At 46.6% G+C, this 70,044-nt stretch overlaps 5 protein-coding genes across 13 annotated transcripts; 3 read left to right on the top strand and 2 right to left on the bottom strand.

The window, feature by feature from the left end:
* Positions 1 to 40,917: 40,917 nt before the first annotated feature.
* Positions 40,918 to 42,072, top strand: LOC120670409. The gene is made up of 3 exons (XM_039950494.1): positions 40,918 to 41,336; positions 41,459 to 41,583; positions 41,760 to 42,072. Exons 1-3 carry the CDS (start codon positions 41,163 to 41,165, stop codon positions 41,863 to 41,865), a joined length of 405 nt encoding a protein of 134 aa, XP_039806428.1. The 5' UTR covers positions 40,918 to 41,162; the 3' UTR covers positions 41,866 to 42,072.
* A 688-nt stretch (positions 42,073 to 42,760) lies between these two features.
* On the bottom strand, positions 42,761 to 45,552 carry LOC120670405 (pectinesterase-like). The gene is made up of 2 exons (XM_039950489.1): positions 44,370 to 45,552; positions 42,761 to 43,707 (listed from the first exon to the last, which is right to left on the bottom strand). Exons 1-2 carry the CDS (start codon positions 45,478 to 45,480, stop codon positions 43,013 to 43,015), a joined length of 1,806 nt encoding a protein of 601 aa, XP_039806423.1. The 5' UTR covers positions 45,481 to 45,552; the 3' UTR covers positions 42,761 to 43,012.
* Positions 45,553 to 47,250: 1,698 nt separating this feature from the next.
* On the top strand, positions 47,251 to 51,321 carry LOC120670408 (ubiquitin-conjugating enzyme E2 34-like). Its single transcript, XM_039950492.1, has 9 exons — positions 47,251 to 47,609; positions 47,718 to 47,772; positions 49,252 to 49,290; positions 49,405 to 49,468; positions 49,634 to 49,695; positions 49,781 to 49,820; positions 50,134 to 50,161; positions 50,294 to 50,385; positions 50,738 to 51,321. The coding sequence occupies exons 1-9, from the start codon at positions 47,553 to 47,555 to the stop codon at positions 51,021 to 51,023; spliced, it is 723 nt and encodes a 240-aa protein (XP_039806426.1). The 5' UTR covers positions 47,251 to 47,552; the 3' UTR covers positions 51,024 to 51,321.
* A 320-nt stretch (positions 51,322 to 51,641) lies between these two features.
* On the bottom strand, positions 51,642 to 54,251 carry LOC120670407. Of its 2 annotated transcripts, none has more exons than XM_039950491.1 (7): positions 54,057 to 54,251; positions 53,398 to 53,930; positions 53,000 to 53,097; positions 52,847 to 52,871; positions 52,611 to 52,731; positions 52,386 to 52,520; positions 51,642 to 52,111 (listed from the first exon to the last, which is right to left on the bottom strand). In XM_039950491.1, exons 2-7 carry the CDS (start codon positions 53,888 to 53,890, stop codon positions 51,901 to 51,903), a joined length of 1,083 nt encoding a protein of 360 aa, XP_039806425.1. In that variant the 5' UTR covers positions 53,891 to 53,930; positions 54,057 to 54,251; the 3' UTR covers positions 51,642 to 51,900. The 2 variants fall into 2 exon arrangements, with proteins under 2 accessions (XP_039806425.1, XP_039806424.1); XM_039950490.1 differs by having other exon boundaries at positions 54,032 to 54,235.
* Positions 54,252 to 62,392: 8,141 nt separating this feature from the next.
* Positions 62,393 to 69,465, top strand: LOC120669002. Of its 8 annotated transcripts, none has more exons than XM_039948830.1 (12): positions 62,393 to 62,739; positions 63,545 to 64,905; positions 65,117 to 65,124; positions 66,556 to 66,731; positions 67,043 to 67,103; positions 67,180 to 67,278; positions 67,370 to 67,464; positions 67,595 to 67,708; positions 67,877 to 67,944; positions 68,446 to 68,556; positions 68,693 to 68,924; positions 69,013 to 69,465. In XM_039948830.1, exons 2-12 carry the CDS (start codon positions 63,626 to 63,628, stop codon positions 69,124 to 69,126), a joined length of 2,358 nt encoding a protein of 785 aa, XP_039804764.1. In that variant the 5' UTR covers positions 62,393 to 62,739; positions 63,545 to 63,625; the 3' UTR covers positions 69,127 to 69,465. The 8 variants fall into 8 exon arrangements, with proteins under 8 accessions (XP_039804764.1, XP_039804763.1, XP_039804760.1 ...); XM_039948829.1 differs by having other exon boundaries at positions 68,684 to 68,924; XM_039948826.1 differs by having other exon boundaries at positions 67,853 to 67,944; positions 68,684 to 68,924.
* The last annotated feature ends 579 nt before the right edge of the window (positions 69,466 to 70,044 follow it).

The following is a 70,044-nucleotide window of genomic DNA, read 5'->3' as shown; positions in this document are numbered from 1 at the left end:
TTGTTCTGGCCACCGCCGGACTTCTTGGGGCAATCGGCGATGAAGTGGTTCAGATCGCCGCAGTTGTAGCACTCGGGGTTCTTCTTCCTCTGCCTGTTGTGGTAGACGTGCTGAAACTTGCTGATGAGGAGGCACAAGTCGTCGTCGCCCAGCGTCTCCAGCTGCTCATCTGAAACAGAAGGCAAAGAGGCAAGAGAAAAGCCAAGAGCAGAGTTAGCGTTAGAGCTCGATCCACCACCTGGGCCAGTCACAAGAGCGATGCTCTTGGAAGGAGGGGCACCATTGAGCTTGGCTCGTGTCTGGTTATCCACCTCCGTGGCCTTGAGCTTGCTGAAAAGCTCGTTCACCGTCAGAGTCTCATAGCCAGCAGACTCAATGATGGTGTTCACCTTGAGATCCCACACAGAGCGATCAAGTGCGTAAAGCAACTTGAGGGCCTTCTCGTGCTCTGTGTACTCAAGGGCACCAGCAGATCTGTTCGCATTGACTTTGTTCACAATCGATTGAAAATGACTGAACATCAAGTCAATGCTCTCACCCGGCTCCTGTGTGAAGTTCTCGTACTCACGTCGGTGAGTCTCGAACAGTCTGGCCTTCACCTGAGGTGTACCCTCGTGGTAGTTCTCAAGGCACGTCCAAATTTTGTGGGCTTCCTGAAAACCCTGGACGCGTGAGAACTCCACACGAGAAACACCAGTGAACAAGGCATTGATGGCCTTGGCGTTAGCCTCGTGCTGGGTCACCTGGAGAGGTGTGGTCCGAACAGCAAGCACCTCGTAAAGCTGGTTCGTGGTAATTTCCCAGACATCGGCTCCCATGCTCTGCAGGAAGGCTCTCATGCGAACCTTCCAGTAGGCATAATCCTTGCCGAAAAATACCGGGATCTTACCAAGACTCACCATGGTCGCCGAGTGGTTTTCGAACCGGTTAAGGTACTGAAAACCTCAACCGAGCTCTGATACCAATTGAGGGACCGAAGCCGGCGACCAAAGGGGGGGTGAATGGGAGCCGATCAAAATTTCTTCGAAATTCGAACCATCGGCCTATCCCGAAAATCACCCAAGCACTCAAGCGTTCTGACCAGAGTTTGGAATAGCTATAGAAAAGCTAAACCAACACAAAAGGTCTCGAACGAGCGAGCAAAACCACGAAGCAAATCGGAAGCGAATCGGGAAAGCTGCAGAACTGATCTGTCTGGACCGGTCTGACCGGTTCACTGGACCGGTCTGACCGGTCGCGGCTGTTCAAAAACTAGCAGACCGGTCTGACCGGTGGCACCCAGAAAACCCCCCGAAAACTTGGATTCAAACGATGAATCTCAACCAAACGACCACGAAAATTGATGAAACTTGGGGGATAGCTTCGCCCCTACTCCGTGAACATATCCCCAAGAGATCTCGTCCTAAAGATCAAAGAAACTTGAGAATTCGATGGGAGATCAAGAAGGGTTGGGGTTTTCTCGAAAGCTCAAGAACTTCAATTCTGAAGCACTGGTGATTCCAGAGGGTTTATCATGAGGCTAGAAACATGGGAATCACTACGAAGAGCTCAAAGAATAGTCTCGATCATGTGCATCAAAATCAAAACGAAAATCCATCCCAAAAGAGCACAAGAAGGACGGGATTGGATTGATTCAAAAGCCCAGAGGGCACAAGGAGGATGGGGCCTCCTTTCCCAATCAATTCCAATACAAAGTCTCATAAATCGATAACAAATCTACTCTAAAGAGAAGAACAGAGGGAGGGAGACGCAGGGGCGGCGGATTGGAGAACAGAGGAGTCCACGAACAGATTACAAAAGCCGCACTCAACCTAACACAAGTGAAGGGGTATTTATACCCGCGAGACCGGTCAGACCGGTACGCTGGACCAGTCAGACCGGTTGGTTAGACCGGTCAGACCGGTGCCAGGGACCGGTCAGACCGGTTGGCCTGCAGCACCCCCTGTACACGATCTCATCCGACGGCCGAGGTTCTTTCTTCGAAATGAAGTCTTCTCCGCGATGCCGCCATCTTGATAAAGATCAGGTCCGCGGTTTTGGAGGGTCTGCGAAACCCGGGTAGGTGGCCGGTTTTGAGAAAAGCGCTAAAACCTCACGCGCGGGAAGATTCCCACCTCCACGCCGTGGCCCTAGATGTCGTTCCCGCCTCGGCCTTCTTACGGCCCTAGACGCCGCCCGACGCCCATCACCTCCTCGCCCGCAGCGAGGCCCTAGACGCCGTCGACGCCCGTCGCCTCCGTCAGTCCCGAGACCGACGCCCGTGCCTCCACGACTTGGCGTCTTCAACCGCCGTCCGCCTCCTTGGTTTTGTGGCGCAATCCAAGAAACCCGCCTTCCGTCGCCGCTTGCGCCCTCGATCCAGGAGTGGACGCCACAGCTGCCGCCCGATCCGAGCTCCGGTCCCGGCTGCCCTTCACCGCCGTCCACCGCACGGTCCATCGGCCACAGCACCTCCACGGCAGCTCCCGTCGAAACTCGACACCCGTGTACCTGCAATCCAAAGACCAAGCGCACGATCAGACCGCACGGTTGACAATTCACTCATCACAGGCAGGATAGAGTACTTACATTCCTCAAGCTAGCTAGTACTAGCTTGAATGTAGTGATATGGAGATCATTTTACTTATCGATTAGTTGATATAGTCACCTTAAAGTTCTAGCTGAACTGTATTTGTACTTCTTGCACCTGTTAAATAGAGATGTTTCAATTATCTATTTTTAATTTGGCCATTAATTGGTATTGTGGCATTTGCAAAGCTTCTTTCAAAGTGTTTAGTTTTGGTTTCTTGTGTTTGTTTTCCTGCAGCCACATATATAGCTACTGTGATGGTGTTCATGACAGATTGTTGTCATTCATGTGGATGTGCAGACATTAAAAGTAGTTATAGACACTTTTATAGATACCCCATTGAACTGGTTTACTATAATATGGTCTATAGATGACATGGAACTTGATATAGAGAGCTGCTCTCTATAACCTTTGCGGGTGCCCTTAGTAATAGTAAGATCCTCACCATGACACATAGTTCTAAAGATTTTAATTTTCATGATGATGGAAACACACAAAAGAAAAGAGAGGTGCAGTTAAGCAGAACTAGCATGTCACACAACTAAACATCTCGTGGAACGAGGCAACTTCTGATCAACCGCTACTTTCCGGAGATCCGCAAGAACACCTCCGCAAGGAAGGTTTACTGGGCCGTGGTTGCTGTTCCATGCATTCGACGTTGTCCATGTCTGATTTCCTGACGCCGCACATTCTGAAGCAATCGATGTGTCCAACACATCACACGAAGCACCCGGATGCTGAATCACGTGGATCCACCAGCGGGAAGCTCTGGCAGCGGCAAGGAAGCTACTAGCTAGCTAGCATGAACTCTAGGTGAGAACTAGATAAATGCGTTCAGAACTTCAGATAAAACTACCTATATAACCCCTGAATGGCACAACCGAAGCCTTTGGGGAGACAAAGATGTGCATCTGATTGGGCATGTATATATAGGGTGGAAGTATGACATTCAGATTTTCATTATTAGGCTACGGAATCCTAGGAAAGACCACGTGTTCCCACATGTGAAAAAAGTTCAGCAACAGGCCGTTCCTGTCCAGTACGCGTCAACGCTAGCTGTCGCCATGTGTGGTGGTGAGCCGGCGAGATGGCACCTGCAGCTTCATTCCTACGGCGTGTGGTTGTGAGCCGGCGAGCGAGATGGCACCCGCAGCTTCATTCCTACGACGTGTGGTTGTGGCCGCCGTCGAGGGGCGTATAAGCGCTGTTAAGGATGAGATCAAACTCGGTGGCCATTGATGACCTCTGCGGTGTTGGCGCTCGGCTCTCGCACCGCAACGAGCATGAACAGAGCGCCGCAGAGCTCCGCCGGGGGGTCACAGTCGAACTCGCACCTCCGGCGCTCCCCCGGTCAAAACTTCACGTGCAACTGACCCACTACACCTCCCTCAACCTCACAGACCCGCACGCTTGACGAGATCGCGGACACAGACGACGAATTTGGCGCTGTGGGAGGAGGAAGATGAACAGTAACTCGGGACGAGATTGTGCACGAATGCACGGTGCCGCACACCGCTCTCCAATTCACCTCGCACAGATCACAATCGGAGTACAACTGGCCTTTATAGCCCAAAGGACGCACCCACGACCCACTCGACGCCCTACTTCACCGGCACGGGTTCACCAGCTCCGCCGCGGGCGCGGACGCGCTCTGATGCGCACTCGCCACGCACCCGGAGATGTCGCGCCCAATGCGGAGCTTCAACGGCTTCAACGTCCGCACGACCAACACGGATCACACCACGACTTCCACCTCCTGATCGCGCTCACGATCATGCTCTGCGTGCACACACACGCACACGACGCCCGCGCACACACGCGCACTGCGCCACGCACGCGAGGCCCGCGCACACACACGCGCGTCGCGCAACACACGCCCACACACATCCCAGCCACGCACACATGTGTGCTGGGTTTATTCCAACATGCGGAGATAGCGGCGATGCCGGCATCATCCTCGAGAATCACCACATCTCCTGCACCTAGAGGATCAAGGGATCCTTTCAATTCCAAACATATTGCTTTCTTGGTAAATCACTTGGCAAGGTCACTTCCAAACAATATCTGCTACATTCCACAGTACCTATGCACGAATTCAAACGAAACCAAGCCAGACTGTTTTCTTTGTGAAAAAAACAAACCAAACCAAACTGGTAGCTTCTAGCTTGGGAAATCAGTTATCCAAATTCCAAGGTAAAATCCAAACCGCTGGACCTGGTTTCCACCGAACCATTATCCAATTGTCAGAGTCACCCGGTGCATTTGTAAATGCCTCCAAGTTAGAGGGTACAGAACAGCCATGTCTAATTGCCCGGTGCCACGCATTGAGGGACCGAAACTAGCGACCAGAGGGGGGTTGAATGGGAGCCGATCAAAATTTCTTCGAAATTTGAAACGTCGGGCTATATCCCAAAATCACCGCAAGCCCTCAAACCTAGGTCAGCGAGAATAGCTATGGACAAGCTATCTCGAAGCAGAAGACCCAGATAGCAGCGCGGAAGCAAAGCGAGTCGAAACGCAGAACTGGACTGCAGAGACCGGTCAGACCGGTTGCACAGATCGGTCAGACCGGTCGGGCTGGGAATTCAAATTCCAGACCGGTCAGACCGGTTACTCAGACCGGTCAGACCGGTCGCTCCCAGATAGCCCGCCAACAAAGCTCCAAATGTCAAATCTTGAGTAAACGAAGTCCAAATTCGATGAAACTTGGAGGATAGCTTCACATCTACCCCATGAACATATCCCCAAGAGATCTTTCCCAAAAGATCAACAGATCGTGAGAATTCGAGGGAAGATCAAAGAGGATTGGGGTTTTCTCAAGAACTCAAAATTTCCAATTCGTGAGAACTCGCGATTCTAGGGGTTTTGCCACTAAGCTAGATAGATCAGAATCGTCACAACGAGTTCGGCAAAACACGAATCCAAGAGCTTGATTCCTCTAAACACGAAACATCCCAAAAGAGGAGAAATCAAGATCAAAACGCAAAGGAGAGGGGAGAGGACGAGTACTCGGCACACAAAGGTAAAATTCAACAGGATTTCATTCATCAATTTCGGAGGAATTCACCTATACAAAACTAGAGCCATCCGCCCATCATCCACCCTCTAAATTTGAGAGATTAGCTATACCTAACCCTCTTTTGCGTTGGAGTTCTTGGCCCTAACCTAGAGCAGAGTCAGGGAGAAGGAAAAACCCAGAGAAAACAAAGGACTCAAGAGACTCACCCAGCCACGGGCTGGTGGGGGGTTTTTATACCCAGCTGCTACGGCCAGACCGGTCAGACCGGTCCAGGGGACCGGTCAGACCGGTCGGGTCTGCAGCAGCCCACTGTACAGACTCGATCGACGGTGGAACTTCTTTCTTCGACTCGAAGTCTTTGCTGTGATGCCGCCACATCGACGAAGTACCGGTCCGCGGTTTTGGAGGGTCTGCGAAACCCGGGTAGGTGGCCGGTTTTGAGAAAAGCGCTAAAACCTCACGCGCGGGAAGATTCCCACCTCCACGCCGTGGCCCTAGATGTCGTTCCCGCCTCGACCTTCTTACGGCCCTAGACGCCGCCCGACGCCCATCACCTCCTCGCCCGCAGCGAGGCCCTAGACGCCGTCGACGCCCGTCGCCTCCGTCAGTCCCGAGACCGACGCCCGTGCCTCCACGACTTGGCGTCTTCAACCGCCGTCCGCCTCCTTGGTTTTGTGGCGCAATCCAAGAAACCCGCCTTCCGTCGCCGCTTGCGCCCTCGATCCAGGAGTGGACGCCACAGCTGCCGCCCGATCCGAGCTCCGGTCCCGGCTGCCCTTCACCGCCGTCCACCGCACGGTCCATCGGCCACAGCACCTCCACGGTAGCTCCCCGTCGACACTCGACGCCCGTGTACCTGCAATCCAAAGACCAAGCGCACGTTCACACCGCACGGTTGACAATTCACTCATCACAGGCAGGATAGAATACTCTCGTTCCTCAATCTCCCCCTTGATGAGTGCATTGTCAACACACAACCTGAAACCAGAGCAGTGATAAAAGGAAGCAGAAAGTGAAGAACTCAAGCAAGTGACACAAAGCTCAGAAAGGCAAAACCAGTCACTTACTCAAGCACAAATCGATCCCCTAAGACAAGGACAACGGCTCGACGCAATCGATCAAAAGCCAAAACATGACTCCTCAAAGACAGAGGTAACGCTCGACGCAGTCATGCAAGAAGCAGAGGGAAAACGAGGAAAACCAAGAGCCAAAAACAAAGCAGAAACTCCCCAAGCAAAGTTTTTCCCTCTCACAAGTGCAACTCTCCCAAAATGATGCACTCTCAAAGCCCTGTGCACAACAAGTTTTTCAAAAATCAAACAAGACTCCCCCTTGTTCGATCACTTCTCCCAAAATTCTCCCCCTTATTGGCACATGCACACATCAAGCCTAAATAGACCTAAAGCTCCCCCTGAAGCTGAGACTCCCCCTGAACAGATGCTATGCAATGAATGCAATGCAGGAGGTGTAAGTGAAAGCATTCAGGGATACAATGATATGAGAAACATCTAGTCACAAGCATGTGTGCATCCATAAACAAGACCTGCATCTAGCTCAACAGGGTATATCAAATCAGTCTAGAGCTAGGCAAGTTCAGTTTAGGAGAAATAAAAGCATCACCCAAGATCTAGCACTAACAAGTAGGGAATGGAAAGCAGTGCTAATCGTACTCATACCGGTGATCCCAACTCAGCCAAAAACAAGTTGCACACATTCATTTTTCAATCAAATTTATATCAAGCAATTCTTAATGCCAGGGGTTGAAAGCTTATTATGCTTCACTTAGCAACGAGGCCAAGCCTATGCTAAAAGACAATCAGAAGCTTAAAGCACTCATTTCAGTCATGCACAGCATTGCCCGGGTTCTCACAAGTGCAAAGTGAGCCGTCCCGAAAGATCGATCAGTGCGACAAGCAATCCCACCTGGATCTTTTCAATCTATTTCAAGAGCAGTTCAAGCAATTTTATCAAATTTAGATCATTTCAAGTATGAATTGCTGAAAGAAAGGCTACACTAGCATGAATAAGATTGCAAAGCACATCAACACGCCCTAACATGCTAGTAGCCAAGACAGGGTGATTAAGTTTTCAGATTTTCAAATCAAAATAGCTTAACTCAGATGATGTCATATACACAATGGAGCAAGCTATACATGATTAAATTTATCAACTCACACTAGCAGGTACTAGAAGATCATAGCAATGTATACAAGAATGCTAGTGCAAGTGAGTCAATGCAAAATGCAAACATGTACAATGCATATGCACAATGCAACTACCAAACCTAGAAAACCAAGAGAAGCAAAAACAAAGACCTACAAAGCTAACCAAACAAAAGTCAGCGATCAAAAGGGGTAACAAACCCCAAGTTCCCCTCGCAAGCGAGCAAAGGTATCCTGCTCTAGCGGTTTGGTGAGGATATCTGCGGTTTGCCTCTCTGAAGGGACATGGATCAGGTCAATGTGTCATCTCTCATGGTTGTCTCGCAGGAAATGGAATCGGATGTTTATGTGCTTGGTTCTGGAGTGTAGGACAGGGTTCTTTGCAATGCTAATGGCTGACATGTTGTCTACAAAGATGGGAACCCTACCAAAACTCAAGCCATAATCCTGCAAGGTTTGTTTCATCCAAAGTATCTGGGAGCAGCAGCTAGCAGCGGCAACATACTCAGCTTCTGTGGAAAAAAGCGCTACGCTAGCCTGCTTGCGAGAGGACCAAGACACCAAAGATGTACCGAGAAATTGAAAAGTGCCGGATGTCGACTTGCAATCCAACCGACACCCACCGAAATCGGCATCAGAAAAGCCCACCAAAACCATAGAAGAATCCGCAGAATACCAAAGACCAAATTCAGGGGTGAATTTCAGATACCTGAAGATGCGTTTCACCACCTACCTGTGGGAGGTGCGCGGAGAAGCCTGGTAGCGCGCACAAAGGCAGACGCCGAACTGAATGTCCGGTCGCGTCGCCGTCAGGTACAGGAGGGAGCCGATCATGCTCCTGTACTCCTTCTGGTCCACCGCCTCGCCGTCCAAGTCCTCATCAAGCGCCGTCGATATGCTGATCGGAGTCGGCTGAGGAGACAGGTCGCTCATGTCAAATTTCCGCAGCAAGTCTCTAGTGTACTTGGCTTGATGGACAAAAGTTCCCTGAGGGGTTTGCTTGATCTGCAGCCCGAGGAAGAACTGCAGCTCACCCATCATGCTCATCTCGAACTCCCTGGACATCTGCGTAGAAAATTTGGAGGCAAGAGCGTGAGAAGAGCCACCAAAGATAATATCATCCACGTATATCTGAACTAATAGAAAGTCAGTGCCAGACCGCATGAGGAACAAAGTTTTATCCACACATCTCATTTTAAAACCCTGAGCCAGCAAAAAGGTTTTCAATCTATCATACCAGGCTCTAGGTGCCTATTTCAAACCGTAAAGAGCTTTCTGAAGTTTGTAAACACTGTTTGGAAACTTGGGATTTTCGAAACCAGGGTATTGTTTCACATAAACCTCTTCTTTGATGAAACCATTTAAGAAAGCAGATTTAACATCCATTTGGAAAACTTTAAAACCCTTGGAAGTAGCAAATGCAAGAAAGATTCGAATAGCTTCCAAACGAGCAACAGGGGCAAAAGTCTCCTCAAAATCAATACCCTCTTTTTGGCAAAACCCCTGGGTAACAAGACGAGCCTTGTTTCGAACAACCAACCCATCCTCACCCTGCTTGTTTTTGAAAACCCACTTCGTTCCGATGGGATTACAAGCAGGTGGAGGCTCGACCAAAACCCAAACTTGGTTTCTTTCAAAAATTTTAAGTTCCTCATGCATGGCATTGACCCAATTAGAATCAAAAAGAGCGTGTCTAATATCTTTGGGATCAAAAGAGGCAACAAACGCTGAATGAGCAAAGCCAGCGATACTTGTTACCTTGGACCTGGTGACTCGCTCATTGAGATCACCTAGCATCTGTTGAGGTGGATGGCGGCGCTGAATGTGTCGTGGTGCTTCCCTTGTCGAAGTCGCCTCCACCTCAACCAAATCTGGTGTCTCCTCAGGTACATCTGGTGAAGCCTGAGTCACCTGCTCGACCGGCCCCCGGGAAGTAGACGTAGTCGGGTCGGGGCCGTCGTCATCGTCTGAGCTCGTGGCGGAAGCAACTGGGTCCACAGCACGCGTGATAGCCTCAGGGTCGCCCTCCGCGGCTTCTTCCTTCTCATCTTCAAAGATGGAGGTGCCGAGCTCGTCATCCCCTGCAACTTCAAAGACAGAAGAATTGCACGGTGTAGTCTCGTCGAAAGTGACCTCACAAGTCTCTCTGACGATGTTAGTATCAGCAATCAGCACACGGTACGCTCTAGAGTGAGAAGCATAACCGAGAAAAATGTCGTCAGACGAGCGAGACTCAAACTTATCAAGATTTCCATCTTTCAGCACAAAGCACCGGCAACCGAAAACTCTGAGATGGTCAACACGGGGCTGGCGTCCAAACCGCAACTCATAAGAAGTCCAGTGCATGAAAACACGCAAGAAAATGCGGTTAGACACGTAACAAGCAGTGTTTACCGCCTCAGCCCAGTATTTGCGAGGAGTCCTATGCTCATCGAGCATCATCCTCGCCATCTCAACCAGCGTCCGATTCTTCCGCTCTACAACTCCATTCTGCTGTGGAGTGTAGGGAGAAGAATACTGGTGTTCAAGCCCTTGATCACTGCAAAAAGCGTCAAAACGAGCGTTTTTGAATTCTGTGCCATTATCACTACGAATCGCTCGCATGGCCTAGGGTAGCTCATTTTTCAACCTCAAGATCAAGTCTCGAACAAACTCAAAAGCCTCATCCTTGGTTCTCATGAAAAAGACCCAAGAATAGCGAGAAAAGTCGTCCACGATCACAAGAATGTACCACTTCCCACCAACAGACATCACCCTAGAAGGACCAACTGTGTCCATGTGTAACAACTCTCCAGGGTGAACGGTCATCACCTGATTAATAGGCGGATGAGAAGCGGCAATCATCTTCCCGTGGCGACACGGATGGCAAACAAGGTCCTTTTCAAACTTCAATTTGGGCAATCCTCGGATCAGGCCAAGTGAGCTCAGTCTCGACAACAAGTCAAAGCTCAAATGTCCAAGTCTCCTATGCCACTTCCACAGATCAGAAGAAGGACCAGCCAACAAGCAACGAGAAGGGCCAAGAGGAGTTCCAGAGAAGTCAACCAAGAAAACCCGATCGTGAGGTGTAATCCGACAAACCAAATCTCCTCTGGAATCAAGAACACGCGAACAGCCCTCTTTGAAGTGAACCTCAAACCCCTCATCAAGAAGTTGCGAAACAGAAAGCAAATTGAACCCAAGGTTCGAAACCAAAGCAACCTCTCTCAGGGTAAAGCGATCAGAAACTCGAACAGCGCCAAGTCCACGTACCTTTCCTCTTCCATTATCCCCGAACACAATGTACTCCTTTGAGCGCATCATGGTGAGGCTAGAGAACCATTTGTCATTCCCGGTCATATGGCGCGAATAACCGGAGTCCATGATCCACCTGTTCTCCAAGCCTCCAACCTACACATCAGTAGTGAGATAAAGAGTGAGCAAATGTCTCAACACTGGAGTTAGCAAAGTGAGAAGCAAATCAGTGTCGAGCCATTTGCTCTACAGAAGGGTTAGCAAAACCAGGCAAAGCGTATCCCCCGTCCCGTCTGCCGCGTGACTGACGAACACCACTGCGAGGAAAGCGTGGAGCATCGAAATCTCCTCCAAAGCCTCAGTCCCGTGGTCCATAGCCGTACTGAAAACGACCAGGAGCACGACCGGCAAAGCGACCACCCGCTGGAGTATGGTAACCACCACCGTCTCCCTGACCTCCACCTACACGGCGCGCCCTAGCATCTTGCCTACCACCACGCCGAGGAGGACCATGCACCCGAGCAGAGTACATGTCCGCGTTCCGTCTCTCCTGCTCACGCCTCACAGCCCGCTTCCTTCTGAAGCAAAACTCCTCCAGGTGACCTTCCCTGTCACAGTACTTGCAGTGGTACCTCACCTCACGCTTGGGAGGTGGAGACCTAGCCTGCAGACGGGGAGGAGCAGCCCCCTTCTTCTGGGCAACCTGGGCTGCGGCAGCACGGAGCGTATCAAGGGGATTCTTTTAATTCATTGGGCTTTGGAACCCAAACCTACTTCTGCGGATGTGCTTTTGGTGGTTCTTTAAGCACACCATCTGTGGGGTCAACAAGCGAAGGCTGTGTGCTCGTACTAGCAGTGTTTCCAGCAGCCTTGCCGATCTTACCATACAACTTGTCAAAGTCTGACTTCGTGTATGTGTTACCGACCCCAAAACCATCACCACGCTTGAACTGCTTAATCATCATGCCCAACTACGGCTCACTAGTAGAAACCCAACTAAGAATCGCCTTAAGATATGTATTCTCATTCTCCAAGTTGGCTTTCTCTACCGCAACATTATCCAAATCAGAGATCAAACCAGGGCAAACAGAGCAGTCAATAGGTGGGCTAGACTCCACGACCTTAGTCTTCCCCAAAGACTTAATCAAGGCGTTCTTCTCATCTAGCTCCGACCTAAGCGTGGGACAAACCTTGCAAGCACCAAGCAGAACTGGCCTAGACTTCATCTCCTCTAGCTCGCACACAACAATAGCAAACTTGGACTGCAACGAAGCTAGATCGGACTTAAAGATAGGACACTCATCACATTCAAGCACATCGCTAATGATAAGAACGTCCTTAACCAGTTCTAGTTCATGCTTGGCCTTAGCGAGCTCATGAGACACGTCAGCAAGCGAAGTCTTAGCAACATCTAAGTTCGCGACGTTCTCATCATGCTTGGCACGGAGAGCAACAAGATCATTCATGTGAGATATGCAGCCAGCGCACTCATCCTCACTAGATTTCTCCCTAGCACAAGCCAGCTCAGCCCTAAGCTTTCTACGCTCTCTAGCTGCTTCCTTAAGCAGCCTTTTCTGGTTGTCGAGAGCGGCGTACAACTCCCTAACCTCTGTATCTTGCAGGTCGATCTTGGAGTTTACCTCTGAATCACTCTCGGATCCAGGAGAAGAGTTGGCGTGCGTCGGTGTAGCATGTCCACCTGAAGATGCACGATCACCATCGGCTTCGCCCGCCATGGTGCAGAAGCCCTTGCACCGACCGGCCACCAAGCAAAGGCCGATGAAGCCGGTGGCTTCCTTGTCCCGCTTCTTCTTCTTCTTATCGTCATCGTCGGAGGTCGGTGAAGAAGAGCAGTCGGTGTCGGAGCTCTTGTCGAGGTCGCTAAGCTGCACCAGGAAGGCCTTCTCCCGCTTCTTGGCCTTGTACTGGAAGCGCTTCTTGAGCAACTCCTTGTCGAAGCGTCCTCCCCGGTCATGACTGCGGTGCTTGTGGCGCCGACGCTCCTTGTTGGAGCCTCCCTCGTCGCGGTCGCGGTGGCGGTAGTAGTCGAAGGAGTTGTTCTGGCCACCGCCGGACTTTTTGGGGCAATCGGCGATGAAGTGGTTCAGATCGCCGCAGTTGTAGCACCCGGGGTTCTTCTTCCTCTGCCTGTTGTGATAGACGCGCTAGAACTTGTTAATGAGGAGGCATAAGTTGTCGTCGCCCAGCGTCTCCAGCTGCTCATCTGAAACAGAAGGCAAAGAGGCAAGAGAAAAGCCAAGAGCAGAGTTAGCGTTAGAGCTCGATCCACCTGGGCCAGTCACAAGAGCGACGCTCTTGGAAGGAGGGGCACCATTGAGCTTGGATCGTGCCTGGTTATCCACCACTATGGCCTTGAGCTTGCTGAAAAGCTCGTTCACAGTCAGAGTCTCATAGCCTGCAGACTCAATGATCGTGTTCACCTTGAGATCCCACACAGAGCGGTCAAGTGCGTAGAGCAACTTGAGAGCCTTCTCGTGCTCTGTGTACTCAAGGGCACCAGCAGATCTGTTCGCATTGACTTTGTTCACAATCGACTGAAAACGACTGAACATCAAGTCAATGCTCTCACCCGGCTCCTGTGTGAAGTTCTCGTATTCACGCCGGTGAGTCTCGAACAGTCTGGCCTTCACCTGAGGTGTACCCTCGTGGTAGTTCTCAAGGCACGTCCAGATCTTGTGGGCTTCCTGAAAACCCTGGACGCGTGAGAACTCCGCATGAGAAACGCCAGCGAACAAGACATTGATGGCCTTGGCGTTAGCCTCGTGCTGGGTCACCTGGAGAGGTGTGGTCCGAACAGCAAGCACCTCGTAAAACTGGTTCGTGGTAATTTCAAAGACATCGGCTCCCATGCTCTGCAGGAAGGCTCTCATGCGAACCTTCCAGTAGGCATAATCCTCGCCGGAAAACACCGGAATCTTACCAAGACTCGCCATGGTCGCCGAGTGATTTTCGAACCCGTTAAGGTACTGAAAATCTCAACCAAGCTCTGATACCAATTGAGGGACCGAAACTGGCGACCAGAGGGGGGTGAATGGGAGCCGATCAAAATTTCTTCGAAATTTGAAACGTCGGCCTATATCCCAAAATCACCGCAAGCCCTCGAACCTAGGTCAGCGAGAATAGCTATGGACAAGCTATCTCGAAGCAGAAGACCCAGATAGCAGCGCGGAAGCAAAGCGAGTAGAAACGCAGAACTGGACTGCAGAGACCGATCAGACCGGTTGCACAGACTGGTCAGACCGGTCGGGCTGGGAATTCAGATTCCAGACCGGTCAGACCGGTTGCTCAGACCGGTCAGACCGGTCGCTCCCAGACAGCCCGCCAACAAAGCTCTAAATGTCAAATCTTGAGTAAACGAAGTCCAAATTCGATGAAACTTGGAGGATAGCTTCGCATCTACCCCATGAACATATCCCCAAGAGATCTTTCCCAAAAGATCAACAGATCATGAGAATTCGAGGGAAGACCAAAGAGGATTGGGGTTTTCTCAAGAACTCAAAATTTCCAATTCGTGAGAACTCGCGATTCTAGGGGTTTTGCCACTAAGCTAGATAGATCAGAATCGTCACAACGAGTTCGGCAAAATACGAATCCAAGAGCTTGATTCCTCTAAACATGAAACATCCCAAAAGAGGAGAAATCAAGATCAAAACGCAAAGGAGAGGGGAGAGGACGAGTACTCAGCACACAAAGGTAAAATTCAACAGGATTTCATTCATCAATTTTGGAGGAATTCACCTATACAAAGCTAGAGCCATCTGCCCATCATCCACCCTCTAGATTTGAGAGATTAGCTATACCTAACCCTCTTCTACGTTGGAGTTCTTGGCCCTAACCTAGAGCAGGGGCAGGGAGAAGGAAAAACTCAGAGAAAACAAAGGACTCAAGAGACTCACCCAGCCACGGGCTGGTGGGGGGGTTTTATACCCAGCTGCTGCGGCCAGACCGGTCAGACCGGTCCAGGGGACCGGTCAGACCGGTCGGGTCTGCAGCAGCCCGCTGTACAGACTCGATCGACGGCGGAACTTCTTTCTTCGACTCGAAGTCTTTGCTGCGATGCCGCCACGTCGATGAAGTACCAGTCCACGGTTTTGGAGGGTCCGCGAAACCCGGGTAGGTGGCCGGTTTTGAGAAAACCGTCAAAACTTCACGCGTGGGAAGATTCCCGCCTCCATGCCGTGGCCCTAGACACCGTTCCCGCCTCGGCCTTCTGACGGCCCTAGACGCCGCCCGACGCCCGTCACCTCCTCGCCCGCAGCGAGGCCCTAGACGCCGTCGACGCTCGTCGCCTCCGTCAGTCCCGAGACCGACACCCGTGCCTCCACGACTCGGCGTCTTCAACCGCCGTCCGCCTCCTTGGTTTTGTGGCGCAAACCAAGAAACCCGCCTTCCGTCGCCGCTTGCGCCGTCGATCCAGGAGTGGACGCCACAGCTGTCGCCCGGTCCGAGCTCCGGTCCCGGTTGCCCTTCACCGCTGTCCACCGCACGGTCCATCGGCCACAACACCTCCACGGCAGCTCCCCGTCGACACTCGACGCCCGTGTACCTGCAATCCAAAGACCAAGCGCACGATCACACCGCACGGTTGACAATTCACTCATCACAGGCAGGATAGAGTACTCTCGTTCCTCACGCATTCCAAAGGAGTTCCCTTGTTCATCATATAGATCCATCTGATGCTCCATTTTGAGGATGCAACTGATCGAAATCCTCGGCACCATGAACACACGGCCGAAGGTATCAACAATTGGACAATTTATGAATAGGTAATAAGGTGGATAGCAGTTGTGAGCACTGGCATTTTGTTAGCCTATAAAGACATGTTTCCCGCTTGATGGTAGATTGCTGCGAGTAGTAGCTCGGAATAGGTATAGATGGTTGCTTGTACTTGTCACACTAGATGATACACACTCCAACATATATGGGTCACCAGCCTCCCTCGCAGACGTGTAGGCCCCTCAAGTATCAGCTCATGTACACGATCTAAAAAGGTGCTACAGCCTCCAAATGAAGTTATTTCACCTCACATTTACATTAATTTGCATGTTAATGAATTGTGTATTCATACCATGTAAGCATTCGCCCATTATCAGCTCAAATAAGAAAAGTCCTTTTGGACTTTGGCAAAGATTATATTTCGTAGGCTTGGCACAAACTCCACCGTCAACCATTCTAATTCTGAAGACTTTATTTGGAAAAGAAGGGAAACAATCTTTTGTGCGGATACAGGAATCTCATAGGAAACAGTTCATCGCTGGCGGGGGGGAAAAACTTGTGCAGTCCACTGCAGATGCTGAAGCCACACGCACTCATTCCACTTGCTTTCCCTTCCCCAGTTACCTTGCTAATCCCAGTCTAGATCCTCTCCAGCTACACCATGTTTACCACAGATCAGGTTCAGTCTAGGCTTGCCACCCCTCCGGCTTCTGTAGACAAAGTTCTCTATGGAGAGAACAAGGGAACAAGTGCACCACCGTGCCCAAGCGGGAGCCCTCCGCACAAGATAGCTCTCACAGAGAGCCGAACAACATTACAATATCGCCATGTCTAATTTCCGGGTGCCACGCATTCCAAGCGAGCAGTTCGTGTGTTGATCACACAGAGCTATCTAGCACCATGCATGATGCTTCGTCACGTGGATCAGCCAGTTGAGAGCTTCGACGATGATGGTAGAGAAGCCCCCTTGGGTTGGACGATGACCTATTATATTGTAGACAGATCAAAGGCATATATAAATAGGGTACGGTGGAAATGTGACATGCATTGAACACAAACATTATGTTAGGCTACGGATTGGAGTCATATATAGTGCAGCACATGGGGAAAAAATCAGGAGGTCTCTGGCTGGCTAGAATGTGAGTAATCAAGGCTTGTGTGTATTAGTGTATAGCTGGCTGTACTCAGTCATTCATCAGACATCACATAGACGCACCCTCCCTATTTTTTTTCTCTCGCAGCAACAGAGTGTTGCAGAGTTGCAGATCGTCATGTTGCCTCATGCCCTCTTCTGGCCATGAATAACATTTTTTTTTACCATTCCAGTAATCTCAGGTGGCATTATTATATGACTAAACCATGAAATGCAAAGCGATTAGTTGAAATGGCCACATGTGATCCTAAAGCCCGAGGACCTTGTGGATGTCGGCGTCACTGAAGACACTTTCGTATATAGTATCATTATCCGTTGATATGTAGCGTCAATTATCACCTCGAATAAGAGTAGATTTTGGACGCATGCAAATGATAGAGTTTGCAGGAGCTCCATCCATGAGTCAAAAAAAAATATCTGAAGGAGAAAAAAATGGTCACAATTCCAAACAGACAAATTCTCATTTCATGAGGATAAAAAATCAAGCATGGCACACAATTAAATACCTCATGGAGTATCTTTATTCAGTCCTGCAGAAACATGACGAGTGTAACACGGTAGGATTAGGCATGATATCATATAAGGGTGGGAGAGCCGGTCGCCCTGCAGCCGGGCAGGCAGGGCTGGCCGCCCCGCTGCCGGGCGACCGGCCACCAGGGACCTGCGCCCAAATATTTTCGCAAAAATTTTTGCACAAAAGCCCCTGCCGCCCCGCAGCGGGACGACCAGGTCCCGGTCACCCGGCAGCAGAGCGGCAGGGGTATATAGCGGGGCGACCAGGTCCCGGTCACCCGGCAGCAGAGCGGCAGGGGTATATTTCTGTAAATTTCGAAAACAAAAATATATTTTTGTAAAAAATGAAAATAAAAAAATAAAAAAAACCGCGGAGGCTCGTGGTAGCATGTGGGCTGGAATTGGGTCGTCGGGTAGTATAGCTTGCACTTAACATGACGAAGTCGCGGTAGCATGCGCGCTGGAATTGGGTCGCCGGGCGCCAGGCGCCTCCTGATGGCTTTCGGTCGTTCAACATTCAAGCCGCCAGGCGCCAGCTGGCAAGCTCAGCTTGTGTCAGTGTCAGTGTCCTGCCCGCCCTATAATTCTGACGCTCGAGAAACTGGAGCACGGAGTGCCCCAGCGGGCAGCCTTCGCGCTGCCGGGCCCACAGCCCGCCGCTGAATGTTTTAGCATTGCCATGTCCGGTTCCCGAGTGCCGCGCATTCCAAGTAGTTCTTCCTAACAACTGGGCATGGCGAGAGGGAGAAGTCAGAAGTGTGATGCTGCAATGATGTTTTGGTAATAGCTGTGGTGTCATGATCCAGTTGGTGGCGATGAGGAGCATGTTCATGATGCCACACATCTTTATAAGGCTTACGCATAGGTGGTTGTACAATTCATCAACCATCACATTAGAGGGCATGTTCCAGGATATACGGGGGCCATGTCTTCCCTTCATGATGGTTCAACGATCGACCCACGTGGAGAAAGTCATTGTGATTCAATGACTGACTGACTGATTGTACAACAATTTGTTGCTGGACAAGAGCAAGAAGGGATGGTAAAGAATCCTCTTGGGTTGGATGTCCTATTGCAGACGGATCATAGTCATATATAAATAGGGTGGAAATGTGACAAGCATTGAACACAAACATTATGTTATTTAATAGGAGGGAGGTTAGATAGCGCTTCAGAGAGTAAAAACTACAGAGACTATGCCACAACCACAATGGTGGGCGAGTGCTCCAAAAAAAATGTACAATAGGCTAGATAAGTTTGGCAAATTATAAATATTGCTCTACAGATCAAAATACCTAATAATAGCGCATTGGTCATATTATGCAGTGATGGCAAAGTGACAAAGATGCTAAAACTAAGCACAAAATCTTAGTGGGAGTAGCAGCTATGTTTTGGTCTATCCAGCTATGTTGCAATGATACTATTTTTAACAAAAAACCTATAGCATCTTTATGCAGGCAATATTCCGTGAAATGTATTGGTTCAAATTCGGGAAGAAATTGCAAAAGGAGGTGAAATGGGACAATATCCAAAGAGCCTACCACGTTGTGGAGGTGGTGGCAATGGAGGTCTACGCAAAGAATGGCTGGCAATTTCTCTTTAGATTATGTGAATGGTATGAGTTATCATATAACCTAGAGCAATTTACTTTTATAATTTTCCAAATATATCATTGGTACGATGATGCAATAATCGACAATGGTTGTACGCATTAGATAATGCAAAAGGTCAAATCTTTATCCATTTTCTGACAAAAGATCCTCCTACCAGTTCATTTTCAAAAAAAAAAAAAAAGAGATTATGTTAGGTTACAGATAGGAGTCATATAGTGCAGCACATGGCAAAAGTTTAGGAGCAAGTGAGGTCCATGTCTGGCTTGATTGTGAGTAATTCACAATAGGCTTGCGTATAGTTGGCTGTACTCGGTCATTCATTAGACATTGTAAGGATCATGGCCCAAGAAGGGGGGTTGAATTGGGACTTTTTCAAATTTCTATCTAGTCCTTAACCTAGACTAGTATTGCCCAATCTATAAATTTGAAACCTAGTTACTAGAGCATGCTAGCACAAGGTCCTTAGGTAGGTAAACACACTATCATGATTATGTTGCTTAAAAGATATCACACTAGCAAGATCAAAACCTAAGCAAAAGATCACACTACCATGCAAGTTGTCCTAGTCAAACTACAAGCAATCAAAGACAAGAGTAACAACAAGAGAATTTAATTGCTTGAAATAAAAGTAAGGGACACGAGACAACCGGATTTTTTCCCGTGGTATCGAGGAGTTGACGCTCCCCCCTAATCCACGTTGGAGCACCCACACAAGGGTATAGCTCTCTTGCTTCACCAAGGAGCAAGTGATCACTAAGAATACTCTTTCTCCATCTCCGGAACGGCGAGCTTCACATCGTGTACAAATTTCTTGTCTTGGGGCTCCCACAAACACCAAGAGCTCACCAAGAACCTCCCGATCACCAAGACCGGCTAGGTGCCATCAAACACCAAGAGTAACAAGCTCCTAAGCCTTCACTTGACCTACACTCAGTTGGCCCTAGCTCAAGCACACTTGCTACACTTGCAAAGGATGGATTCTTCAAGGTTGGAGCACAAACAAAGTGCTAGTTCTTCTCTTGTTTACTCAAAGCACTTTCTCTTCTTCTCAAGGGTGGCCTCAAGTATTCAGGGTGTCAAAGGCAACTTAAATGAGCCATGGGCTGCCCTTATATAGAGTGGAAGGAGTTACATAACCGTTGGAAGTCCACTGCAGAAAAACAGTGAGCACCGGAAGAACCGATGGGTGTCAGTTTTGAGGCGTCGGTTCAACCGGTCTCTCTGTGTCCAAATTGTAGCCGTTGGAGTTCTGACACAGTATCCAGGCTTGCTTCATTGCACCGGTGCATGCTCCGTAGGGGCATCGGTTCAACCGGTGCTGAAGAGGTTCACTGATCAATTCAAACAAGCTCTCTGGAACATAGGACGTTTAATGCACCGGTGCTTTGATTCCGAAGCGTCGGTTCAACCGGTGCTGAAGAGAAGTTGAAGTCCATCAAAACATGCTCTCTGGAACAAAAAACTTCCATTGCACCGGTGCTTATCTTTTGATCATCGGTTCAACCGGTGCTATAGAATTTTTGACTTGATTCCTGCCTTCATCCAGAGAAGATAGACCGACAGGGCATCGGTCCTTCCGCCAAGCATCGGATGCTCCGACGCTTGGGCACCGGTTCAACCGGTGCTGCTGTTTTTCCTGGTTTTCAGCTAAATTGACTTAGATTTCAATGTAACTTCGATTGTTTCTTCTTCCAAGTGTTGTGTTAACTTCTATTGACCATCTCGAGCTGTTTTTAAGCGAGTGTGCAAGATTTCTAAGGCCAACTCAATTTTGATCAAGCTACTAACTCATGAACCCCTCTTAATAGTACGGTCAATAACTAAAAACTATAAACTCTATCTAAATCAAGTGTCCTTCATCTCCTTGTGACACTTGAGACTAGAAAGGTCCTTAATCTTTGAAATTGAGTCCTTGGCACGCATGATTGTTCCGAATTGAGGGGTCTCTTTTCATATTTCATATGGGACTAAATCAATCATTAATTTTTCCTTCAAAACACACGTTAGTCGCATACGGTTGTCATTAATCACCGAAACTTACCATTAACATCTATCGGCCTAGATGCACTTCAATCTCCCCCTTTTTGGTGATTGATGACAACACAAAGTAGAGATACACAAGATATGAAATTGAAAGCGATAAACAAGCATGCATTACTCGAAAAAAAGCACATGTAGGGACATGTCAACACAGAGCATACACAATATCTAAATAACATGTCCATACACAAAAACCATGAAGATCCAAACACGCCACAAACCACCAAGCTCCTCCTATCTCTACTCCCCCTATCTATCTCCCCCTTTGGCAACAAAGCACCAAAAAGAAAGGCGATCTAATCCTAAGCTGGAGAAGGCGAGGTCTTCCGGCTGGGTCCGGTGGAGAACTGAGCAGCGGAGTCATCGGCGTCGGCGTCCGTCTAGTCATCATCGACCGAAGAGGACTTCTGCTCGACCGGAGTCGTCGGAGCAGCAGAAGTAGCTGGTGTAGCGGTAGAGGCTGGCGCGGCGACAACCGTGGAGTCCGTCGGAGGAGCAGACGTGACGGGAGTCAGGTCTGGCTGAGTGGGGCGCACGACGGACGGACGGAGCACCTCAGGCTGTGAAGGTGACTCGAAAGTGAGGGACTGAGCCGAGGGGTGCTGGAGCTGGTGTAGAATCTGCTGCTGCCTAAGAAACTCTGCACGCTGCTTGGCAGTCCAAACACTAGGCTGTGGAGCAGGAGCCGGAGCAGCAGTAGGTACAGGACTGGCAAACAACCCGGTCTGAAGAAATGGTGTCATCGGGAAGGATGACAAGGGTGTCTGCACAAAACCGCCAGTAGGAGGAGCGGGAGCAGTGGGGTCGAACTGAAGCTGCTGGGGTGTAGGGAGCTGAGGCTCAGGCAGTCCAGTGTGACGATACAGCTGACCGAAGCATCCCGAGAAGAAAGTGAACATCTGCTACTGGATCTGGGACTGCTGCTGAAGCTGTAACCTCATGGCCTCCTGCTGCTGCCGAATGCCCTCAAGAACAAGTGTCTGGGCCTCCCGCTGGCGAGCCTGCTCGGCTTGCATGCTCAGCTGAGCTGCAGCAAACCGGTCCTGCTGGTCAGAGAGCCGAGTGAGTATCGCTGCAAGAGAGTCTGGCTGTGTGACCTGTGCAGTGGTAACTGGAGGAGTAGTGGCTCGTGCTGCACCGGAGGATCCTGCCTCAGCGTCATGAGCTCCTCGAGGGACGGTAACTGTGGGTATGAAATCCTCATCATCCTCCGAGTCCTCTGAGTCTGTGACCAGGTAGTGTGGGAGCTGGGCCTCTGCTGCTACTAGTGACGCGTCCTCGACTGCTGCCGGATCATCTGCAACTCTGCCCTCAGCCAAGACACGCTCATCAAGAATCTGTTGTGCCCTGCACTGGCCTCTCGAGCCACGACGACCGTCTCGAGGAGTAGCAGGTGAGTAAAAACTGAAGTGTGTCCTCGAGTGCTCCAGCTCATCCATATGCTCATTCCGACTTAGCTGATCCAGAATCCAGCAGATCCAATGAGCAAACGGATGGCGACGGTGAACTGTCATCCCATCCAGAATCACATCCTCTAGCTCGCAGATAAAGAAGTCGACTAGGTCAAAGTCATGACCTGTCATGATATATAGTAAGAGCCACTGCTGCAGAGCTGTAATCCCCTCGTTGTATCCAATCCGGAACAGCAGACTCTTCCTCAGAGCTAGGTGGATAGAGTGTGCCACGTGAGTCAGCCTGTCCGGAGTCCTCGGTGTGCCAGGCAGGAAGGGCAGCTGAAAGAGAATACTGATCTCCTCGTCAGATGGTACGTGAGACTCATGAGGACGACGAGGAGGCACCGTGCTGCCATAAGCCTGATAGTGCATGAAGTGTGGCTCCTCGGCAATCTGAACTCCAAGGAGGGTAGCCAGTCGAGCTCGGGTCAAACGATAGTGCCTCTCCTGGAACATGAAATCAATAAACTGCCGGTCCTCCTCAATAAACAGAGTGGCGTAGAAGACTCGAACCCACTCTCGAATGTATCTGGACCTCTCACTGAGTAGAGCAGGCAATCCAACATATCTCTCGAAGAGAGGAAGCACTGGAGTCCCACCTGCTGCTACACGCATAGCCACCCAGTGGAGCATCTTATGCTCACTAATCTTGATATCCAACTGGCAGTAGGTGTGGTAAAAAGACTCCTGAAGCAGAGTGTAAAAGCGACGATCAACTCCAATGTCTCTCTGCTCGGGAAACCACTGCTCCGGGGTGACATATCTCAGTCTCTTGACCCTAGGTCCTGGAATACCCCTGAAATCAAATAGCTCAACCTCGGGCAGCTCCTCACCACTGTCCTGACCTCCTGTCTGAGTGCCACTGTCGGTGTGCCGCTGGGATGCATGACCTGCTCCCCTCTGAGTACCACCACCTCGAGTCCGTGGACGTGAGCGGGACTCAGGTGTGGTCTGAGCTGTCTGAGTACGTCCTAAGCGACGTAACTGCTGCTGTGGCTCCCCCTGAGCCTGAGGATCCCTGATCCTGAGTGAACCCTGCCTATCTACAGCATCTGCAACTGCCTCAGCTTGCTCTCGCTCGTGGTCCTCTCGGGTGCGCTTCTTCTTCTTCTGCGCAACCATCTTACCCTTGCCCTTCTTGTCACCAGCCATCTGTCATAGAAGCATAGCAAAGATTTGATTTGAGCCTATGACGTGAAATCTAGTGGATAGCAGCCTTGATATCGATGACATGCTAGAAGATTTAAAAGATATCTATGTGAGCATGTGCAAAGATAAGTGACAAGATTCTTATGTGAGTGAGCAAGGCAAGGTTATATGTAAACATGTGCAAAAAGGATAAGAAGATGAAGATACATCACATGCTAGGAGGGGCAGCACCATACCCTTGCTAGTCCAAGTATCGGTCGAGAAGTAAACGAAGAAAACGCCTAAAAGGCAATTTCTCGAACACCTTGCGGGCACTCGAACCAATGGAGGAGGGAACTCAAATCGAGCGTGAATGCTTGCGCGTGGGAGAAGGAGTGGAGCAGCACTGTGTGGAGGAGGCTTGCTGGCGCTTGGAGAGAGGCCGGCGGCGGCGGTGAGCGGCGGCGCGTGGGTGGCACAGGCGCAGCGTGGGCGCACGAGCGGCTACGAAGCAGCGGCACAGGAGCAGCGTACGCGCTGTGTGTGGGCGAGCGCGGGCGGCGGCATAATGGAGTAGCTGCGGCGGCGGCTTGGAGTGGAGAGCACGGGCGCGGCGGTGGCGGCGTACGGGCGGTGGAGCGGGAGTCCGGGCGCGGCAGTTCTCGTGGAGGAAGAAAAGATTTGAGAGACTGACGAGCCGGGCCCGCAAGCATACAGGGAAAAGATGAGCGCGGGCCCTCAAAACCTAAGCACCGGAAAGACCGACGTTTCAGAGAATAAGGCATCGGTGTAACCACCGGTGTAACTTTGACCAGATCTGATTGAGATTGAAAATGCGGTCAACAGGGTCACCGGAAGATCCGCCACTGAGGCATCGGAACATCCGACGGGCGTCGGTGCATTGGCAGGCGTAAGGTCCAGAGGCTCTGCACAGGCCATTACTCCATGCACTAGCACCGGTTGAACTGATGCAAAGGCGTCGGTTCATCCGCCAACCATCGGATGCACCGGTGGCCATCGGTGTAACGGTCGGAGGTTGTTCCAGAGGTGATGCAGAGACCGAGCCACGAAGACTTAAGCACCAGTTGAACCGATGCAGTGAAAAAAACCAGGCGTCGGTTTAACCGGTGGTTAAGGAAATTTTCTGCTGAACTACAAACTCTACTTCTGATCCAAATTTTCAAAACCAAAGCCTTAAACACTCAATTTGGACCATTTTCGAGAGACAACCTCACCCCTCAAACACTCATACTAATTGCTCGCAAGCTTTTACATAGACATAGGCAAATTAAGATCCAAGCGAGGTTTAAACACAAAAACCAAATGTATGAGCCACTTTGCCTATGAACTTAGAGATAGAAACTTTAAGTTCGATAGGACGTGACTCAATAGGCATGAAAGCGCAACATTGATCTTATCACTCTTGTGGAGATGATATATCATATTTAGCATGAATATCTTTCTCAAAGTGTGATTTGCTCCCTTGTGATGCTACTAACGTGATGCAATGCCAATGCAAAGCGAGAAATTAAACATGGATGCATTCTATATGACAAGCACATGTATTGCTAAAAATTTAAATCTATCTTGTCAAGTTTGAACCCTCGTCAAGCTTCTTCATGATGAACCATTCTTCATGCCATGAGCGAAACCAAGACCACCGGCTCATGCAAGACCCATGTTCATCACTATCTTGACAAGATTAGACAAGCCCCTAGCACATGTACATATGAAATGCATCTATATGACAAGGCATTTATATGACGTTAGAAGCATCTAGAACGTTAAGCTCACTTCGCAACCTACAAAAGGTGCTCTCATCTAGAGGTTTGGTGAAGATATCCGCCAATTGATCTTCGGAACGAACACCACAAAGTAGTATATCATTCCTTGCCACATGATCTCTTAGAAAGTGATGGCGAATATCTATGTGCTTGGTGTGAGAGTGTTGAACCGGGTTATTAGCAATTTTAACGGCACTCTCGTTATCACAAAGGAGCGGGATCCTATCTAATATTACACCATAGTCCAAGAGGCTTTGCTTCATGTAGAGGATTTGAGCACAACAAGCCCCGGCGGCAATATATTCCGCCTCCGCGGTTGACAAGGCCACGGAATTTTGTTTCTTTGACGACCAAGAGACTAAGGAACGCCCTAGCAAGTGGCACCCACAAGATGTACTCTTGCGATCCACACGGCATCCGGCAAAGTCCGAATCCGAGTATCCCAAAAGTGTAAAACTAGCGCCTTTGGGGTACCACAAGCCTATGGGCGTATGCTTGAGATATCTAAGGATCCTCTTAACGGCACTTATGTGTGATTCCTTAGGATTAGCTTGAAAGCGGGCACACATGCATACGCTAAACATGATATCGGGCCTAGATGCGGTTAGGTAAAGAAGTGACCCAATCATGGAACGATAGAGAGTTTGGTCAACCGATTTACCTCCCTCATCCAAGTCAAGATGTCCATTAGTTGGCATTGGAGTCTTGATCGGCTTGCAATCTTCCATCTTGAATTTCTTGAGAATATCCTTTGTATACTTTTCTTGATGGATGAAAGTCCCTTCCTTCAATTGCTTGATTTGAAACCCAAGGAAGAAATTGAGCTCACCGATCATGGACATCTCAAATTCCCTAGCCATTATTTCTCCAAATTCTTTGCAAAGAGTGGGGTTAGTTGAACCAAAAATGATATCATCAACATAAATTTGACATACAAATAGCTCTTCATTGATGATTTTTGTGAATAGAGTTGTATCCACCCTCCCGATCTTGAAGCCCTTGTTGATAAGGAAGTCACGAAGGCGTTCATACCAAGCCCTTGGCGCTTGCTTGAGCCTGTAGAGCGCCTTGTGCAACCTATAAATATGATTAGGATATCTAGGGTCCTCAAACCTGGGAAGTTGTTCAACAAACACCAACTCATTAATCAAGCCATTTAAGAACGCACTTTTCACATCCATTTGAAAGACTTTCATATTATGATGTGAAGCGTACGCTAAAAGGATACGGATGGCTTTAAGTCTTGCAACGGGGGAAAAAGTTTCACCAAAGTCCAACCCTTCAACTTGTGCAAAGCCCTTTGCCACAAGTCTTGCCTTGTTGCGAATCACTACACCATGCTCATCTTGTTTGTTGCGGAAGACCCACTTAGTACCAATGATATTCTTGTCTTGAGGACATTCTTCAAGAACCCAAACTTCATTGCGGGTGAAGTTGTTGAGCTCTTCTTGCATGGCCATCACCCAATCCGGGTCCTCAAGAGCTTCATCTATATTTGTGGGTTCCAAGCAAGAAACAAAAGAGTAATGTTCACAAAAGGAGGTATATTGACGTCTACGAGTTCTTACTCCACCGGAGGGATTACCCATGACCAAGTCAATCGGATGATTCCTTGAAGTTCTTGTATGCCTCTCTTGTGCTTGAGACGTTGATTCTTCTAGTGATTCGTCATCTTGATCTTGAGCTTGGGCTTGTTCACTTGTGATGTGCGTGTCATCAAATAGAAGTTGTTCTTCAACCACTTGTTCATCTTGGGCATCATGGAAAGGTGGTGAGGCATCATCTTCTTCATCGGATGACTCATCATGGTGATGTGATGATGTAGACTTGTCTTCATCCTTTGAGTCATCCTTGGAAGTGACTTCAACTTGAGTGGATGAGGCTTGTAGCTCTTCTACCTCCTCATTTGGCTTGACTTGCCCAATAGTGATGTTCTTCATGACTTCTCGAAGTGGTTCATCACCTACATCATCACAAGAGAAAACTTCCCCTTGGGAGCCATTAGTCTCATCAAACTCCACATCACAAGTTTCTTCAATCTTGCTTGTAGCACTATTGAATACTCGATATGCTTTGGAGTTTGATGAATAACCAATAAGAAAACCAACATCACATCTACTTTCAAACTTGCCTAGGTGCTTCCTCTTCTTGAAGATGTAGCATTTACAACCAAACACCCGGAAGTAGGAGATGTTGGGCTTCCTCCCAATGAGAAGCTCATAGGGTGTCTTTCCCAAGAAGCGGTGAAGATAAACTCGGTTGGATGCATGGCATGCGGTGTTGATGGCTTCCGCCCAAAATCTTTATGAGATGCCATAGTCATCCAACATTGCTCTTGCAAGAGTGATCAATGTCTTGTTCTTCCTCTCCACCACTCCATTTTGTTGGGGTGTGTATGTTGATGAAAACTCATGCTTGATCCCCAAGTCGTTGCAAAGCTCTTCTACTTGAGTGTTCCTAAACTCCGTGCCATTGTCACTTCGGACCTTCACAACACTTGACTCAAATTCATTTTGAGCTTGCTTGACAAAAATCTTGAAGATCCCCATAGTCTTGCTCTTGTCCTCTAAAAAGAAAGTCCAAGTATATCTAGAATAATCATCAACAATTACAAGACAATAGAAATTACCGCCAAGACTTTTTTAGGTGGTTGGCCCAAAGAGATCCATGTGTAGTAGCTCCAAGCTTCTTGATATTGACAAATAAGCCTTCATGGGATGTGGTGATGCAAATTGCTTCCTGGCTTGACAAGCACTACACAATTTGTTTTTGTCAAATATAACATCTTTGACACCAACCACCATACCTCGTTTGAAGGCCTTCTTGAGTTGGCTCATGCCAATATGAGCAATGCGGCGATGCCAAAGCCAACCCATAGAGTTTTTGGAGAAGAGACATGTCGCCAAACTTGCATCATTAGATGAGAAATCAACAAGGTAAATGTTACCATGTCGAAATCCTTTGAATATTAAGCTCTTGTCCTCCTTGCTTGTCACTATAACCTCACTATCACTAAAGGTGCATATTAGTCCTAAATAACAAAGTTGAGCAATAGATAACAAATTAAAACTAACCAACTCAACAAGCAACACATTAGAGATAGAAAGATCCTTTGTGATGGCTACCTTACCCAAACCTATCACTTTTCCTTTTGAATTGTCGCCAAAGGTAACATGTTCATAATCGCCCACATCTTCATCTAATGAGGTGAACATCTTTACATAGCCGGTCATGTGTTGTGTACATCCGCTATCAAGCACCCAATGCTTGCCACCGGCTTTGTAGTTCACCTACACACAAATGAATCACTTTTGAGGTTTGGGAACCCATGCAAGTTTGGGTCCTTTGACATGAGTAACTAAAGCTTTAGGAACCCAAAGTTGGCGTGGTAGCTTTCCCTTAATTTGAGTGCCAATAAACTTTGCCTTAACCTTGCCACTTTTAAGCTTGCTTAACAAGAAATGATTTTCATTGAATTGAGACTTGTAATTAGGAGGCAAGGTAGGAGGTGAACGAGTAGGAATTGGACACTCCCTTGTGTGATGCCCGGTGACTTGACAATGTTGACAATATGAGCCAACTTCCTTGTTGAAGCATGCCATGAGCTCCGGCGACTTGGGACAATTTTCCGGAGGGTTGGGAAATGATCCAAGTCCATTTGTCCCAAAGTGCCTTGCATTGTGGAAGAGAATCTCCTTATGCAAGTATTCTCCTCTTGTCACATTGAACATGCATTTGGTCATGCTTTCAAGTTCCTCCTCAAGTTATTTCTCCCTATCATGGTTAGTCTTTGAACAAGAAGGAGAAGCATGATGACAAGTAATAATAGGGTGAGGCAACTCCACAAGATCATCACAAGAAGTAGCTATATTGACTTTGATGACTTTCTTTTGAGTTTCTTTTAGTTCTTCATCCAAAGCATCAAAAGCAAGGTCAAGTTCTTGATATTTCATATTTAAGTTAGCATAATCAAGCTTAAACTTCTTGTTGCATGAAGTAAGTGATTTGTTAAGCACAACTACTTCCTCATATTTAATATTCAATTCATCATGCTTAACAAGTAGCTTGTTATGCTCCTCTTTAAGTTGCTTGCTAGGAACAATGCTTGTATCATGAGTTTCTACTACCTCATTATGCCTATCAATCAACTCATTATTTGAGGCCTTACGCTTGGCATATTCAATTTCAAGAACTTTACATTTTGATTTGTACTTCTTGATCACTTGTTGGTACTCTTCTAGCATGTTTTGCACTTCATTAGGAGATAAGCAATGTTCACTTTCATCACTAGAGGAGTCTTCATCATCACTCACCTTGGAGTTACCTCTTGCCATGAAGCACATGGGTGGTGGAGGTAGAGGTGCCTCATCACCATCATCTTCATCATCATGCATGGCAATCCCTACAATCTTTTTCTTGGATTCTTCATCACTTGAGTCATCATTTGAGGATTCACCATCCGTGATCCATTTTCCAAGGAAAGCCTTGACCTTCTCTTTTCTTGTGAAAGATCCTTTCTTCTTGTGGTCCTTCTTTTCATAACTTTTCTTTGAAGTCTTGTATTGATTGTCACCATCTTCTTGTTTCTTGTTGAGCTTTGAAGGCTTCGGACAATCATATGAGAGGTAACCATATTTGCCACAATTGTAACAAACTTTCTTGACATTGGCCTTGCTCTTCCGGGTACGAAACTTGTTTTTCTTGGGGTCATAGTTGTACCCTTTCTTGTTCAACCTTGACATCATCTTGGAGGTCTTCCTCATGAGGAGTGCTAGCTCAACGTCACCATCTTCATCACTTGAATCTTCATTAGCTTCATCTTCGCTTGAGCTTGGTGATGGAACTTTGCACTTGTTCTTTTTCTTGGACTTATGATCACTCTTAGCTTTGAGTGCAAGATCTCTCTTGTCTTGCGGTGGATCAACTTCTCCCAAGAGAAACATCTCATGAGACCGAATCTTCCCAACAACATCACTCACTTCAGGCGTTTCAAGATCCTTCTCATAGAGCAATGAGGTGACGATGTTGTACTTGGGCTTGTGTAGACAATGTAGGATCTTCCGGATGATGTCACTGTTAGACAAAGGAGAAATTTCAAGAGCGTTAATGTCCTCAACAAGCACATTCAATCGAGCAAATATTTGTTCAACCAACTGATTTTGAAGCATTTTGAATTCATTAAGTTTTTCCTTAAGCACTTGATATTTTTCTTCACGAAGCTTTTTAGAACCAACATAGATAGCTTCAAGTGCTTCCCAAATTTTATGAGAGGTCTTTTTGCTATGAACACGAGCAAAGATCTCCTCACTAAGAGCATCAAATAAAGCATTCTTTGCTCTATCACCATATTTAACTTGATTTTCATTCCAAGGACCGACTATAGGTTTCTCCGTGACTGCCCAAGCGATGGGATTAATAGCCTCAAGGTAACCCGCCATGCAAGCTTTCCAATAAGCATAGTTTCTCCCATCGAGCTTGGGTGGACCACCACTTCCCCCGGACATACTCTAGGATTTTAAGCCTAAAAAGAGAGCCCTTGCTCTGATACCAATTGTAAGGATCGTGGCCCAAGAAGGGGGGGTTGAATTGGGACTTTTTCAAATTTCTATCTAGTCCTTAACCTAGACTAGTATTGCCCAATCTATAAATTTGAAACCTAGTTACTAGAGTATGCTAGCACAAGGTCCTTAGGTAGGTAAACACACTATCATGATCATGTTGTTTAAAAGATATCACACTAGCAAGATCAAAACCTAAGCAAAAGATCACACTACCATGCAAGTTGTCCTAGTCAAACTACAAGCAATCAAAGACAAGAGTAACAACAAGAGTATTTAATTGCTTGAAATAAAAGTAAGGGACACGAGACAACCGGATTTTTTCCCGTGGTATCGAGGAGTTGACGCTCCCCCCTAATCCACGTTGGAGCACCCACACAAGGGTATAGCTCCCTTGCTTCACCAAGGAGCAAGTGATCACTAAGAATGCTCTTTCTCCATCTCCGGAACGGCGAGCTTCACACTGTGTACAAACTTCTTGTCTTGGGGCTCCCACAAACACCAAGAGCTCACTAAGAATCTCCCGATCACCAAGACCGGCTAGGTGCCGTCAAACACCAAGAGTAACAAGCTCATAAGCCTTCACTTGACCTACACTCAGTTGGCCCTAGCTCAATCACACTTGCTACACTTGCAAAGGATGGATTCTTCAAGGTTGGAGCACAAACAAAGTGCTAGTTCTTCTCTTGTTTACTCAAAGCACTTTCTCTTCTTCTCAAGGGTGGCCTCAAATATTCAGGGTGTCAAAGGCAACTGAAATGAGCCATGGGCTGCCCTTATATAGAGTGGAAGGAGTTACATAGCCGTTGGAAGTCCACTGCAGAAAAACCATGAGCACCGGAAGAACCGATGGGTGTCAGTTTTGAGGCGTCGGTTCAACCGGTCTCTCTGTGTCCAAATTGTAGCCGTTGGAGTTCTGACACAGTATCCAGGCTTGCTTCATTGCACCGGTGCATGCTCCGTAGGGGCATCGGTTCAACCGGTGCTGAAGAGGTTCACTGATCAATTCAAACAAGCTCTCTGGAACATAAGACGTTTAATGCACCAGTGCTTTGATTCCGATGCTAAAGAGGTTCACTGCTGTTTTTCCTGGTTTTCAGCTGAATTGACTTGGATTTCAATGTAACTTCGATTGTTTCTTCTTCCAAGTATTGTGTTAACTTCTATTGACCATCTCGAGCTGTTTTTAAGCGAGTGTGCAAGATTTCTAAGGCCAACTCAATTTTGATCAAGCTACTAACTCATGAACCCCTCTTAATAGTACGGTTAAGAACTAAAAACTATAAAACCTATCTAAATCAAGTGTCATTTATCTCCTTGTGACACTTGAGACTAGAAAGGTCCTTAATCTTTGAAATTGAGTCCTTGGCACGCATGATTGTTCCGAATTGAGGGGTCTCTTTTCACATTTCATATGGGACTAAATCAATCATTAATTTTTCCTTCAAAACACGCGTTAGTCGCATACGGTTGTCATTAATCACCGAAACTTACCATTAACATCTATCGGCCTAGATGCACTTCAGACATCACATCAGATGCACCCTCTATTTTTTTCTCTCGTCACAGCAACAGAGTTGCAGATCGTCATGTTGCCTCATGCCCAGTTCTGACCATGAATAACACTTGTTGCTTCAATGAATCTCAGCTGGCATAGTATCACTAAACCATGAAATGCAAAGAGATTAGTTGAAATGGCCATGTGTGATCCTAAAGACAGAGGACCTTGTGGATGTCGACGTCACCGAAGACACTCTTGCAGACAGTCCCATTATCCACCGCCTCTCAAAAGAAGAACGGAATTAAGGTTTGATGTGAGCAGCACAGAGCGTGCCCAGACTGGAAGCCAGTGTTGCTTCAGAATGTACAGGCTAGAGCAGTGACTCACTTTGTCACTTCGAACAGCACAAATGCAGAGTCATGCAAGAGATTGATTTGAAAACATAGTGCAAGCTCACCATAATTTCTGAACATTATATATTTCTTCTGACATGGGTGACATTGATCTTGATAGCTTCTGAAAGCACATGAGCTGAAAGCTTGGAAGTTTGTCCAATCCTTTCTTCAGCTCAATATAGATGGTGGTAAATGGCAGCGACTCAATATCAAAGGTTACACACTACCAAGGAATTTTTCACAAGGCCATCTAACTTGCTGAAAATTTCTATTCTTGATCACATCAACATGGTTCACTTGTCGCATGCTCAATAGTCTGTGACTCTGTGTGCTAAAAAAAATTCAGAAATAACTAAAACTAGTATAGCAGCACCACAAAAATCTGGGTTCACCGTGCATTCCAATTAATGGCTGAGGATGTTGTAGAGGAAAAGAAACAATGATGAATGATTGCTTATGAAATATGTCAAGTTAATAGCACAGCTTGACAGTAGAGGTCCACTCAATTCAAATTATAGAAGCAAATGAACACTGATTGCCTTAATCCAAATAATGTAACATACGGTGTGGGTAGTTCGAAACTTGAACGTGTTACCACTATTTAAATTTCCTGAAGCCACATATATATGCTCAATATAGCTCTTGCGCTATGATATACATTGAGGATCTAGAGCTCCTTGGAACAGAGAACAATAGTGTTTAAGAAAGGTATTGTCATGATCGTTCCTTTTACCTTCCAAGTCTATACTATAAAAGTTGAAACAATTGAAAGCATTTTTCATCAAGATTAGGCCCGCGATACCTCTCATGGAGGTCCCACTTGTCAGGTTTGACGAAAGATGGTGTAGACCCACGAAATTGATAGAAGGAAAATGTTTCCATCAAAATCTTAATTCTTTTTACACCAAGCATTCATCACCCACCTCTTGTACCCGCATATTACTTTCCTTTGACACACACTTTACTTTTCTTTGCACATGCATTCACCCATAATTCGTGTCATTGTTTGTTTTGAAAGGATAATAATTGACATCATTGTTTAATAGAAGGACCCATAATTCGCGTCTTTATTTTAATTGGAAGGACAATAATTGACTCATTGTTTTATGCAAGAAAAAGAAAGAGTTGTTTTATTTTTGAAAGGAAAATAAATGGCATCGTTGCTATCGTTGCTTGATGGAAGGAAAATTAAATATGTGCTACATCTCCAATAGTATTGAAAACTATCAATCAAATGCTCCAGGTGTACTATACGAGGAAAGTAAATGAAAAAATATGAGAAAACTATTAATGTCTGCTGTTCTCTAGCGTCCATTGGTCAATCAAATCAGTCATGACTTATTGTGCCTATACTGATGTAACTCTCTCGAGGAATTGCTCATTGAAAGCGGCAATGCAAATAGAGATAGTACGATTTTTTACGTATGGGTTAGGATGGAAAAGAAAATGAGCAATAAGAAATAGAGCTCGTGTATGTGAGTTAGGATGATGAAACATAAGAACAGCCTCTCCTCACTCAAATTTCTGAACCATTGGATTTAAATAAAGATGGCTCAGCCATCTCTCCTTATCTTATATCTTCCACCTTCTTCTTCCTCCTCCTCCTCACCCCCCCCCCCCCCCCCCACACACACACCTTTTTCTTCCCTGCATCGGCGCCCAGCCCTGCCACCACCTGCCGCCACCCCTCCGGCGCAGCCCTAGTCTGCCCGTGTCGGCCCCTCCCGCCGCCACCTCCCACCGCTGTCGCCTCCATCCCAGCCCCACCTGACCGCCTGTCATGGCCACACCATGCCAGGCGAAGGAAGACGTCGTCTGAACGAAGAGGCGCATTCGTAGTTTCTGTTTTCTCTATCACCTTTATTGTAATGAACTCTGTGAGAGTGTGTCACTGACAGTGAGCCCGAGGCCAAGTCTCCCGTGTGAGCTTTTAAGGCCGCGGCTCCCTTTCTTGTAAACGAAGTTGAATTCTAAACAGAAATTCGAAGAGGAAATCTGTCCTCGTTCCTGTGAATCCTGAGTGATCTTGTGATTCTCACGCCTTGGTTTGATTCGAGGCTCCGGGTATTATAGTGGTATCAGATTCATCATTCCTCGGTACGCCGCTGCAACTTTTTTCCGCCATTTCTCTGTTGTTCCCCGCCGTTTCCGAGCTGCAATCCGCCGGCGATTTTCCTGATCCCTGCATCCACGCCCTGCCCACCGACTCCTAGTCGGCAGCGGCCACCGCATAACGCCAGACAGCCGTTCCGCCGCCGTCGTCCATCTCGTGTCCCTCGCGCCTCTTAGGGTGTAGGCTCGATCGGGGATTCTGGGTGATCTCCATTCTTGGATCGAGGATTTGTCTCTTGCTCTATGTGTTAGTGCGTTGTTTTCTGCTCCATGGTTGGATGAACCAGTTACTCCGTCGATCTTGACTCTGCAATCAGATTTGGTTGGGTTACCTCGGCTCTGCAACACTCTGTTGTGGAGATCGATTCCTGTAATTCCTATCCACGTGGGTCGATTTGCGGTGGTTCATCACGGCTCCTCCAAAACCTTCGGCTCAATCACAGCTCCTCCTCGATGCAATGGCTGATGCGGAGCGTCGTGAGGACAAGAAGTGGGGTCATCTCATGGAGACTGTGGATCTTCTGTTTTCCAAGGTTGCGGAGATTGATCGGACTCAATAGAAAATCAACACCAATTTCGATCTGAGTGCCCTAGTGATGGAGCGGGTGTTGCAGGATCAGCAAACGCTCGCCAAGCAGATGGAGATTACTTGCCAAGCAGTGGTGTGATTGACCTTAGATCACCCACCTTCTCTACTGCAGTCACCTCGTCAGTTTGCGGAGCCTGTTCTTTCCAGGGAGTTCCAGCAGGGTGCCCCTTCTCGTGCGTCGGAGGTACAAATTCCTCGTCCTCCCCATGACTCTTATCGATCTTTTGCAGAGTCTCCCAATTCATCACGTCATGCTCTTCCTAAACTGTCCTTTCCTCTATTCAATGGGGTGCATCCGTCCATTTGGAAAGATAAATGTTTAGATTTCTTCCATTTTTACAATGTCCCTGAGAGTCTTTGGGTCACTACTGCATCGCTACACATGGATGAAAATGCTGCTAAGTGGTACAAGATGTACAAAATCATGAATGGAGTAGGCACTTGGTCTGAGTTCATTGCTGCAGTGGAACAGCAATTTGGCTCCTATGAATATCAGGAGGGTACTATCGAGGAGTATATTTCTACCTTTGTGGATCTTCAGTATCAGCTCACTATGCATAACACTAGCATGGATCAGGTGTATTTTGTGACTCAGATCATCAAAGGGCTCAAACCTGACTTACGTGCTGGGGTTCAGTCAAAGGTCCCTAAGACCATGCAAAAGGCCATCATGCTGGCTTGAGTACAGCAACAAATTGTGAATAGTAAACAATTTAAACCACCAAAACAACAGCAGTTCTCCAGAGGTACTACTCCAGCTTCTAAATCTGATTCAAAGAGCAATGCTAGTAATGGTTCCTTGTGGAAAGAGAGACAGCTCAGAGATTTCAGGAAAGCCAATGGTCTTTGCATGTATTGTGGAGATAAATTTGATGCTGCCCATGCTGCTAGTTGTACTAAACGGCCCCAAGCTCAGGTTCATTCATTGGTGGTAAATGATTTGGACCAGCCACTCTCTGAAGATGTGCTGACCCAATTGGCCATGGAAGATTCTGTCACTGAGGAGTTACAACACTTATCCTTAAATGCTTTGGCTGGCACTGCTATGGGGAATGTCCTACAACTCAGATGTAGGATTAAAGACAAAGTGATGTTGGTTTTGTTGGATAGTGGCAGCTCTAACAGCTTTGTCAGTGCTTCCTTCTTGCACCGTGTGGGAATTACACCAACTCCTACTACTCCCAGGCGGGTCCAATTAGCTAATGGTGAGCTCCTGCTTACTGACGAGAAAGTGTCTCAGTTGGAATGGTGGTGCCAGGGCAATACACTTGTGCATGATATGCAGGTCTTGGAACTAAGTGCATATGATGCCATTCTTGGTTATGATTGGCTGAAGTTGCACAGTCCTATGACATGTTTATGGGATCAGTATGTTGTGGAAATTATGGAACAAGGTCGACTGGTCAAACTGCAAGGGATCCAACCTGCTCCAATGCAAATGTCTCCTATGACTGTTACAAAATTGATGAAGTTACACAAAGGCAATGATGTCTGGGCATTGGCCATGGTCCAATTGCATTCTTCAGCTACACCTCAGTAATCTGAGGAGGTCCAATCCTACTGCAGGAGTTTGCAGATGTCTTCTCCAAACTAGCTAGTTTACCCCCCCCCCCCCCCCCCCCCACAAAGACCTTATGATCATACCAATCCATTACTTCCTGATGCAGTACCAGTGAATACTAAACCTTATAGGTAATCTCCTTTGCATAAAGATGAAATAGAAAGGCAAGTGAAGGAACTGTCGGCACCTGGTCTGATTACCCACAGCACTAGCCCATTTGCATCACCTGTTCTGTTAGTCCAAAAGAAAGATGGTACTTGGAGATTCTGTATGGATTACAACTCCCTCACTATCAAGAATAGGTTTCTCTTGCCTATTATTGAGCAAATTCTGGATGAATTAGCAGGTACCAAATTTTTCACTAAACTTGATATGACTGCTGGTTACCACCAGATCAGGATGGCTAAACAGGATGAGTTTAAAAATGCCTTCAAGACTCACCATGGGCATTTTCAGTTCAGGGTCATGCCCTTTGGTCTCACTAATGCTCCAGCAACATTCCAGTGTGTCATGAATGATGTTCTCCAACCTTTTCTTTGGCAATTTGTTTTAGTGTTCTTGGATGACATCCTGATTTATAGTCCAACTTGGGAATCTCATCTCCAACATATCAGAATAGTTTTGTGCCAGCTCAGAAACCATCAGTTCTATCTGAAAAGCAGCAAGTGCTCTTTTGCTCAGACTACACTGGAATATTTGGGACACATTATCTCACAAGATGGAGTCTCCACTGACCCTACTAAAACAGCAGCCATGTTGCATTGGCCAACCCCCACTACTATCACTGAATTGAGGGGGGTTTTGGGCTTGACTGGTTACTACATAAGGTTTGTGAAAAACTATGGTATTGTAGCCAAACCATTGACAAATTTGCTAAAGAAACATCAATTCAGTTGGTCTCCAGCATCTGATCAGGCTTTCATCAATCTGAAACAACTTATGACCGCTACTCCAGTGTTGGCCATACCTCTCAACCCTTTTCAATTGAAACAAATGCATGTTCTATTGGCATTGGAGCTATTCTCATGCAACAAGGTCGTCCTATGGCTTATCTCAGTAAAGCATTGGGACCCAAACACCAAAACCTGTCCATTTATGAGAAGGAGTTTCTGGCACTGATCATGGCAGTTGAAAAGTGGAGGCCCTATTTACAGAAGCAAGAATTTCTCATCCAGACTGATCATAAGAGCCTGTCCTACTTGACTGAGCAGAATCTACAGTCAGACCTTTAGAGAAAAGCCATGACCAAACTTATGGAGCTGCAGTTCATAATATTGTACAAGAAAGGTGTTGATAACACAGCTGCTGATGCATTGTCCAGGGTGGGCCATCTTATGGCACTGTAGGCCGTCTTTGAGGCCACTCCTTTGTGGATACAGAAAGTACTTAACTCCTATTACACAGATACAGAGGCTCAAGCTTTAGTTCAATCCCTTACTCTCCATTCACCTAATGAGCAAGGTTACTACTTGGACCAAGAGGTCATCAAGAAAGACAAGCACATCTGGCTTGCCAATAATTCTGCCGTCCGAACCAAAGTGATTTCTGCCCTCCACTCCAGCCCTATTGGGGGTCATTCTAGAATTGCAGCCACTTACCACAAGGTCAAACAATTTTTCTGTTGGAAAGGTCTTAAGCAGGATATGGAGACATTTGTGAAACAATGTGGCATTTGTCAACAGGCCAAACATGAACATGGTCATGTTCCTGGACTCCTTCAACCTTTACCCATTCCAGAGGGGGCTTGGCAAGACATATCATTGGATTTCATAGAGGGTCTACCATATTTTGAAGGAGCCAATACTATTCTGGTTGTGGTGGACCGTTTCACCAAGTATGCCCATTTTCTTCCCCTCAAACATCCCTTCACAGTACATCAGGTGGCCAAGTTGCTCTTAGACTCTATGGTCAGACTTCATGTCATTCCTAAGACCATGTGTTAGATAGAGACAGGATTTTTTTCAGTCACATTTGGCAACACTTGTTTACTATTTTGGGTACCAAACTCCTACAAAGTACTGCATATCACCCACAAACTGATGGCCAAACTGAGAGGGTCAATCAATGTCTCGAAATGTATCTTAGATGTGCAGTCCAGCAGTCTCCTAAGCAATGGAAACAGTGGCTTCCCTTGGCTGAGCTGTGGTATAATTCTTCTTTTCACACTGCCTTGGGGTGTTCTCCATTTAAACCATTGTATGGGTATGACTCCAATTTGGGACTGGTCACTACTCCATCAGATGTTCCTCTTCTTGATTCCACAGTGCTTGAAACTCTACATGCCAGAGAGGCACACACTGCTATGCTCAAGACCCAATTAGCTATTGCTCAAAACAGAATGAAGTTGCAAGCCGACAAACACCGGCTAGATCGATCCTTCCAAGTGGGGGAATAGGTATTGCTGAAGTTACAACCGTATGCTCAGCATTCAGTGGTCAATCGACCTTTTCCCAAGCTAGCTTACAAATTCTTTGGCCCTTACACTATCTTAGGAAGGATTGGCAATGCTGCTTATTGCTTGGATTTGCCTGCTGACAGTCAAGTTCACAATGTTTACCGTGTCACAACTGAAACCATACACTCCTGATTTCACCCTGGTCTTCTCTGATATTACTAAACTGGTTGATCTCAGTGTTCACACTCCACAACCTGAAGCGATCCTGGAGCGCTGTCTGGTCAAGAAAGGTAACATTGTCATCCCTCAAGTGTTGATCCAATGGACTGGTTTCTCTGCAGACACCACGACATGGGAGGATCTGTACGTGCTACAGAAGCATTTTCCGCTGGCGATCGCTTGGGAACAAGCTCCTACTCAAGAGGGGGGAGATGTCATGGCCACACCACGCCAGGCGAAGGAAGACATCGTCTGAAGGAAGAGGCGCATTCGTAGTTTCTGTTTTCACTATCACCTTTATTGTAATGAACTCTGTGAGAGTGTGTCACTGACAGTGGGCCCGAGGCCAAGTCTCCCGCGTGAGGTTTTAAGGCTGTGGCTCCCTTTCTTGTAAACGAAGTTGAATTCTAAACAGAAATTGGAAGAGGAAATCTGTCCTCGTTCCTGTGAATCCTGAGTGCTCTTGTGATTCTCAAGCCTTGGTTTGATCCGAGGCCCCGGGTATTACACCGCCTTCCTCCATTGCTCGGAGCTGCCGACCTCGTCACCCCCGCGTCCACCATCACCATCGAGCCGGCCTGCCACCGTCGGCCCTCCTTCTAAGGCCGGAGGTAAGCACCGGCTCCCCAGCAGCCCCAAAACCCTAACCCAAATCCTAACCTCGCCGGAATCTCGCCGGAGTTGAAAAAAGGGAGAATTTGGAGTGAAAAAAATTCAAGTGAGAGATGCCTCAAATCACTCAGGTGAGTGATAGTTTTCCCCTTTCTGAATATAGTTTTCAGGGCCGCTTTCAATAACAGCAGTCACTGGTTTGGTTTATTTGAAACCTCGTTTACTCTTGAGTCTTGACGTGAGGATTACCAGTATATAAGTATAACAATGAAAACAGTTTGCCCTCTCAGACAAGAAGATGGCCACCAGTTTTTTGAACGTTGCCCTGTTGACAATTGGTGTATCCTACATGCAATTCTTTAACAAGTCTTCGACGTCTGCGGATAAGCCTAGTCACACAATCATTGGCCTTTTATAATCTTATTAAAATAAAAAAATAAAGTCATTGGCGTTCGATTAAGGAACATTATCAATCAACAACTGTGGTGATAATGTTTGTGAGGTAATGGCCGGGCCCGCCGAGCCCAACGAGGCAAGAGATGGAGTGCGGCAACCAAAATAATTGACAGCTTTGGCCTTTCCCACATATGATTGACATCTCACATCTCCACCCTGCTCATCTTCCGTCAACAATAATGATGTGAAGTACCAACACCTTCCTTGTTTCAGTCTTACAAATAATTTAATGGTAGTAGAATGCTGCCATGTTCATCTCCTATATATGTATACTTCTCAGCCTAGTGAAGGACTGGAGGCCCCATTTGTAGTTTGGTGAACACCAACACCTTGCCCTTTTTTTTCACCAGAAACCAAAATGGCAGCCAGGATGCCTTGCCATCATCACCCTTCTTCTACCTCTTCCTCCTACACGGCCATGATCAGCCCAAGGTCTGGTACAAGGAAGGTAGCCTTCAGTTTCAGCACCTCTGCTCATGGCAGCAGTTCTTTATCACACCTCTCCTTAACTCCTGCGACGGACAACAAGAAGGTAGGCACATACACATGGAGTAGAACATGATCAGCTGTTCTTCATTCACATGCAGGAATACATGATAAAGAAAGTGTGTGCAGTGGCTTGATCTTGTTCTACTCTGTTCTTGTAATTGGTAGGTATTTGAGGATCAATTGAGAGGGATCCTCTGCTATAGAGATGAGAACGGGGAGATGATCTGCGAAGGGTATGACGAAGGCCCAAGGCTAGGAATAAGGTTGCCGGAGAAAGCCTGTTTCCCATGGTGAGCATCTGAATTTCTGAATATTCTGGATCTTGGTTCTCGGTGTGTTGGCAAGTGATCTCTGTTACAAATATTTTGTATCTTTGTTCTACTGTTCTCTAATATGATTGGAAGAACTCCTGCCGGTTTCTTCAGGAAAAAAAATCCTCCTTATGATGTGATTTCTGATACTGTAGGCCCGTGGGAGTTCAGGTCACTGATTTCATCCAGCTGGCGACTCTTCAGGTTTGTGAGGACGTTGATGTTCTTCAGCTTAAGAGTGATCAGAAGAGGCAGCTCTGAGCATGAAACTAATCATGTGAGCATAATTATGTAAAATGATGTTCTGCAAGAATAAGTGCGTGTATGCAAGGTGTTGTACTTACTGATATTAGTTCGTCAGATTCTGTCCATAGCTTTGGGTTTCACAGAAAAAGAAAAAAAAACGATATTGTTCTCAGTGTACTGCTGAAGCAGATTTACTTGTTTCTAAAGAATCACTTTCTGCAAGGATGAGAATGTTTATTGAATAACTTCATATGGCCCGTCAAGAAAAAAAAACTTCATATGCCTAAAAAGTGACAACGAGATCTGAATATCTGATCAGGGCATGCCATAGGCAACAGGTTTATTGGATTGCAGGAATACAGTTGGGGTTCACTGCAATATTTGACCTCTGTTGCTCATCTGACTGAATAGCACATTGTAGCAATGCGTTTCAGGCTTCAGCCGGTGGCAACAACATCAACATTCGCTGCTAATCTTTGGGAAGTTGGAAACACACCAACAGGAAATAATAAATTACTTGAAAGAAAGGTTTCTGGTGTCAGTTGATGACCAGAATATTTCTGTCCTTTGTTAATGCCAGACCCTCATGAGGCCATGCGAGCCTGAAGCTGGAGGCGTTGTGGATGTCGACATCATTGCAGATATCGCCGGGCCATCTCCTTATCCTTTCATACCTTGTCAGCATTAATTATCAGGCTCAAGAAGAAAGTCTTTTTGGCTTTAGCAAAGACTAGAGTTTCTATAGTTTGTCGCGATTCCATTGGCTAGTCGTTGATTAAGGGAAATTATGTAGGAACGTATAATTAAACCCTGTTTGGAAATGGAAGATAGAATTTCAAGAGTACACAGGTCAGCCCCTCTAGGGTTCAGAAAGTTTTCACGTGTTCCATACAGGGCCTTCCTGAATGCGTAGTTTCAAGAAACATTCATTCCTATCACATGGGAATCATAAGCTGCAAACAGAACAGGGCATGAAAAAGATACAATTCAGAATCAGAGATGCTCTCCAACAGAACAGAACAGGAAGCCATTCCAATTCCACTGCACTGGAACACAACACAAGCAAAACTTACTTACGCCTGACGGGTATGCATAAGGTACACAGTAACTTGCAATTAACCGTTGCGTACTTGAGAGTTTACAGAGCAAGGTTAATCAGACTTCAGACGTCGTCGTCGTAGGGGAAGGAGGTGGCGCCGAGCCACTCGTCGCCGTAGATGAAGTTCTCGACGGCGAACTGGGCCGCCTCGTCGTAGTCCATCTGGCGCACGCCGGCCCAGCGCACGCGCCCCTCCGTGCCCGCGCCCGGGCCGCCGTTCCCGTACTCGCCGAAGAACACGGTGTCCCCGCGGCCGGGCTCGGCGCCGGGCCACTCGGCCCACCCTTCCCGGTCCACGATCGGGCCCAGGTAGGAGTCCATCACCGCGGCGCGCGCGTACGCACCCCACGGCCGGCCCAGGAACGTGCGCGTGCCGGCGGGCAGGGGCGCGGCGGCGGCGGCGGCGTCGACCGTGCAGTTGAGCACGGCGATGCCCGTGTCCTCGTTGGGGTCGCCCCGGCCCTGCGCCGTGAGCACGACGTCCTGGCCGGGCAGCGGCGCCCTGGCGAGGAGCGCGCAGCCCTGCAGCACGGCGGCGGCGTCGCCGAAGACGACGTCGACGATGCCGGCGATGGCGCACTCGCGGTAGAACTGGCGGAACGAGTGCGCGTACAGCGCGTCCTGGTGCGCCTCCACGCCGCAGCGGTATGCGGCGGCCAGGTCCGCGTTCATGCGCAGCGCCACCGCCTGCCCCGCGGCCGCGCCCGCCGTGTTGCGGAACGTGACGTCGCGCGCCAGGAAGCCCTCGCCGGAGACGCCTGCCAGGACACCACATGCGCATATGTTTTGGCGTTAGATTGGGCCGTGGCGATCGGTGAGCACGATGGCATGGCATGGCATGGAGCGCTGGTGTGACTTCCCGTCGGTGCCTGCGCCAGCGCCGCTCGTGGACATGGCCAAAACGAGAGCTGTTTTGTCAGCGACCCGGCCCTTGTCGAGTTGGCGAGGTCTCCATGGCCGTGAGCGTGTCTCGGATCCTAGCGCCAACAAGGAGCAGGAGCAAAGGCACCACATGTTCACGTGATCAGTTAGGAGAAACATCCAACTCAAACCTCTGGATCCTTGGTCCCATCCCATGCATGCAGATGCAGCCCTGCCCTGCCCATCTAAATCCTCCATCAGGCTTAGATCCCATCCCTAGCTAATCTGGTCATCATCCATGGAACTAACATGCACTACAATTTACTAGCCGCGTTATCTACTCTGCGTCTCTGACAGTCTGAAGACCACATGTGTGCCTGCATCGAGAGACGCAAGGCGACGAGGCCTCTGCAATGCAGCTGCCGGCCGGGTCTGGCAGCTGCGACGGACTAGCGAGGGATGCTTGTGTTTCGCATGTCGCGAGGTGAAATGCAAAATGTGTTCAGATAATTGTTGTGGACTTGTGTGTGGTTACTGGTTAGGATGTTGGTGTGATTACCGAAGGTGGCCGTGCGGAAGGTGGTCCAGCCGCCGCCGGCGCTGCGGCTGCCGGTGATGATCGTCTTCTCGCGGCCCTCGCCGACGAGGGCGATGTTGGTCTTGTACGGCGGCACCTCCACGTTCTCACTGTACGTCCCGGCCTTTACCCGGATCTCCGTCCTCGCGCGGCTGTTGTTCGGCGCCGCCGCCACCGCCTCCCCCACCGTCCGGAAGTCCCCCGTCCCGTCCTTCGCCACCGTGATCACCTTCGTCGCCCGCTGGTCGGCGTTCCCACTGTCGCCGTCGCCGTTGTTGCCGCTGTCATCGTCCCCGTCGTCGCCGTCGCCGTCGCCGTTGTCGTCGTCGTCGTCATCCTGGAGCAGCCGCCGGTTGTGGATGGCCTTGGCCACGGCGTTCGCGAAGCCAGCGACCGACGGCACGCCGCCCCGGGCGACGAGGGCGAGCGAGTTGGACACGTGCTCGTAGGCGTCGTCGAAGGACGCGAGGAGGCCGGCCACCCCCGGGCCCGACGACGCGCCGCCGAGCCCGTCGAGGCAGGTGGCCTTGTTGGCGAGCGCGGCCGCGAGGTGCGCGCGCGCGGCGGGGAGGCCCCCGCCGTCGCCGGGCGCCGCGAGCAGCGAGGCGGCGCGCGAGAGCGAGGACAGCGACGCGGCGTGGAGCTCTTGGCAGTCCTGCGCGGCGCCGCGGCGGAGCGGGGCGCCCGTGGGGAAGGCGGCCCGCACGGAGAGCTTGGAGATGGCGGGGGAGAGCGACGACAGCGCGGACGCCGCGCCGCGGAGGGAGGCGAGCACGACGGAGAGTACGTCCGGCGGGAGGAGCTGTACGGAAACAGCGGACGCCTCGGCCGCCTTCCCGCTCGCGCCGGCGACGGCGTCGAGGTGCGAGGCCACGGCCGCGAGGCAGGAGGCCGGGTGCGGGGTCTTCTGGCAGATGGCGTGGTGAGCGGTGGCGGCCGGTGGCCTGGATTCCGCGGCGGCAGCCTTGCTGGGCCTCCTAGTTCCGCCAGTCTGGTGGTGGTGGCGCTTGTGCCCGTGGCATTGGGTTGTGCCGGCGGTTATCAGGAGGAGGACTGCGAGGAGGAGGAGCGGCGGCGAGAGCGCGGCCGCCATGGCCGTGGACACAGTGCGAGTCAAGCGTGTGGTGTGGGAGTGGGAGAAAAAAATCCAAGATATGCGAAGTATATAATAAGGTTGTGAACTACGACAAAGGTTCTAGTCGGTACGGCCTCTTCAAATTGTTTTTTCTTTAGAAATATAGAAGAATTTATAGAGGGGAAATATGAAAATCCCTACAAAACCATTCAAAACTACTAAGACACATACTGTAGTCTTTAGAAAAGTAATCCCCGCAAAACAGAATCAAATTTTATATCTTATAATATAGCTATAATTTTAAGTTCCCAAGTGGATTTTTAGTATGAGGGTTTTAAAATATCCCTCCTTACATGCAAATTAATCATGGGATGCAGATCTGCATGCAAACTAAATAGGAAAGCTCTAAATATTCTCTTAACGAGTGCTTGTTTTAACTAAAGAAGGGTAAAATAGACTTTACTCTCTATCCTTAACCTGGCCGAAAAACTCAACAAGTACCTATATTGTGGGACAGAGGGAGTAGACTTCTAGAATTTGATGATACATCTACTTTTTTTCTTCCTTCACCGCCCACCACCCCACATATTACTATACAGAAGTGCAAAACAAGTAGGATCTCATTGAAGCGCCGTTCCGGTGGCCACCAACATGGTGCTCTGAAGGTACTCTATACTCCACCCATGCAGTTCTCTTATGGCTACCTCTCTTCCCCTTTATCAACCGTCGTTACCAATATTGCTTCCACTCCAACCTTAGCCACTATATATCCTTTATCACCCTATAAACAAAATGTATGGAATATTTTTTAAATTATCTTGATCTTCTATATACATAATTAATTTATTGGTTCATATTTTGACCTTTGGTCACGCCATACTCTACATAAAACTAAGTACTATGGATCAAGGTTCACTAGCTTGATAAAATAGTGCTAATATAATTGTGTGTCATGTGATAGTAGCGTGTTCTAAACTATGTCTCAATTTGAAGCGACATACACGAGAATGAAGATCTGCTAGGAGTTGTATTGCCATCAAGAAGATACTTATAACACTATAATTTGAGTGTCAGTTAGATGCTTGACGTAGTTATTCTATAAAAAAAACATGTTTTATATAAAAAAATTGTACTAAATATAGTAAAGAAACCTAAATCATCTTTAGATCAATCCAAAATTTTGATTCCCAATAAAAAAAGAAATAGAATAGAAAAATATGGGATAAAAGATAAATCCACTCAGGTTCAGACTTGGTACAACCCAAAATCACCATTTTTTTTTCACACAACCAAAAATTTATTTTGAAGGTCTACAGTAACATTAAAGCTAAAGAGACTAAGAAAAAATGAAAAACTTTTTTTTAACCATCGTATTTGGACTATAAAAGATTCAACAATATAGCTGTTTGCTCCTACAAGCAGTTCAAGGTGTTGGCATTGCAAATTAAGCAATCTTATTAAGCAGTGATAATTTACAACAAATTTTAAAAACATTCCTAATGTACTCCAAACAGGAACCCTAATAAGATTGTTGTAAATTACCACTCCTTAATAAGATTATAACTCGCCGGTAGCGTTGACGGTGCGTCACAGATTTCGTAATCGCAGGACTTCGATTTAGGAGATGGCAAAAAAAGAAAAAGAAAAAACAGGAACCCTACGCATAAACCGCGTGGCCCTAGCGTCCGCTGCAACGGCGTGCAGCCGACCTTGACCAGCTTCACAGCACCACACGAATCTCCAGGCAGATCACGCGCAATCCGAGAAAAAAAAATTCCCCACCCCATTAGACCACCACCCGTTGGCTCGGCTTGGCTTTCTCCCCTCGCCCCGGGGAACGCGGCCGCCGATCCGCTCCCGATCCCCCTCTCCTCCCCCTTCCGCCGCCCGATCCCACCAAATCCGCGCCCGCGCTGCTCCAATTCGATTCCCTAGCTCGATTGGCACCACCCGATCAGCCGCGGGGCAGGCCGTGTCTGGTTTGATTCGATTGGATTGGGTCCCCGTGCGGAGCTGTGGATCCCTAATTGAGTTGCCGCTAGGGTTTCGGCGGGCGCGGTCGCCGTGTGGGCGGGCGGAAGGGTTTTACCATGGCGGAGAAGAGCTGCCTCAAGCGGCTCCAGAAGGAGTACCACGCGCTGTGCAAGGTGAGCTCCCGTTTTGATTCGGTATGGATTGGGGTCGATTGCAGCGGATAGGTCCGATTGGACTGTGTGGCTCGACTGCTGACGGTTGATTTTTTGGCTGGGTTGCAGGAGCCGCCGCCGCAGATCGTGGCTCGCCCGCTGCCCAACGACATATTGGAGTGGCGTAAGTAGCCTCCCCCGACCCTACCAGTAGATTGGTCGCCTTTTTCGGTCGTTAATGTCTACGGTGAACTGTCTGTAATTTATTTTTGTCGGAAGCGATGGTGTATGTGAAACGCATGCCTCATCCGGTTCATGTTGCGGTAGCAATCACTTTTTGAGCTTGGTTTGGTTGGAAGCGACGGCGGTGTAGTTGTAACTCATGTCGCATACGGTTCACGATGTGGTGGCAATCACTTTTTGAGTTCTTTTATGTTTCTATATGCATTTGATTGCTTTCAGTTGCTCTGCACATTGCATGATATGCTCATAGCAATTTATGGTTTAAAGTTTGAATTGTGGGATGTCCGAGGTTCTGGTTAGTGAGTTAAATTGATTATGAGTATTTGGCAATCAATAGTTCTTGTCCAAACTGAATTATTTTGCGGGTTCCCTGAAAACCAGTGTATAAGCTCAGCCTTTCTTTTTAGCTCATAGTAGGAATGGCAGGCTAAGATCTTTCCCCATAGGGTGGTAAGCTACTATTTGGCATCTGGTAGGGTGGTAAGCTCCAGAATTTTTAACTTTGGCTCCTGCTAACTGTTCACTTATATGGACTGGCTCTGGACAGTACATTAGCAAGATTCAAATGTTCCTGGGGTTGTGAGGATTGATAATTACGTGTATACAAAGTTCAGTGACTTAATAGATCTTCAAATAGGGAACAATTGTGTGAGATCATTACTTGTTTTGGTCAAGGGCATGTGCATAGAGTTGGTCACCTGGCATGCTTGATGTCCAATACATATTTGATGCATTTTCTAGATATTTGATCAACAATCATTGGATTATCCTATTTAGCTGCACCATTGTCTAGTTTCGTCATGTGAAATATTGCTTGTCCTACTTATGGTATAAGGGCTCTGGAACCCCAAATGTTTGTTTATATTTATATATTTTGGTGAGCATCGGGATTTGCATTGGCATAACTGCAATTATAAAGTGCGACAGTAACATGTGACAGATGGCTTGTGCTAATTATGTGCATATAGTAATAGATGATTAGATATTGTAGATTCTTGGTCAAAATTATTAAATGACTAATTGAGCACCATTGACAACTCATAGCCTACATCTTGCCTCTTGGATAGCTGATGCTGAAGACTGTCTTTATTTGTCATTTTACCTTATATGCATTAAGGAAAAGAGTAATATTGAACTATGTGTTAGCTATAGAACACATGGAAACGTTTAAGTTTATACTTATGACTTATTATGACTTGTCTAAAATATTTTGTTATTTTAATTAGTAGTAACAGAATATCCAAAGGAGCATTCACTCATTTGTAACTTTGTTGAATAGACCAAAACCATTTGGTGCCTCAGATTGTATCTCCTATATATTATTGTCATGCTTATTCTTAATGTAATGCCAATCTTTTTGCTTACTTTCAATGCTATATTTGGTACCAACTTTTGTGCTTTTTTTTACTTTGTATGCCAGACTATGTTCTTGAAGGAAGTAAAGGCACACCCTTTGAAGGTAAAGATCATGCATACTATATACCATTATCTTTTTACAACATCTACTCGTATGATATTTGATTCATTACTTAATCCCTAAAGATGTTTTCATGTTTCATATTTTCCCCTGCAGGCGGATATTACTACGGGAAACTTAAATTTCCACCAGATTATCCTTTTAAACCTCCAAGCATCAGGTGCAGAAACATTCAATGTTGTTTATACATGAGAAAGAATTGTGTTTTAATGGCATGGTGCTTCTCATTAGGGTGTGAAGGAAAACTGTAGCTACAAAATTTGTATTATAATTAACAAAAACATTATTTCTTTTGTTTCTGTTTCTAACTTGTTTCATTGTTCAGCATGACAACTCCAAGCGGCAGGTTTGCTCCACACAAAAGAATATGCCTGTCAATGAGTGACTGTAAGTTCTGAACTGTTTCTGGGTTATAGTTGCTTTGGCATCACACGAGGTCTGAAATAATGCTCATTATTACTATGCTTTGCAGTTCATCCTGAATCTTGGAATCCTATGTGGTCTGTAGCAAGGTACACTTATTGATAACTAACTTTTTACATGTGCAATATCTTTTTGGAACCCATAGCATGCTTTTCATTTTTATCAGCTACTGTACAGTGTAGAAACTCTTTAATTACTGATAGTCAAACCAATGTTTTGTGTTAGTGTGTAATTATTTCAACTTTTTTTTTTGCCATGAGATGGGAGAACTTGAAATGATAAATCTATGTTTAGTTCTCCTGTTCCAGTGAGCGTTCACTATCAGGATGTTGATGTTTTTCAGTTAAAAACTTTTCATTTTCTTCCCTTTGTTATTCTGACATGTAAAATTTTGTGCTGCAGCATTCTTACTGGGCTCTTGTCATTCATGGTAAGTTGTTCCTTGCACGTCACCATGTGTTAAGTGCCCAACATCTTCCAAGCAATGCTGGGCATTTCACTTGCAAGAACTCCCTTGGTTTACCATGTTATTTCTCAATGTGTTTAATTCTCGTAATTTCAGATGGATGATGCTCTGACAACAGGAAGCATCAAGACTTCAGATGCAGAGAAGAGACGCTTAGCCAAAGCTTCCCTTGCATACAATTGTGAGAGGTAGATTCATTTATCTGGATGCTAATTCATTTTGATTCTGCATAACTGAAAATATTGTTTACAAACTAACCCTGCAGAAACAGATTGTGCACTAGCTTCTGAACACATTGTGTTGGAAATATACTTCTACATGAAAGAAACTACTTAATTTTGTTAGGAGGCTGTGTTTGCAAAGTGCAAGGAACTCTTGTTGACTGTGTTAAGTTCCTACGTAGCATTGTTAAACTATCACAGCATTTGTTTATCTAACTTTTAGATAGTGGTGGTCATTTGCTCCTAGTATTTGTCCTAATTACTTTTGATCCTACAGTTCATACTATCTGCTTACTGATATAAGTGTTTCTCTTTGCAGCAAAAACTGCCCACACTTCAGGAAACTGTTCCCAGAGTATGTTGAGAAGTACAACCAACAGCAACAATTGGAGAACACCGCTGCAGAACCAGAGCCCCGTGAGAATCCTGCTGCCCCTGCTCCATCTCCTGCAGTCCAGCAAGCTCCAGTTGTGGCCAATAGAGCGCAGCCAGTAGCAGAGGCACGTCGCGAGAAGAACCAGAAGAAAGCGGTGCCCTTCTGGATGGTTCTGGTCATGTTTTCAGTTTTTGGTGCCGTGATGGCCTTGCCCCTAATGCAACTTTGAGAATAATAAATGACAGAAAGTGTGATACTGGGGCGTAATTTTGTATAGTTTCTATTGGTTTGTGACTCAATTGTCCTCTTGGGAGTCATGTTGGTAAACATGTGATGGTAAATCTGTAGAACCGTATTCTCACTCTCGAGTCTTGACAAGAAGCATCAGAAGGTCGCTTATTTTCTTCTGTTTGTTTTCTTCCTTTGCTCCCGTCCTCATTATCAGTAGTCTGCTAGCTTCAAAGATAAGTCATTTCCTAAATTTGTAATCGGTCTTCCTCTTTTAAATTTTCTCCCCAGATTGGGTACTTCATCTTCTTCCTGGGACGATTTTTTTCTGGAGCTGCAAAGTTGTAATTTATGTGCCGCCACGCTTTGCTGTTACTCGCATAGGGTGATCGATTCCTGTCAGACTATTGCACTCACAAATATGATCCGGCAATCTCAGAATAGATACGTTGCAACCAACAACATTACTGGCTGGGACCACCAATTCAGGATCAGGTTGGACGCCACAATTGAAGTAACGTTTCATCAAAATTATAATTATAAAAGGAACGTTTCATCATTCATTTTCAACATAAAGGATTGATACTTCATCGACGTTGTACCTACTACCTTCAATGCATTCATCTGAACGGCATGTGGATGATCCATTATTAGCATCTAAATTCATCTTACCATATGGCAATGTCAATATATACATACTACACCCACCTTAGGGCGGAAGGATGAAAAAGAACAAATATGATCTCTGCCAATAGAAGCGTCTATGCTTTGTGTATCAAAAATAAAGTTCTATTCACCCCTAACATGTTTCTTCACAAATCAAGAAATAGGAAGCACTTGTTGATCTTAGGCAGTGCTTCTCACGCTGGCGAATAATGTCAGCTCTCAGGTACTACCCAAGAAAGAAGTTTCTCCTCCACTTCTTCCCAGTTGTGGACCTTGGTCACCAGTGGATGCGACTCGTCAACTCCAGTCTTGCACCAAGGGTATGAGTTATCGTAATCGAAGAGCAGCACCCTCATGCCATCATTAGCGCACTCCATAGCATATCTTGGGTTGTCATCTATTAAAACCTGAGCGCCAAATGATCTGCAAGGAGGAATTGCCATGGCAAACAAGTTAGTCTTATGAGTAGAAACAGAAAAACTACCACTTGAAACAGTTCTGAGCAGACAAGATATGTGAAATATTGCTGAGGCATGTTGCTACAGAAATAATCTAAAACAGAAATGCAAAAACAGACAAGCCTGCTGCAGTTCTAACAACTGTTGTGCATTTTGGGTATGTGGAGCCATGTTACAATGTTACTGCAGTCTCTAATATGATTGAGAAAACAGCCTCCCTCAGTGAGCCAGTATCTTGCCTGCAAATCTCTGATTTTGGTCTTGACTTGCCCTCCAAAGCAAAATGGTTCCCGAAATGGATCTGCTCAAATAAGCCTGGATAATACTTCTCGATCCACTCTAATGTGTGATTCTTAATTGCATCCTGCCGAGATCTTTTCAAAATAGTATACCATTAGGCTAACTCATATAAGACAAGCCAAATTCATTGAGTCTTTTAAATCAAATTATTGGGAAGGACTTACGTTACTATAGACAAGCTACAGAATGAAGAAAGATTTTGGAGAGCGTCTCGGGCACCGGGGATAGGCTGTATACCATCTTGGAAATAATGGGTTGTGAAGAACTCGTGGACAAGATAATTAGCTGCAGAGTATCAGAGCAATGCCCAAATGGTGAATTCCAAGATGGATTCACCAGGATTAAGAGGCCAAGAAGTGTAATTCCAAATGAAATAAAAATAAGTAGCACCAGGATTCACCTCTTTCACGAGAACAGTTCCATATCTGGATATGTTATTTAAAAGAAGTTAGAACTCCCCCATTGGAGAAAACTGAAATGAAAATGTGACTAGCTAAAGAAAACTAACTGCAGGATTTGAGTATCTTTTAAGGAAGGTAGGAGTGTATCTCACCCTAAAGAACTCATACACATGGTATTCGGATACTGTGTGATTCCAAGAATAACGATCAGCAATAAATTTGTTCAGTGCTGCAAGAAAGCTTCCAAGAACTGCAACAAGATACAGCGAACAAGATAGTAAGGAAAGATCAATTATAAGAAAAAACACAAGTGACGTTACTTCCTTGACCTGTACAAGGTAGGCATGAGGGGACAATATTATGATATTGTAAATTGTGGTCATGACTACATGTATGTTTTGGGGCAGTGTTTGTTGTTCAGTTCATAATTTGGTTCCAGCTAAGCACCACAAGGTAACAACTCAAACAGGCAACAGCAAGAATAGTCAGCTACCCAAAACTGAGATTTCAGAGATGAGCAGACTGCACTTAACATTTCACAATAGAATACCTTCATCCACATCAACAGCAACCACCATCTTAGCCGCCACAGCCTGCTCAGGGAAGCCCAGCGGCCTCCCTCGCCGGCATGCGCCGTTCCCGTTCAGGGTCTTCGCGGTGGCGGCTGCCTCCTCTGGCGGCAGGACCTCCGGATCGCGCATCAGCTGGCGCTGCCTGGTGAGCACCTGCGCCTTGATCCCCGCCGCCTCCCCGTCGACCCTCCTCCTGAACCCGCTGCCGCCGCCGCCGTCCTGCCACCCCTGGCACCCCTTCAAGCTGAGCGCGCCGCTCGGCGCAAACCTCCGCCCGCCGGCCAGATGAAGGAACCCCATCTTCCCCGGCAGCACAGCGCGACCCTCGCCGTGCGCAGCGGAATGGCTGAACCTGCAGAAGCAGGCGCGGTCGACGGCCGTCGGCATGGCGGGGCTAGGGTTCTGCTTCCACCCCCGAGGTGGCGGCCGAAGACGATCCAACAGCGATCGCACGGCTCCGCGGCATAGCATGTCGCCACCAGCATTCCTTCCCAAGGCCACCCCAAGAAACCTGCACGCCTCAGCATTCGGCAATTCAGATTCCGTTACAACCCAATCGAGAGAGAGAGAGAGAGAGAGAGAGAGAGAGAGAGAGAGAAAAGAACGGCAGACCGCAATCCCCGGCGGAATCGCTTGCCTGAACACGCGAGATCAGGGATGAGGACGAATAGGATCCCGGCGGCGAGGTCGGCGCCTCAGTCCTCTCCCTCTACAGTCCTCACACCGTTCCTGCCATCTGGGGCATCTCTTTCAACCGAGATCGCGAGTCGTGACGAGGGAAGTGGATGGGGAAATTCGTGTGGAAAATCTCGGGGTTATATGCGGAACGGAGATGGTAAAGCGGATTTCTTGGTGGCCTCTAGTATTTCTTTTCTTTTTTTTTCGTTCTTCGCTTTTTAATAATTCTCGTTTGGCATTGGGAATTGGTGTGTGATTTTTTGTGTACGTGGAGGGACCATGGTGGATTGGTGGTGGGCTCGCCTCTTTTTGGAGAGAGGGGTGCTGTGCTGTGCTCAACGATCATTGGGTTGCCCTTAAAAAAATTGGTATAGTAGGGTTATGGCTTTTTGCGAAGAAGTCCATCCTATTGCAAGTATTAATGATATGATACGTGTTTGATCTTCAGAGCAAGGATAATAGTCTTTGCCGGAGCACGCCGGATGGTGGCGGACCCCACCAACGATTAATGCGTTGCAGTGAGATGTGCGAGCCATGATTTGCCAGGCGCCTGCTTCAACTTTGTCTCTCCCACACGATGGATCTCAGTCGGCTCTCAGCCGGTTATTATACTTGCTCTCATGAGTCCTACTACACGCTTTGGTTTTATGGTACTAAAAACATCATGCCACACAGCGAACATGTCAGTGCGGATGCAGCGCTGAAACCTTTTCTAAATCAAACGTGCTATTCTAAATGAAAGCTGATGACAAAATGGATATCTCAATAGTACTACACGGTAGAGTTTGCTAAGCCTAAAGAACTTACTACTGGTAGTATCAATGAGTGTCATTTGCACCACTAACTACAAGAACTTACTACTATATTTACAATAAAAATAACATTTGTATCTTATTACTCTAACTTGAATATCAATAGCAAAAAGTGTGAATTGAATATCGCATTGACATAAAGATATGAACTTATTACTCTAACTTGATATGGTTATCAAACACTGTATTTGAATTCACACACAATCTATCTTATAATTTGCCGTGGTGCTTAAGATATCCGCAACTAGTTTTTATACCTTGTATTTTTCTTTGAAAAAAAGACAAATACCTACTATGTTACTGTTAAACTTGCATATATCTTCATGGGAATGGTTCTAGTCAGAGTGGCAAGTTATAGAGTTGAAGCTAGCTACTGGGGTTCAAAGTCTTAATCCTTACAAGGTTTAAACTTGTACTCCCTCCGGGTTAATATTAGAAGTCATCTTGCGCTCCGTCGGCCAGAGCAGATTAGAAGTCGTCCATGTGGCGAGACATGGGTCTTGGACTTCTTTGCCCCTGAGTACTTGCGCCACGCCGCACACGGAGTAATTGCACTGTGTCGCACGCTTCGTTCCCTGACGTCATTAACGCCGCACGCCTCGAATTCCTTCCTCGCCCGTTGCCTCTCTTCGGCCGAGATGTCGCGCTTCTCTTCGTCCTCGCCATGGACTCGGACTTGCCGCTCGCCCTGGACTTAGACTCGCCGCTCGCCGTGGCCTCCTTGTCACTGGACTCGATGGTCATCGCACCGAAGTCTGTGGCTCCGGATCTTCTCGTTGAGCTGCAGGACTCCTTCCCGCCGGAGTCGAAGGTGGTGCCCAAGGATGGCTCCTCCCCGCTGGACTCCGAGATGGTTACGGAGTCCCTCGAGTTCATGCCGGACTCCATCTGGCGAACTCAGTTTATTGATTTCATCAAGGAATTTAAGTTTCCACCACATGTTGATCCTAAAAGCGCTGAAGCTGCCCGCATCACCAGGCGCAGCAAGGGTTTCGTCCTCATCGGCGACAACCTATACAAGCGCTCTGCTTCAGGCATCCTCATGAAGTGTGTTACCCTTGAAGAAGACAAAGACATCCTCCGAGAAATACACAAGGAGTTTGCGGCAATCACGCTGCATCAAGGACACTAGTCGGCAAGGCGTATAGGTCGGGATTCTTCTGGCCAACAGCTATTTCGGACGTAGAAGACTTGGTCAGACGGTGCCCTGGCTGCCAATTCTTTGGCAAAAAAACTCACGTCCCAACACACAACTTGATAACAATCCCTCCATCATGGCCGTTCACCTATTGGAGCTTGGACATGATCGGACCATTAACCGTCACTCCAGGAGGATTCAATCATGTGCTGGTAGCAGTCGACAAGTTCACAAAGTGGATCGAGTACAAGCCCATTGTCAAGATCTCATCAGATAGAGCAGTGAACTTCATCTCCGACATTATCCATCGATTTGGTTTTCCTCACACCATTATTACAGATCTTGGATCTAACTTCACGTCACAATCTTTTTGGGATTTCTGTGATAACTCCTGCATCGAGGTCAAATACGCTTCCGTGGCTCATCCTCGGGCGAACGGTCAAGTTGAGCGCATCAATGGTTTAGTACTCGACGGCTTAAAGAAAAGACTCTACGACGCCAACACCAAGAAAGACGGCAAGTGGATTCAAGAACTACCTCATGTAGTCTAGGGGCTGCGAACCCAGCCTAGCAAAGCAACTGGACAATCTCCTTTCTTCCTTACCTATGGATCAGAGGCTATACTATCCGCGGATATCATGTGGAGATCCCCAAGAGTAGAAGCCTATCAAGAAGGAGAAGCAGATGAAGCTCGACAACTGGAGTTAGATTCAGTCGAAGAGGCCAGAGTCAACGCCTTAACTCAATTGGCTAGATATCTTCAAGGAGTCAGACGCTATCATGACCGCAACGTCCAGCAAAGATCTTTCAACATTGGAGATCTAGTACTTCGCCGGATTCAGGATGAGATAGGACTGCACAAGTTAAATTCCAGATGGGAAGGTCTCTTCATCGTAACTAAGGTTACAAGATTAGGTTCATACAGAATCACTGATGCAGATGGCAATGAGGTACCGAACTCCTGGAACATGGAACACATGCGCAAGTTTTATCCTTGATCCAAGCAGACTAGTGGTGTCAGTTGATTTCTTTCATAAAGTGAGGATTCTTATTGACATATCGATTACATTAAAGGCAGTTTGACGGCATCACCAGTCCGGGATAAGCTTACACAGTTTTCCATCAGAACAACTACACAAGCCGCATCCTTTCCTTTAAAGGGCACAACCTACTCGCCTAGCTCGAGAAGGTGAATGGATACCTTTACTAGTTGTCCATCTTGGATAACTCGACGGAGTTCATCCTAACAGTTCAACTATGAGGAACTCCAACATTGCTGTCAATGCAAAACTAATCGCTCGCTCAAGTACGTTATGGATACTACTACATTTTGTCCATCTTGGGCAATCCGACGGGGTTCGCCCTAGCAGGTCAATCTTAGTAGTTACTCCAGTTTACAAGTTAGACACCTTACTCGTCTCGCTCGAGTAAGTTTTGGATATCTTTCTGGCATTTACGTCTTGGACAACCCGACGGGTTTCGTACCTAACAGTTTTGCCTTAATGATTACTCCAGTCCTTGGTTAAAGGACACCTTACTCGCCTTGCTCGAGTAAGCCTTGGATATCCCTATGACATCTACGTCTTGGGCAACCCGACGGGGTTCGTACCTAACAGTTTTGTCTTACGGATTACTCCAGTCCTTGGTAAGGACGCACTACTTGCCTGATCGAGTAGTTTATGGGTATCTTTACAAGTATTTTTCTATTTGGATAGTCCAAAAGGGACTCATCCTAACTGATTAACTTTAAGGATTACTCCATGAGGGTATTCTACTCGATTGATCGACTAGTTCATACTTATCATACGGTATCAGATTATGCTTCTGAAGACACACCAACAGGATACAAGCTATGAACAACGACAAGAGCTCACTGAAGATTATAAGAGTTGTTACAAGCAGTCTACTCTGCCATGTTCTTCAGAATTTCCTCCGCAATCACTTCTGATTCCTTACAATACTCTCGGAATTTCTCATTAGAGCAACTGGGAGCTATTCATTTAGCTATCGGAGCTAAATTAAACTGAGGCAAGTATGACTTGACAACTCCTATCATGTGGGTTAGATAATTCTTGGAAGTAGCCGTCATAACGTCAAAAATTTTCTAGGGAGCTTCTTCCAAACGCTCCACCAAGGACTTGATACTTGATGACTCTTCTTCAATATCAACCACATCCACAAGAGCTTGAGCTGCTGCTATTAGTCGAGTATGGTCTTTCGGAGAACCTGATGGGAAGATATCACAGATATTGATATGACAAATTCTTGGATTTGATCTTTTTCATGTGCCGAAAGATGTTGGACCTAGCCAAGCAAGATTCTGAATAAGAAAGCTGAGGTAAATGGGATACAATCAACAAAATATTATATACTTACTCATCGGCATCGAGACGAGGAACTTTCCTCTGCAATATAGATCCGGGAGCTACCTTCCATTTCTTGCTGTCGTCAGAATCAACATTTGCAGAAGTCGGAGGCATACAATACCAGGATTTATAATTCTTCTGCAGAAAGAAGCCAATACTTAGTAAGAAGATCAAAACGGGTTAACTACAAGTACTCGACATGGTATCCAAAGCACGTACCCAGGCATTCTCGAGAGGATTTTGTGCCGAGAAGAGTGTTGGAAGTGTCAAAGACTTGTCGAAGTTATCGAGTACTTTGCAGCATCTCTTTATTACTTTAGACTGTGCCAATGGTTCTGAGGACATCCTAGTGGGATCCTGTGTACCTTCATATCTAAAGGCAGGATGCTTTCGCAGCTGGAGGGGCTGCGTCCGGTGACTGATAAATGAGAAGACCACATGATCTCCACTGACTCCTTTTTTCTTAATAATGGCAATCGCACGAAGAATGGCTTCAATTTGCTTGCCACCAGGTCCTCTACTCGACCAGCTCTCCTGGACTTGGGGGGCACCAGCAGTCCTTTCTGAAAGAGGGGATTCAAAGTTCCCAATATGGAATCAGAATTTCTTCCATTCGGCTCCTTGACCTGACGGATCATAAGCCAAGTACTCGTCTCGGTTCTCAGGGCGGAGTACCAATTCACATCCCCCGACAACGGCGGGATTGGCGGCATTAGAGATTGGAACAAGAAAGAAGAAATGTTGGAAAAGATGGAAATGGGGGAGAAGTCCAAGGAATGCCTCACAGAAATGAGTGAAAATTGAAAGATGCAAGATGGATTGGGGAGTGAGATGGTGTAACTAAATTCCCTAAAACTGAACAAGTCTATAGAAAAATTCTGACACGGGAAGAGTGAGACCACGTTCTACAAAATCACGAAACATAATGGTCTCAAGGGTACCTTCTATGGGGTAATCTTCTCCTTCACCAGCGCACCATTGGCTCACGCCCTGCTCTTGGAGGAGACCCATATTCTCCAACTCCCGGACCAATGATTCAGACATCTTGCTTTTACGCCAACCTATGGACATATTGGCGACAGATCCCTCATCAACTTTGAATTTGTTCTTCTTGGGAGCCATCTCAAAGTCACGAGTTTTGGCTCGGGGGTTACAAGAGGGGCTTTTGGATTTTGACTGAGAAGAGGCAAATGTGAAATCTGAGTTTGACGGCGGCCAGGAATTCAAGGGGTGAAACCCTTGGAAGTTTTCAATCGGCTTTATACGGTCTTCAGGGGCAATTTTGTGAATATTTGGGATTCCAACGGATTCTCTCCTTCTCAGGGAAGTTTTCAGTTTTTGTCACGAGTTTACATTGATTCTTAAACCTAAATGGAGGGATTTAAATTCAAGACTCGGGGGCTGCGGAATATATGTATCAGAGATTTATTTTCAATTTTTTTGAAAAATAAAGAAGAAGAAAAAGACTGAAGTGGCCCTCAGCCTGATTCTACGATTCAACCTAAGGCTCGGGGGCTACTCCATATGGAGCGCGAGTACTTCGCGCACCATATATGATCAAGATTTTGGGGTTTGAGCACCTCACAGCCTCGAAGCAAACAGAAGTACTTGAAGGACTACTCGACGTATCTGAAGGAAGAGTCAGAAGCAACCAGAAGGATGTTCTGACTACTCGAAGAACTCGAAGACGTCCAGCCAAGTACTCGACGCCTGCAGGACTCGGCTACGAAGAGCTCGGGGGCTTGTCAGACCCGGGGTAGCGGGACTACTTACAGACATAGAATGTTCTAGAGTAAGGGATAGCTCATGGATGTACCTTACCTCTTTTGTAACTACCCGAATAGGCGTAGAACTAGCTGCAGTAAAAGGAAACTACCCGATCGTGTTGTAGAAGGACTCCAACTGTACTCAGTTAGGACTTTCCATGTAACCCTGTCCCCCGGATATATAAGGGCGGGCAGGGACCCCCTCAAAACACATCTACACCTAAGGCAATACAAACCACCACACAGGACGTAGGGTATTACGCAACTCGCGACCCTAACCTGTCTAAATCTTTGTGTTCCTTGCACCATCGAGTTCCAGAGCCGTCGATCCCTACCTACAAACCCTACTGCTAAGGGTATCCCTGAGCAAGCTTGGCGGTAAACACCGACACACTGTTAGCAGAAGACCATACCTGCATCCGGAGGAAAGTGTGCTCAAAACACACTCAAAGACTAACAAAACACACCTCCGACAAATTAGGGCAAAGCACAGAGATCCAAGGGCCCGCAAAAGGGACAAAACCATAACTTGAGGGGAACCATCGACGATCATGAAAAAGGGCCACCTACCAATCTACCAGGCGAAGGTGGTGCCTGGGAGCCCACTAGGGGCCAGCCGAACTTGGACAGGTCCCCGTTGAGGTGCACTTTGGTGGGAAGATCATGCTTATCCTCATAAAGTCAATGCCCGGGTGTTTCCATATATTTGGCAGCCGAAACCGTCCTTGGAGCGCTATATGAGGAGATGAAACGCACATTAAACACACAACAATGAAAAGAGCTCCACCCCAAGGCGAAGTCCTACCTCTGTAGTACTTAGAATAGGGAGAGAGTGAGGGGTAGTTTGCGGAAAGTGCCAGCCTATCGGCACTCTTCCCCGGCCTTATACCTTGACGAATGCTTCCTTTTAAGTAAGTATTCTGATCTCCTATGGTGGTGAGTTTCTAGGTTAAGTAAGTTCTATTCTTTATTCGTTTGTGGGATCATCGTACGATCTTGTGATGGGTGTTCTAGTTTAAGGACTGGAGTCTTGAGATGGAGTATGGTTGGAGCTAGAGCAGTAACCGATAGTATAGACGTGGTGTCTAGGCTTGAGGTTACCTTTATTTGCTACCCTTCCCCACAGTCTGTCAGGGTAGGCACGGAAGAAATGATGGAATTGAATTATATTGTTTGTTGCGAGTTGTTTGCATTGATCCTCCCTTTTTATTTCATAAATTATTATTTGCTCTTTCGATTTTATAAAATTATACCGTACAACTCAAACGCTCATAAATCATAATGCACGCATGCGCGCTCACACACACATATATATATATATGCACACATATATATATATTTGGATACGTAAATAGAAACAACGGAGTACAGAACACCCAGATACTTGGGACCGCCTTGTTACAATCATATATTTGGAGGGCCTAATCTAAAAAGCGTTTAGTTTCTTTTTGGGTGGGACCGCGATTGTGTTGAACGCTTTCAGCTCTGTTTCGTTCTACTTTAAAAATTTTCGTTTCGGCCAAAGGTAATCTCGGGATGTGGACTGCTCGTCGCGACGCCGTTCTCAAATATTCGTGGCCCTAGTCGCTCATCACAGCACAGTGAGCCAGCACTGTCGCGACACGAGTGCACTCTGTGTCGGGGACAAAACAACATTTTGTTTATGCTGGGTACCTTATCTCAGATTCGGTTCAAGAACAAGGCTCGCGCAGGCAGTCTCCTAAATCGATTAGGAGTCCAAAGGGACGGCGTCCAGCTGCAATTACTAGCAGGTTATTAGTATAGACGGAGTACCAAGTATCTTCCAAAAGGGATTAGTGCAGCACGCAGAACAAGAGTCCCCCCTCTAAGACAAAAATTCGCATAAAAGTTCAAAGAAACTGCAGGAGTCATTGTCACAAGTTTTTTTATAAAAAATAAAATTAGTAAATCATTTGCAACTTCTTCAACTCTTCTTTTTTGGTGTGGTTGGGAACTCCAAGTCAGGCAGTCAGCAAACGGTGGACGGGGCCGACCTTGGGCCCTTCAGCCCATCCGGAGCCCGAGAGGGCAACAGCGGTCGGTCCACGCAGCCTTACTGACTGACGTTGCACAAGATGGGCCGCCGCGGAGGGGAACTAGGTCCCGGAAGCCCAGCGCCAGAGTCCATGGGCCTGAATTGCTCAACGCGCTTGCAAGTTGCAAATATAGGGGGAGAGCCATGACTTGAACTCAAACTCGATCTAGTCAGTCGTCCTCCGGCTCGTCCCCAACCTTGCCCTGTTCTTCCGATACCCCAATTCCCCTTTCCTCCCATCCCATCCCTGCTACCCCTGCTGCTACCACGCCGCCCCACCGCCGTCGAGGACCGGCAGGCCGGGGCCCGGCCGCTCCTCCTCGCCGCCCATTCTCTCCGGCCGCCGTCGGCTCGTCCTCGGCTCCTACCCGGCCGCCGCCGCCGCCCGTGACCCCCGCCCGCGGCTCCTCGCCCGCTTCGACCTCCGTCCTGGAAGCCTCGACCCCTCGCCACGCCTCCGGCCGTCGTCCTCGCACGCTCTCCTTCCCCGGCTTCGGGTTCGAGGTAAGGCCTACGAGAAACCGACGCTCTCCTTCCGCGGCTAGGGGCTCCGCAGCTAGAGCTGCAGATCTGCTAGGATGGTTGGGGTTTATGCGGAGGTCGTGGATCCGCTAGAATGGTTAGGGTTTATGCGGACTGCACTTGTGATGCGCTGGAGTGAAAGGAGGCTATGCATTCTGCAGCGTGAGGCTCGAACCATTTTGCAGCATCCTTTTGTTTCCGGCATCCATTTCGAGCTTGCAAGGCTCCACCTTTTCCATTTCTTACGATATGATGGTAGCTTATCCAGTGCTTGTTGGGGTAGGGGTCGATTATCTAGCTAGGGTTTGTGGTCGGATAATCTGCTATGATGTGACCATATTCTGTACTATTTTTACAGTTCATGTTACAGTTATTTTCCTGTGTGCATATTTCCATGATGTAAGATCAACTCTAGATCTATTCCTTTAAATTTCACCGTGCACTTGGTTGAACACCTGCTTGCTGCCATTTTTTTCATAGGTTATGATTGGTATAGGTAACATGCTATTTTTACAATTATAAATATGGGGAAATGTTTTTTTTTTGGCCTGTCAACAGTAGGCTGGGTTGATTTTTTTACCATAAATGATTTGGTCAATTTAGTGTTCAGAACCCTATCCTGAAATTAATGGACCATAAAGTTATATTTGAATTACATTGAGCACCTCGCTTCACAACAAACTTGTTGCTACTTGTTCTAGATTTGTGATTTTCTGAAATTTCTTGTCTCTAAATAAAAAAATTGAGTAACTGGTGTGCCCTGTCCTGATCCAGATTTTTCTTGCAGTGAATTTCATTAAAGGCATTGAGCTCCTTCCTTTTGTATCTGGGTTATTCTTGAGGCATTAATTTGCATTCTGGAGGAAAAATGAGTGGTGCTCCAAAGAGGTTGCATGAGGAGAGTAGCCACTCTACACCTACGAAACGGCATTTGGATGATAGCAGCTTGTATTCGAGTCCTGGGAAAGCTATTCAGTCGAGCAGCGGTGATGTCCATGGTTCTTTTGAACATGATGGTAGATTCGTCAAAATTCAACGTCTTGAGTCCAGGCCACCCCTGGCCCATCGGATGCCTGGTAGCTCCACCAACTTTGTTGACCACCCCATCTCATCTGACAGCAGATTAGAATCAAAGCAAAATAAAGATGCAAGGGATACTAAGGCGGATGATCGAGAGACGAAAGCTGATGCACGTGACTATAGTGATCCTAGAATTGAATTTCAGGCTAATAAAGTTGAGAGTGATGTAAAGGTAGACAATAGAGCAGATGAAAGTGAAATAAGGACTGACAGGAGGGGTCATGCTGATTACAAAGGTGATACCAAATTTGACAAGGATAGTCATCCTACTGTTCCATCAAACTTAGGCTGGAAGGACAACAAGGAACATAGGGGTAAAAGGTATTTTGAACAGCCGTCTGATAATGTGGATTGGCGTTTGTCTCGTCCTGGTTTGCAAGGCACTGATGAAACACCCAAAGGTTCAACTTCCGTGGAAGAACATAATTCGAAAGATGCACATGAACCTGCAGGTGACAACAAAGCTGAACCAAAAAGTGAAGACAAGTTCAGAGACAAGGACAGAAAAAAGAAGGATGAGAAACATAGGGACTTTGGTGCAAGAGAAAGTGATAAAAATGATCGTAGAACCGGTATACAGCTTGGAGGTAGTGGTGTTGAGCGAAGAGAAATGCAAAGGGAAGATAGGGATGCTGAAAAATGGGACAGGGAGAGAAAAGATTCCTTGAGAGACAAGGAAGTCAACGATACTAAGAAAGATTCATCTGTAGTAATTGAAAAGGATAACACAATACTGGAAAAAGCTTCATCTGATGGAGCTGTTAGGAGTGCTGAGCATGAGAATTCAACAATAGAATCTAAGATGATTAAGGATGATGCATGGAAAGCTCATGATAGGGATCCTAAGGACAAGAAAAGAGAGAAGGATGTGGATACAGGAGACAGGCATGAGCAAAGAAGCAAATATAATGACAAAGAATCAGATGATAATGGCACTGAAGGAGATATAGAGAAAGATAAGGATGTTTTTGGAAGTGTCCAACGCAGGAGGATGGTGCGACCGAGGGGAGGTAGTCAATCATCTCAGCGTGAACCTCGATTTCGATCCCGAATGCGTGATGGCGAAGTGTAAGCTTAATGCTGCATCTAGCTATATTTTTCGATTTTTTTTTCTGAAAGCACAATAATGGAAATGGAGGTTTCATGACTTTATCCTTTTCTGGAAATTCAGACTTCCTTGAGAACTAGATATGAACATGCTGTTTTATTGTTTTGAGATTATTAAATAAGTGATGACTAGACTATCAATAAATCTTATTTTCTTTGTTTTGTTGTGCAGGGCTCAAGGTTAGTCAAATATCGACATTCTTGGTTGAATACTGGTGCTTCAAGTTGGAGCTGGAGTAATAAAAAAATTTGTCTCTATATATTCATTTTACATTTCCTTCTCAGAAGACTTTACAACTCAAACTTACACTCCAATATTGGAAGTTCCTTTCATTTTTATGTTGGAGGCAATACATTTTACAGTGCATGCATGTTTTAGTGCCTTTTCCATCTTCTGGTTTAACTGAGCTTGTGTGGAGAAAATGGATACTGTTATGGAAACAATGCGTGCATCAAAACTAGGAAGTTTATTCGTATTAGGAGGGCTATCCTAGTTTTAGGAAGGTTATTAGTATTAGGAGGGCTATCCTAGTTTTAGGGAGGTTATTAGTATTAGGAGGGCTATGCTAGTTTTAGGAAGGTTATTAGCATTAGGGAATTAATTCTTAGGAGTCAAGTTGGATGTGATATATTGGCTGTTGCCTAAACACTACAAAGGCAGGCCATGGATCCGACAGAGAGGAAGGAATCTTGTGGCTGAGCATCTTGTCAACAGGGGAAACCTGAAGATTAGAGGTCGATCAGCCTCCATCTTGCCTTTCACCTGGTTCTGTGATATTTGTATCATAGTCACCATGTCTTCTGTTGTCCATTCGTAAAAAATATTATTGCCATTTCTCATCACCTGTTTGCTCTGCTCCGCTCCTGCAGGCTGCAGCCATTGTGTGCTTGTTGCCATTGACCAGAAACCCTCAAATTGCAACCACAACCGCCATTCCTACCCTGAAAAACCGGTTGATGCCTCTGCTAGCAACCAAATTTTTGCTACCACTCAATTTGCTCCCGTCCTCATCCCATCTCTCTGTTGTACTCTATTCTACATGTTGCTCTCCTGCTCTGCTTCTTCAGCTTTGCGCCTTGATTACTTGCATCATTCCTTAAATTGTTGCCGTCCCTACCCTCCAATCCCCTCTTCTGCCACCCAAATTTATACCCTTGGTCCTTCATAGCCAGTTTTCTCCACAATTGCATCCTGTTATTGTCTCTCCATCTTACCCTCCCCTGTTATTGCTGCTCCACCTGCCCTCCCCTGTCGCTGTGCTTGATGCATCCAGTTTATTGCCATCAAAGTCCACTGTCCCACTAAAACCAGCTGCCAAAATCATCCTCCTTTCTCCAAACTCCACTGCCAATCCCCAATCCCCCAACAGCTAACTTGCAGCACTAGGATAGCCTTGGGCTCCCAAGGATAACTTTTCTAGTACTAAATACTAATACCTTCCTAGCACTAATAGCTCTCCTCACACTGATGCATGCATGTTTCCCATAGCAGGTACATTGTAGTACATTGTAGAAACGATAAGCACCATGTTGCAAAGTTCACAAAATGATTTATGGGTGGCTCTGAAACATAGGTTTTGTATTGTTATCTAAGTCTTCTCTTGATTGCAGGTAAGTCTGAGGTCCCTGCCATTGTTTATAAAGCTGGAGAGTGCATGCAGGAGCTGCTGAAATCATGGAAAGAGTTTGAAGCAACCCAGGATGCTAAAAATGCTGAAAGTCTACAAAATTGTCCTACTCTTGAAATTCGGATACCTGCAGAATTTGTTACTTCCACTAATCGTCAAGTGAGTATACATACTTGGCAGACAATCTCTGTTTTAGTCACTTTGGTTATCTCCATGATCCATCTTGATTGTGAAGTCTGAAGCTCTGTCAGAGTGTCAGTGACTCTGTTATATGTATTATTGTAGCTTCCTTCTGTTTTCAATTCACTTGATTGTTCTGAACTGTGGATGTGGTTGCTATTTGGCTTACAGATGCATCTATGCATACCAGCATGTTTCCAATTGTCTTGAATTTTCTTAAATTTTTATCGACCATCCTTGCAATACTCATTTTGGTCCTTTATTCATTTGCTGAAATCTCTGTTATGCAGGTAAAGGGTGCTCAGCTTTGGGGAACAGATATATACACAAATGATTCAGATCTTGTGGCTGGTAAATTCCTGCTTACTTTCCAAATTTCTAAATAGTTCGGGAAGTTTTTTTATCTTCTAATGTGTATTTGTTTTAGTTCTAATGCATACCGGTTACTGCTCGCCTACATCGTCCCCTCCACCATCTGCCATCCAAGAACTTCGTGCAACTGTTCGAGTTCTACCACCACAAGAGAGTAAGTTTCCATTCATTTCCATACCGTTCTATCAGACTTGGTATAGGCTAATGGTTGGACAAGGACTCATAAAACTTGGCACTTATCCCAGGTTATACTTCAACATTGAGGAACAATGTACGTTCACGTGCTTGGGGTGCTGGGATTGGTTGTAGCTTTCGCATAGAACGCTGCTGCATTGTTAAGGTATCAAGGGTGCGGACGATATAGAACTTTTGCGTGCCTCCTTTTCTTGGGCTTGTGGTTAACTTTTGAACCCTTTTACTGATCACTGTCTCATACAATGTTTGCTTAGCTTCTTTTACTTGCTTTGCAGAAAGGTGGTGGCACCATTGATCTTGAACCACGCCTTAGCCATACGTCAGCTGTGGAACCTACACTTGCTCCAGTTGCGGTTGAGCGTACAATGACAACAAGAGCTGCAGCTTCTGTAATTTTCTTCTCAGTCTTTTTTTCCCTTCACAACTTTATCTCTAATTGATGAATATTTGTTTAAGTTTGCAGTATATTTCTCTCAAGCACAAGTTTGCATTATATTTCATAACCAGTAACCTTTTCTCTATTCTAAACCAAGAGTTTCCCAACACGATTGATGCAGAATGCACTGCGTCAACAAAGATTTGTTCGCGAAGTGACAATACAGTACAATCTCTGCAATGAGCCATGGTATGTTCCTGAGATCTTTAATTTGTACTAGTTCACCATGATTTTTGTCCTGTACTGGTATTGGCGCATTGCCATCTCTATCGCATGTTTTATATTAAGTTGCATGCACCGACCAGTTCAATCCAAAAGCTTAAGCTGATGGGGAGAGGTGGACAATTCACTTATATTCCAACACTCCCCCTCACGTGGAGGCTCCCTCAGGCCAGACGTGGAATAGGAGCGGGCAGCAATTATTTTATTTAACTGCGCTAATCAGGATTCGAACTCGAGACCTCTGGCTTTGATACCATATTAAGTTGCATGCACTGACCAGTTCAACCCAAAAGCTTAAGCTGATGGGGAGAGGTGGACAATTCACTTATATTCCAACATTTTAGATCTTCTCTTGCTAAAATATACTCCTAGTTGTTTGCCTGTAGAAGCTCTCTTATAGTTCTCTTGTTTAGTTTCAGGCTACCCTTTTTGGCCCTTTTGTATGTTCTGACACTCTTCTTCATTCAGGTTAAAATATAGTATAAGCATTGTGGCAGACAAGGGATTGAAAAAATCTCTTTATACTTCGGCCAGACTGAAGAAAGGAGAAGTTATATATTTGGAAACACACTTTAATAGGTATGAGCTTTTCCCACTATTTTTTTTTAGTTCTAATGATTCATTCTTTGCTTCTTTGGACTTTGTTTGCTTTCCATGTCGTCCTTTCCTTTCATGGAACTCACTGTCCTTTTAATTTTGTTACAAGTTTTCACAGGTATGAGCTCTGCTTCAATGGAGATAAGCCTCGTAGTATTGGATTGATTTCCAATGCATCTGATGCAGAACCGGAGAAACACCAGAACAGTAGTCATCATTCACAAAATGGGGACAGAGGCTCCGTGGACCATGAACTCAGGGATGTGTTCCGATGGTCTCGTTGTAAGAAGGCCATGCCTGAAAGTGCCATGCGTTCCATCGGTATCCCACTACCAGCAGACCAACTTGAGGTATTTCTTGCTTCGTTTGTGAGACTTAAAATCGTTTTGGCTGGCAGAGACACTAACATTGCCATATGTTTCCTCGGTGATGTTGCAGGTGTTGCAGGATAACCTAGAATGGGAGGACGTGCAGTGGTCACAGACCGGTGTTTGGGTAGCTGGGAAGGAGTATCCCCTTGCCCGGGTGCATTTCCTCTCAGCTAATAACTAATAGTAATAGCAGCTTGATGTTGCAGCCAACAAAGGGACTACTGTTTCTTCTGGACAAGGCAGGAGCTTACTAGCATTCTGGTTTTCTTCTACCGTACAGTGTATGATGCACCATACCATTTGTATAAAGAAAGCTCAACTGTTGTAGGCTGTTGGTGGGTAGTCTACTAGTCTTCACATTAACCATATTTGGAGGGTTGCGTTCGCCTGCCCGTGTCTCAAAGATGTATTGTTGGTTTTAGGTCCTGATTAAATAATTGGTGGTTTGTAACATAAATTATTATTGGATATTACCAAGATAGAAAACCATGAATCTAACTGCGTACTTCTTTTGTCTTGAGATGTAGTGCATTCTGAAGTTTGTAGGACAGATTATGGCTATGTAGAAAAGACTCTTCTACCTCTAATTATTAAGCATTAGGATTCTATTTGGGTCACTAAATATATATGTGATAATTAAAGTAGCATGTCCTTTCTCATGCACCCCCCTACATGGTTGTATGCATGTTTTTTTGTCGGGAAAAATTTGAAAACGATGCACAATTAAGATGGTTGGGTCAATTTTTAACCTAGAATGTTTTATATTTGTGGATAAATTTTGAATCATAGAATGCTCTATATTTCAGGATGGAGGGAGTATATTGCTAATTTGCTATACTGTTCTATGAGTAAGTTTTAAGGTTCGAACTGGATGTGCTGCTAGTGATGGGTTCCCGTTCTCCGTTTCCAGTGATGCCGATGACATTGGGGATCAAATGTCTGATTCCAACTAAAGTAAAGATGTGCAGGAACCCTAGAAAGAGCAGTGACACGACGAAGTGTCTGATCTTTCTTATGGTTTTGTATGTCTGATTCTTCCTGCACCTGCAGAAACAACAGTTAATATATTCGCAAAAGAAAAAAGTTCATAAAAGGCAAA

Source organism: Panicum virgatum, chromosome 4N (assembly GCF_016808335.1).
Source record: "Panicum virgatum strain AP13 chromosome 4N, P.virgatum_v5, whole genome shotgun sequence".
Classification (NCBI taxonomy): domain Eukaryota; kingdom Viridiplantae; phylum Streptophyta; class Magnoliopsida; order Poales; family Poaceae; genus Panicum; species Panicum virgatum.
This window is presented reverse-complemented; position numbering and strand designations above follow the sequence as displayed.

Coding starts and splice junctions, on each gene's coding strand:
- LOC120670409 (XM_039950494.1), top strand. CDS start 41,163: ATGGCAGCCAGGATGCCTTGCCATCATCACCCTTCTTCTACCTCTTCC. Junction 41,337..41,458: donor CTGCGACGGACAACAAGAAG/GTAGGCACATAC, acceptor TGTAATTGGTAG/GTATTTGAGGATCAATTGAG. Junction 41,584..41,759: donor GAGAAAGCCTGTTTCCCATG/GTGAGCATCTGA, acceptor CTGATACTGTAG/GCCCGTGGGAGTTCAGGTCA.
- LOC120670405 (XM_039950489.1), bottom strand. CDS start 45,480: ATGGCGGCCGCGCTCTCGCCGCCGCTCCTCCTCCTCGCAGTCCTCCTC. Junction 43,708..44,369: donor CTTCCGCACGGCCACCTTCG/GTAATCACACCA, acceptor GTGTCCTGGCAG/GCGTCTCCGGCGAGGGCTTC.
- LOC120670408 (XM_039950492.1), top strand. CDS start 47,553: ATGGCGGAGAAGAGCTGCCTCAAGCGGCTCCAGAAGGAGTACCACGCG. Junction 49,469..49,633: donor TTTAAACCTCCAAGCATCAG/GTGCAGAAACAT, acceptor TTCATTGTTCAG/CATGACAACTCCAAGCGGCA. Junction 49,821..50,133: donor CCTATGTGGTCTGTAGCAAG/GTACACTTATTG, acceptor TTTGTGCTGCAG/CATTCTTACTGGGCTCTTGT.
- LOC120670407 (XM_039950491.1), bottom strand. CDS start 53,890: ATGCTATGCCGCGGAGCCGTGCGATCGCTGTTGGATCGTCTTCGGCCG. Junction 52,872..52,999: donor ATGTGTATGAGTTCTTTAGG/GTGAGATACACT, acceptor TAACATATCCAG/ATATGGAACTGTTCTCGTGA. Junction 52,521..52,610: donor TGTAGCTTGTCTATAGTAAC/GTAAGTCCTTCC, acceptor TATTTTGAAAAG/ATCTCGGCAGGATGCAATTA.
- LOC120669002 (XM_039948822.1), top strand. CDS start 63,626: ATGAGTGGTGCTCCAAAGAGGTTGCATGAGGAGAGTAGCCACTCTACA. Junction 66,732..67,042: donor TTACTTCCACTAATCGTCAA/GTGAGTATACAT, acceptor TCTGTTATGCAG/GTAAAGGGTGCTCAGCTTTG. Junction 67,465..67,573: donor AACGCTGCTGCATTGTTAAG/GTATCAAGGGTG, acceptor ATGTTTGCTTAG/CTTCTTTTACTTGCTTTGCA.